Raw genomic sequence first — 72,089 nt, 5'->3', positions numbered from 1 at the left:
AGATAGTTAAATAACTTCTAAGGATTATCTATCTGGATTATTAGGATTTTTCATCATTCTTGGCGTGATTGTCACAAGAAAACAGGACATAGCTAGTGGCAAGTGCATCCTCACTCAAAGTTACTTTTTTTTTTTTTAATACAGAGTCTTGCTCTGTCACCCACGCTAGAGTGCAGTGGCGCAATCTCGGCTCACTGCAGGCTCCGCCTCCCGGGTTCACGCCATTCTCCTGCCTGAGCCTCCAAGTAGCTGGGACTACAGGCGCCCGCCACCACGCCCAGCTAATTTTTTGTATTTTTAGTGGAGATGGTGTTTCACCGTGTTAGCCAGGATGGTCTCGATCTCCTGACCTCATGATCCGCCCGCTTCGACCTCTCAAAATGCTGGGATTACAGACGTGAGCCATGGCGCCCGGCCGTTACTTTAACATGTATATTATTTTCAAATTTATCAAAATAAAATGATGATAATTCTTGATGTTTTAAAATGTGAGCATCATCTATCCTGGGCAGTCAGCAAAGGTGTAAAAGAAATAGAAGACATTATCTAGTCTTGAAAAATATGTGAAACCTGGAAAATACATAAAGTCATGAATTCAACATACATATAAGTAAAGCTAGTCATAGTTCATGTAAGAGAATTTTTACAAAAATTAGACGGTTCAAGGGGTACAAAAATGGCAAGGATTAAAAACTAAGAGAAACTGGAATGTATAGCTCAGTGGACACAGATTTCCAAAAAGAAATAAAGGAGTTATAGCATTGACCAAAAATTGAGAGAGAACTTCTTACAGAAGTCAAGAGATGGATCATTTTAAGATTGAGAGATAATAAAAAATGTGAAATTCTTCCAGGAGGTGAAGTGCTCATTTGATTTGTCAACAAAGATGATATGGTGATCTTGGAGAAGACAGGTTAAGAATACCTCCAGCTGGCCAGGCGCGGTGGATCACGCTTGCAATCCTAGCGCTTTGGGAGGCTGAGACATGTGGATCATTTGAGGTCAGGAGTTGGAGACTAGCTTGGACTACATGGTGAGACCCTGTCTCCAATAAAAATACAAAAATTAGCCAAGCATAGTGGTGCGTGCCTGTAATCCCAGCTACTTGGGAGGCTGAGGTAGGAGAATCATGTGAACCTGGGAGCAGAGTGAGACTCCATCTCAAAAAAAAAAAAAAAATTAAAAAAAAAAAGGAAAGAATACCTCTAGGCTTTTCTTGTAGTAAGTTGCTGCCAATTGCATACAATAGTCCCCTTAGCTGCTAGGCAAAAATAAATTTATCTGAGGTGCAATTAGGTTTAGTATAGGTCAACACAAACATCAAATGGGGACTGTCATAACCTTTTCCTATTCGTATTTTTTTGTTCCTATTTGACATTCGTTCTTTGTGTACCCACCATTTACCAATGTGGCTTTCACTGGTAAGTTCAATGAAAGTTGAATGAGTTGTATCTTTAAAGGGACTATCCATTCTGAACTTTTAGTGTCTTCTGTTTTGTGAACTCATGAAGTTTGATTTAATTTCTTGAGAAATTTAAGGTATCATATGATGTGAATGAAATGATCCAGGAAAAAAAGCAATTAGAGGCTACATATCCTACTTTTAAAGTTTATTTTTTTTTTACAGGTGGTATATTTATGAACAAATTAACACCTGCTAAAGTGATGTAATCCTCACCCACACTGCATCTGCTTATTCACAAAATCAAAATGAATATTTTCTCAGCCTTTTCTAAATTTGCTTTGTGCTCGGAGTTCATTTGCTCTACATTTTCATTTCAGTATAGAATTGTTGAGTTGGGACTTGGACCCCCTTGGTGTACTTAGTTGTATATGAAGCTGTGAACTGTACAGTCATTTCCAGCAGGTTCTCTCTAATGTAAGCCTCTGAATGAGACAAAAAAAGTTTAAATATTCTTCATCAATAGAGCCAAAAAGGAGCGCTCCTGGGATTCAGTCCCAACATTATATAGATTTTCTACTTTTCTTTAGTCACATCTATGAGAAAGCTTTTGGGAAAGTGTTGCCTCCACTGGTTCAATTAGTATGATCAGTCTATGAACTTGCTAAACAATATCTTAGAGAAGTCCATCAATGTTAGCTCTATTGTTAAATAAACCAAGTCAGGGCAGCCTCTATTCAAATCCTTCTCTTTTATGTTTGCACACTTTTTCTGGGTACTCAGACTTTTTTGTAACCATTGTGGCATTCTACTCCTCACCACTTCATATTTTACAGAGTTCAGTTCCTCAGTTATTTGCTAGTTAATTGATAAACTGATGTTAATTAAATGTTGGCCATGCCCATTTACTTCAATTGGGTCTTAAATAATGAAACTATGATTTCACTAAGAACTAAGGGCTCTACAATAGAGGGTGGGTGCATTTAAGGGAAAAGAAAGATTGTGAACCACACAAATGACTCTCTTCCACTCTACCCTCCTTTGTGGCAGGAAGTTGTTCATCCAACCAAAAATTCTGGACATGTGAATTCCCTTTTTAAATATGTTTCTATTGATCTGTATGACTATGAGATAACATCAAAGCAATTAAACGTATTACGCATGACTTTCCAAAATTTGATCACTCTGTAACTGATTCCACTTAATATAGTGCAATACTATGAAAAGTTGAGAGAACATCTATGTAGGATATTTTAATAACAATAAAAAAGTAAATTTGTCATAGTGATATTTGATATGCTTATTCTTACAGAAAAATAATAAGTTTATAGTTTATTTGATAGCTTTTATATGTTACCTAAATAGGAGGAAGTCTGGAATTCCCAACATAAAGAGAGTTTTAGTATGTTCTGCCTGTATTTATATGGTGGCATTGTAGTTTATATGTACTGGTCATATGAATTTTTTTTAAAAAATCAAATTTTAACCCTTGTGGAGATAAAAGAACCACAAGAAGAATACAATGTAAACAAGAACAATAAGCAAAAAGAAAACCTAAGGACGAGATTAACTATTTTAGAAGTTTGAGTCAATAATATTGACTGAAAATTACCAAAACATTGGAATCATCAAGAGACAAAATTAAATAGAGATTTTTATCTATTATTGTTAAAAATATGTTCTTAAGAATACAAAGTACTGACGTTATGATTAAAGCGTAATTGCAAAGATATTTACAAACAAATTATAGAACACAGACAAAAACTTTTCTCTTAGGGACAAATTTGCAGTATTTTATTTATTTTACTTTTACTTATGCTTTAATAATTTTTCAGTGTATCACTAGAAACATAATAGATGTATATTATTTGTGTGTGTATATATGTGTATGTGTGTGTATATATATATATATATATATATATATATATATATATATATATATATGTATATATAACTGCTAGTATTAATGCATTCAGGGATTCAGCCTTAAGTAAAATGTGAATGTACTCCTTGAAATTGTGCAATGGAAAGACCCTGGATACATGATCCAAAGAATTGAGAGACCAGTCAGGCAATGGACTTGGTACATTTACCCCTACACTTTCATTAAGAGAATTCTGAAATTTTTATGCCTTATGCTGATTGGTATCTTTTTTATAGACCAATATTTCTTTGAAGTTTCAATACAAAGTCAATTTCTCAGAAAAAAAAAAATACAGGTTCCCCAAAAGAGAGGTAGTCATTCTCTCCTACCTGCTCTAATAGACTATGTAGAACATACTGTTGTCCTAGAAATTTATAAAATTACAACTGTTACATTTTCCATGTTGCTCTCCCTTTGCAAACTCATTATTTTTAGAGAACATGAATCACATGCTATCTATAACATAAACCTCAAAGCCTAACAGTATTTTAAATCTTCTAAGATATTAAAAATGATTTCAATTTGTTTAATTTAGATATGACTATTTAAGTGCTGCTATTGTAACTTTTCATATGCTGAACTTTTTTTTTTCATTTTCAACTTATTTTAAGTTCAGGGGTACATGTGTGAGATGTGCAGGTTGTTACATAGGTAAACGGGTGCCATGATGGCTCGCTGCACAGATCATCCCATCACCTAGATATTAAGCCTGGCATTCATTAGCTATTCTTCCTGATGCCCTCCCTCCTCCCAACCCCTACCCACCAACAGTTCCCAGTGTGTGTTGTCCCCACCATGTGTCCATGTGTTCTCATCATTCAGCTCCACTTATAAGTAAAAACATGCAGCATTTGGTTTTCTGTTCCTGGGTTAGGTTGCTGAGGATAATGGCTTCCAACTCCACCCACGTCCCTGCAAAGGATATGATCTCATTCCTTTTTATGGCTGCATAGTATTGCATGGTGTATATGTACCACACTTCTTTTTTATCCAATCTATCATTGATGGCCATTTAGGTTGATTTCATGTCTTTGCTATTGTGAATAGTGCTGCAAGGAACATATGCATGCATGTATCTTTATAATAGAATGATTTATATTTTTTTTGGTTATATACTCAGTAATGGGATTGCTGGGTCAAATGTTATTTCCGCTTCTAAGTCTTTGAGGAATCACCACACTGTTTTCCACAATAGTCCAGCTAATTTACACTCTCACCAACAATGTAAAAGCATTCCTTTTTCTCCACAACCTCTCAAGCATCTGTTGTTTTTTGACTCTTTAGTAATAGCCATTCTGACTGGTGTGAGATAGTATCTCATTGTGGTTTTGATTTGCAATTCTCCAGTGATCAGTGATGTTAAACTTTTGTTCATATGTTTACTGGCTGCATGGATATCTTCTTTTGAGAAGTCTCTGCTTATGTCCTTTGCTCACTTTTTGACAGGGTTGTTTGCTTTTATCTTGGAAATTTGTTTAAGTCCCTTGTAGATGCTGGATATTAGACCTTCGCCAGATGGACAGAATGCAAAAATTTTCTCCCATTCTGTAGGTTTTCTGTTCACTCTGATGATAGTTTATTTTGCTGTGCAGAAGCTCTTTCATTTAATTAGCTTTCATTTGTAAATTTTTGTTTTAGTTGCAACTGCTTTCGGCATCTTTGTCATGAAATCTTTGCCCATGCCTATGTCATAAATGGTATTGCCTAGGTTTTCTTCTAGGGTTTTTATAGTTTGGAGTATTAAATTTAAGTCTTCAATTTACCTTGAGTTGATTTTTGTATATAGTGTAAGGAAGGGGTCTAGTTTCAAGGTTCTGTATATGACTAGCCAGTTATTGGTCTATGTGTCTGTTCTTATATGAGTACCATGCTGTTTTGGTTACTGGAGCCTTGTAATATAATTTGAAGTTGGGTAGTGTGATGCTTCTAGCTTTGTTCTTTTGGCTTAAGATTGTCTTGGTTATTTGGGGTTTTTTTTGTTCCATATGAATTTTAAAATAGTTTTTTTCTAATTATTTGAATGATGTCAATGGTACTTTAATGGAAATAACAGTGAATCTATAAATTGCTTTTGAGAGTATGACCATTTTCACAATGCTGACTCTTCTTATCCATGAGCATGGAATGTTTTTTCATTTGTTTGTGTCCTCTCTGATTTCTTTGAGCAGTGATTGCAGTTCTCCTTGAAGAGGTCCTTCACTTCCCCTATTAGCTATACTCCTAGGTATTTGTGTGTATGTGGGCGGGGGGGGCAATTGTGAATGAGAGTTTATTCATGATTTGGCTCTCTGCTTGCCACTTGTTGTTGTATAGAAATGCAAGTGACTTTTTAAAATAATTTTGCACATTGTTTTTTATCCTGAGACTTTTCTAACGTTGCTTATCAGCTTCAGAAGTTTTTGGCTGAGGCAATGGGGTTTTCTAAACATAGGATCATGTAATCTGCAAAGATATTTTCACTTCCTCTCTTATTATTTTAATAACTTTTATTTCTTTCTCTTGCCTGATTTCCCTGGCCAGAACTTCCAATATTATGTCAAACAGGAGTGGTGAGATAGGGCATACTTGTCCTGTGCCAGTTTTCAAGGAGAATGCTTCTAGCTTTTGCCAATTTTGTATGATATTTGCTGTGGGTTTGCCATAAATGGCTCTTACTATGTTAAGGTGTGTTCCTTCAATATCTAGATTTTTGAGATTTTTTAACATAAAATGATGTTGAGTTTCATCTGGATCCAATGGACCTGATACCTACTGGACTCTCCACCCAAAAACAACAGAATATACATTCTTCTCATTGCCACAAGGCACTTACTCTAAAATTGATCACATAATTGGAAGTGGAACACTCCTTAGCAGATGCAAAAGAACTAAAATCATAACAAAGTGTCTTTCAGATCGTGGCACAATGAAATTAGAAATCAAGATTAAGAAATTAACTCAAAACCACACAACTATTATATATAGTAATTCAACAACCTTCTCCTGAATGGCTCTTGAGTAAAAAATGAAATTAAGGCACAAATCAAGAAGTTCTTTGAAGCTAATGAGATCAAAGAGACACCATACCAGAATCTCTGGGATGCACTTAAGGCAGTGTTAAGAGGAAATTTTATAACATTAAATGCCCACATCAAAAATCTAGAAAGACCTCAAGTTAGCAACCTAATATCACAAAAAAAGAACTAGAGAACCTACAGCAAACGAACCCCAAAGCTAGCAGAATACAAGAAATAGCCAAGATCAGAGGTGAACTGAAGGAAAAAGAGACAAAACTATATTCAAAAGATCAATGAATCCAGGAGTTGTTTTTTTTTTAAATTACTAAAATAGACCAGTAACTAGCTAACAAAATAGAAAAGAAAAAAGATCCAAATAAACAGTCAGAAATGATAAGGGTCATATCACCACCGACCCCACAGAAATATAAACAACCATCAGACACTACAATAAACATCTTTATGGATGTAAACTAGAAAATCTAGAAGAAATGGATAAATTCCTGGACACATACATCCTCCCAAGACTGAACCAGTAAGGAATTGAATCCCTGAATAGACCAATAATGAGTTCTGATATTGAGGCAGTAATAAATAGCCTACCAACCAATACAAGCCCAGAAACAGAAGGATTCACAGCTGAATTCTACCAGAGGTACAAAGAAGAGCTGGTACCATTCCTACCGAGAATATCTAAAAAAAAAATTGAGAAGAAGGGATTCCTCCCTAACTCATTCTAAGAGGCCAGCATCATTCTGATACCAAAGCCTGGTGGGGATACAAGAAAAAAAAGAAAACCTCAGGTAAATATCCTTGATAACATCGATGCAAAAATACTCCACAAAATACTGGCAAACCAAATCCAGTAGATTAAATTGTGGGTAAAAACTTATCCACAATGATGAAGTAGGCTTTATGAGATGGAAGGTTGGTTCAACATATGCAAAACAATAAATGTGATTTATCACATCAACAGAACGAAAGACAAACACCACATGGTTATCTCAGTAGATGCAGAAAAGGCCTTCCATATGTTGAACTTTCCTACAGGCATGCCATGTCTTTTTGACCCAATCTGAAAAACATTTTATTATTTTCTTTGAAAACCCAAATGTATTGTCTGTGCTTCTGTGAAGGCTGCTTTCCCACATTAGCTTCACCAAAATTTCATTCAGCTTTGTAGATATCTCTGTTATAGACCATAGTGCACTACATCTGTCCACATGTCTTATTTCCCTAGGTAATGAATTCTTCAAAGGCAAAATGATGTATATTTTTGTTACATGCATTTGTCCACTCAGTGCTTTAGGAAATATTTGTATATTTTCTTAAAATATATGTATATATTTCCTTAAGAAATATGTGTATAAACACACACACGCTATATCCACACAGATGCATACATATAAAGAACCAAGTGCCCCTGCTGATCACCATAGAATTATACAAGTCAGATTTTCTGCTAGTTCATAGTGACTATAACATAGCATACCCTCATAAACCTTATTTAATATTTGAAGATCAGGGTTCTGGTAAATTAGAGGCAAAAATAGTTTTATTATTCTGTTTTCTTTCTTTCTTTGTTTTGGTTTTCAATTTTGTGTTTTTAAATGACAGCTTGAGTGACTCCTCACAGGAATAAAAGTTCTTAGAGTGACCTTTGCGTGTGATCAGTGGGAGAGGTATCTGAACACATTATTAAACACTGATTTTACTGTAACTAAAAGTTGTGGTAAAGGCAATTAATTTTTCTTCTTTAGTCTCTATTGTGCAATATCAAAAAGAATAGGAGTGAATTGCAGATAAAATGTTTCAATAGCCTTCTTCAAACCTGTCTAGAAAAATATCTGTATTTTATATTTTTAAAGTTTTTTAATGCAAAATATATTTCACTGAATAATTTAAATTGGTTGAAATGTCATGCATGCTTATTAGAGAAAGATTAAAAATTATAGAAAAGGAAATGATTAAAAACTTGAAATCTAGGCCCACCATTTATAGAAAATTACTAACATTTTGACATACTTATTTTGTATTTCTATTTTGTGTATACATCGTGGAGTTTAATAGGAAGTCTTTAATGTTAAAATTTGAGGCCGGGCATGGCGGCTCACGCCTGTAAATCCCAGCACTTTGGGAGGCTGAGGCGGGTGGATCACGAGGTCAGGAGTTCAAGATCAGCCTGGCCAAGATGGTGAAACCTTGCCTCTACTAAAAATATGAAAATTAGCTGGGCGTGGTGAAGGACACCTGTAATCCCAGCTACTTGGGAGGCTGAAGCAAAGAATTGCTTGAACCGGGGAGGTGGAGGTTGCAGTGAGCCGAGATTGCACCACTGCACTCCAGCCTGGGCAACAGAGGGAGACTCCTTCTCAAAAAACAAACAAAGAAACAACAACAAAAAAATTGAAACAATTTTTTATAATTATTGAACATTTTATTTTGAAATAATTACCAATATATAGAAAGTTGCAAAGGTAGTGCAGAGAGGTCCTGTGTACTCTTCACCCATTTTTTCCCAAAGATTATGAGTTAGATATATATGGTACTATCTATCTATCTATCTATCTATCTGTCTGTCTGTCTGCTTGTCTGTCTGTCTATCTATCTATCTATCTATCTATAAACTTGACATGGATACTTCTTGTGTATATACTTCTATGTCATTTTATCTCATGTCATTTTATGTATGTCATTTTATCCCACTGTACACAAAGAACACAACTATTTCATACTAAGAGGCTCCCTCTTTCTACTCCTTTGTAGTCACACCCGTACTCTCTACCTCACACACACTCTTGCTATTCCAAAGCCCCGACAACCATTAATCTGTTTTCCATCCGTATAATCTTGTCATTTTAATAATGTGGTATAAATGGAATTATACAATGGGATGTCACATAAATGGAATTACATAACCTTTTGAGATTAGCTTTTTAACAATAATTATTTTATTTTTTAAGTTTTGGTGTACCTGTGCAGGATGTACAGGTTTATTACATAGGTAAACATGTACTAGGATGGTTTGCTGCACCTATCAACCCATCACCTAGGTGTTAAGCCCAGTATGCATTAGCTGTTTCCCTAATGCTCTTCCCACTCTGCCCTCCCCCAACAAGCCTCCATAAGGGTTGTTCCCCTCCCTGTGTCTGTGTCCATGTGTTCTCATTGTAAAACTGAAACAATTTAATAATATTTTAGGATATTGGTTTTATTAACGATATCTTTTCAATTTTGCTTTATGTCCCTTAGGTCCATGGAAATGGAGTAATAAAAATTATTGATTAATGGGTGGCTCCTTTTTCTTTATTTATAATCTACTTTAATAATTCAATAAGTAAGTTTGAATTTAATATTCAATTTAAATTAAGACCTTTACAATAAATTTTAACTATATCTGTAAATTTCCCATATTCCACCTCTGCTTATAATATAAAAATCTTCCTGAATCTTACTGCTACCTATTTGTTGTTTATCTTTTTACATACTTTTAATTCATTAATATGTATTCCTGAAAGTATAATTGTTTTATATGGTTATTATTAACATCAGAGAATATTATTTAACTTTTATCATATAAGTTAAATTCATAAAATGCCTTAATCTATTAATTTTAACCTCATATGACCAAATATGTTCTTTAAGATTAATTTAAATTGTTCTATTAATTAGGTTTATCATACAAAATTAAAATAATTTTCTTATCTCCAAATAATAGATACTAGTAGTAAGCCTATCAAAGAATAAAGAAATTCATGAAGTAGAAAGTAAAAATCGATTCAGTTTCACAATCAAACAGATAGCCTTAGTTAGAAGTTTAATATAAATCTACCCAGACATAAATATCATGCCCAATTTTGAAGGCTTTACTTCAAGTTGGTATATGAAGAGCATCTTTCATGTTTATAGCTGTAGTATAATATGTAAAACAATGTCTTATTAAGGCTCATGTAGAGAAAAACTGATTTATATACTTTTAACAAATGTCTTTGTATTATTATTGCATGCCTCTGTACATGCTTCTAAAAGAGACATAGAGTATTTAGAAGTGAATGAAAGAATATTGAAATTTTTGAGTTATAAAGATAATGCCCCCCATCAAGGGGTTTTCTTAACAGTCACACAGTGTTTGAGAGTACCTATTTAACCCCACTTGATAATATTGGCTTTTATTAATATTCTTGACACTGTGTTGTAGCATATTATAAGGTAAAATCAATAACCAAAGTACCATATATAGAAGACAATTCAGAACCATCTATATCTGCTTAACTTTAAATATAATGGCTTGTGATTACATGTTCAAAGATGCATGGAAAAAAAACTGAATCGATTTTGCTCTTCAGGAAAGAGCTTGATTTTAGCATGGGAATGTATCTGGAAAAGAGGGGTTAATGGTTGTTGGCTCAATTCCTGCAACTTGAATGAACAACTTTTTTTTTTTTTTTGAGAGCTTGAGGGTAAATTAAGACAACATTTAGCTCTGCTTCTTATTAGCTGTGCATAAATTCTCCCAAGAGCCTAATTAGCTCTGTCACAGTAAGTGTCTCATCTGTTTACACAAGAGAACATTTTCTTTCCCCTTACATTTTGTCATGTAATAAACGACCTCAATACTGAATTTAGACTTGTTTTTAAAGTAGTGATATGAAGTATGCTGAAGGTCACAACATTTCCTGAAATTAAATGGACATTTTGGGATTTTTTTGGTAACACCTGGGATATTGACCTAATATTAAATAACAGAACACTTGTGAAGCAAAGTATCCTCTTCTTGTTCATTTATTTTCAGTGTCTGTGGCCACTATACTCTGCGTTAGATGTAGATTTATTTTGACGATTGAAATTTATCTGTGAACCTTTAAATAGTTAATTGGGAAGGTGGAATAAAAATGAGTGAGGGAGTAAATAAAGCATTAAGAATGTGAGAGAGAAGAGAAGGAAAATAAAAAGAAAGTCATTTAATATTTAAAATCAAATCATGTATTAATTTTTTTTTTTTTTTTTTTTTTTTTTTTTTTTTTTTTTTTGAGACGGAGTCTCACACTGGAGTGCATGGCGCTATCTCGGCTCACTGCAACCTCCGCCTCCCAGGTACGCGCCATTCTCCTGCCCCAGCCTCCTGGGTAGCTGGGACTAAAGGTGCCCGCCACCACGCTCGGCTAATTTTGTTTTTGTATTTTTAGTAGAGGCAGGGTTTCACCATGTTAGCCAGAATCTTCTGGATCTCCTGACCTCGTGATCCGCCTGCCTCAGCCTCCCAAAGTGCTGGGATTACAGGCGTGAGGCACCGCGCCCGACCCCAAATCATGTATTCTTGTGAAAATACAGTCAGGATTTGTATCAAATACTTACAATTCACTGTCAAGCTCTGAGTCATTTATATTTTGGGCATCTTTAGGCCTAACGAGTGGCCAAGGGTCAGCAGTTGTATACAGTCGAGTGCTTGAACTTGAGGCTGGAGTGTTGCACACACAAGCCTTTACCCAAGAAAGCTTGTGTACACACAAGCAAGACCCTTCATATGGCAGAAAAGGCAGAGGTAGAGGGGAAAAAGAGTCTAGACTGGATCGTGCAGCCTCATTCATGTTCAGGCTTTGATTTGCTAGGAGACAGAAGTCTACTTTGAATCTGGCTTTTTGGGACAATGTGAATAAATTATTTTGTTAGTTGTGTTTTTAACTTGTAAACATTTACGTATGTAGTATGTATACTTCCAACTGTACCCTTGGCCTCAAGCCCTACAAATGTTAGGGGAGATTGTTTCGTTTTCTCAAAATAATTCTGAAACTTCAGCCGGAAAGAAATTAAATACAAAGAAAAACAGCACTAGATTTTAGGTATAAATTTCATTAATAGATTAGGCTGTATATTACAGTGAGACTCACAAAAAATTCTCATCACATTTCCTTTCAGTAATCAAAGTATGAAGGACTTTTACACTTTTTGCATCCGTATTTTTTTCTCATCCTTGCTACAGGAGAGTCCTGATCTCCAGCTTTCTTGATCTATTCTTAACGCTGCAACAAAATGGGTTTTTGGAGATTCTACATTCTAACGTGCTAACTGCTACTTAACTCTTTTTTCTGTCTGTACTTTAATTTTTGCCTCTATAGTTTCTGTCTACATATAATTTTCCTTTTAAAAGCAAACAGCAAAATATAGGGAAATATTTTTTATCTTCCTTTTTTATGTCATTCATTTTATTTCCATTTAAAACCAAATTTTTATACATTTATTTCTTAGTATACCTTTTGCTAAATGATTCTCTAATATTATGTTTCTTGCCCACCTAAGGGACATGTTATTTCCCTATGGTTATAATTGCTTAGTCATCTGTTTTCTCTGCATTGTAAGCTCTGAAAGGGGACATGTCCTGTCTTTTCATTGCAATAGGTGAATTTCAATTTGGCACATAGCAGGTTTCAATATAATCTGATGAATAAAGAAAAAATATGAACGCTTTTATTGTTTTACTTTGTTTTAAACAGACTGATAGATATAAAGACAGATAGAAGTAGATACTTTTTATTAAAGTAAACAATATTAAGGAAGTGTTTACGTTTAAGAACCATTAGCAGCCTCCAATTCCACTCCATCTTCACCCATAATACTACTTTTTGGGGGACATCAACTGTAACCATTTTTCCTTATTTCTCACATTGTAGCTAATGACACATCTCTAAAGATTATGCATACTTCATTTTCTTAAATTACCATTGTCAGCACTGTCTACTGACTCCTGATTTGAAACAAAGCAGACAGCTCTCTTTTCCAATTCTCTATCTTCTCCCTTTTTCAATCTTTCATTTTTAAATCACTAATTTGTACTTATTTTCTTATATTGGTGACTTTATAATAAACCCTTATCTTTGTATTTTGTTATACTAGCATTTATAGGATTTCCTGTCTCTCATGTTGTAAGTGAAGTGACTGTCACTAGTCCCTTTCATCCAGTTTTCCTCCCGTTTCTACTTGTATTTATTTATAAAATGTCATGTTTGTTAGCATATGCATTCTGTTTTATTACATAAATAAATCTTTGGCATGTTGTGTATAGATTGCTGGTTCTACAAATTAAAAAAGCAATCTTTTTGATTTTTAAGTCCTTGCAAATATTTCTTATTCACATCCATTATAAATTTTATGATATATATTTTTGGCTCCTTGATTTGTCTAATGATTTTCTTTTGCTTGGCCACAGTATAGGTTTAGCAGTGGCTCCTAGAGACAGATTTGTGAGCATCTAATACTATCATTGAAGTGTAATGTGTGACTTCCAATGGATTATTTAATCTCCCTGTTTCTACATTTCCTCACACATAAATGGATACATAGACTATCTGTTGGATATAGATGTTCAGAAGATTCAATGAGTCTGCATTCATGCATATGAATGTATGGCAGGACAAAAAATACCCCTGAGTATATATAGATTCTAATCCTTGAAACTTGTGAATGTCACCTGTGTCAAAAAGAACTTCTCAGATGTGACTAAATTAAAGATCTCAAGATAAAGAGATGACCTTGGATTATTCAGGTGAGCCTTTAAATGTAATAGCTACTATTCTTATTAGAGGGAGACAGAGAGTTGTTGAATACAGAAGAAAAGTGAGTATTACCAGCGAGGTAGAAATTGGAGTGATGCAGCCAAAAGCCAAGGAAGGCTGGCGGCCACCAGAAGCTAGAATAGGTTAGGAACAAAGTCTCTCCTGAAGTCCCTGGAAGGAACCAGGCCTTCAGATACCAATAAAACCATTCTTTTAAAAATGTATTGCTCAAAACGACATATAAAGTAAAAATGGCCTTTATAAACATTTTACATGTGAAAAAACTAAGTCCCAGTAAGGTTAAGTAACTTGACCAAAGTCACCAAGCTAGTTGTTTGGGGCTTTGGGTTTCTAATAAAGTTTTAAGTTTACTAATTTTGTTTTCAACTTACATGATTAAAATATGCTTATATATCTATCAATATTCTTCACCACATTCTAAATCCCCTAAAACTGAATCACATTTCTACCTCAGCCCTTTATACAGTATATAGCTTAGTTCATGACAGATATATTATAGCCATGCCTTCCCAAATAAGACAAGCTTCTCATTATCATGTATACAGCCATGCAGATCCTTTAAATGATGCCTTATTTTATCTGTGGTCCCAGAAATTGAAAATGTTATATTGATAATGGCATATTTTGGAGCAAAATTCTGCTTTCAATCATGTTTAGACTTTTTGTCAGTAACAAGCAGAACAAATTATTTTAAGTAAAAGAGCACTGTACTTCATGAAGCCAAGCAACCTGAATTTAAAATCTCTTTTTACCAGCATGTAATTGGTACACCGAGAACATCACCTGACTTCCCTAAACTTCAGTTTCCTTGTCCTTAAGAGAAAATAAAAATATCTTCCTCAATGATTAATTTCTTAAAAATCAATAAAATGTGAAATAATATCTGGGATGGATTGTGACAAATATTATGAATGAAATTAATGCAGTTTCCTTTAATTATTTATCAGAGTTCAGAGAAACACAAATGAAATCATGAATACTAATTAACTGTGTGCTTTGTTTAGAAAATGCATTACATCTCTTCTCAGTATTCAAGCATGCCTTCTTTTTTTATTTGAAATTATCAATAGCATTCTAATTCTGTCTTCATACTGGTGCTAGAAATTCATCACAGTTTTAAAATCTACTTATATAAAATGTATTATAATGTTTTTCACATCATTTTACAAAGACATGATTTCATGGTAGAAAACATTGGATGTGGAAGAGGCGCTAAATATCTGTGTCTCAAGATTATTGCCCTCTTAAGAGTTATAAGAATTGGCTGGAAATTGTGCTGATCATAGTCCGTCAGAGATCCGGGCTGATCATGGTTCAATTTTCACCTGTACTTCCAAGACTACTGAATTAGAATGATGAGGATGTAGTGAGTCTAGAAGTTTCAGCTCAAAAGGGATACACATAACTTCTGTCTACATTTTATTGTCCAAACAAACCACATAATCCTATCAAATCCAAGTGGGCAAAGAAGTGCAATTCTATCAATTTAATTCTCCAAAAGAGGTGAACTATATATTTGTGAATAGGGCTAGTGAATATACATACTGTGTTTATCTTTCTAAAGAGGTTTTATTATCTCATAATCTCAGCATGCATCCTGTTGTTACATAAGTTATTAATACCAATATTTACTTAAATTCAGTCATTTATCTTTTCACTTTACAAATGGCATTTTCTCCCTATGTGAAAGTATTTTATATTCGCTATGCAATAGTATCTGATTTTTGGCTCATTTATGGAAAAGTCTTTTCTAGTTCAAGGTAAAATTCCAATTATTAATCTGTTTTAGATTCATTTATTACACCAAATTTTTCCATGAATTTTATCTTGGTATATGTTGAAAAGAATAATTTTATTCTTTTGAAAATGTCTGCCATATTGTCCAAATAGTTAAATATATTTTCTAAGTTGAATTAAAATGACTCCTTTACCATATTAAATTGCCACACATACTTAGCTGTATATCTGTACTGTCTTTTAAACCAATTTTGAAAAATGAATTTAACATATTTAGACAATTACAGTTGAATTTAGGAAAACTTAAAAAGGAAAAAAGAATAAATTCATTGACTTATTACAGATATAGGATAAAGCTAAACATATATAAAAATTTTAGTCATAGAATAGAAATTTTAATGCCAGAAAGTAGACATTTTAAAGTTTAGACTAACAACAATTGAGGCTGAGAGACAGAGAAAATATGATAAAGTGTAAGAATACTAATGGCCTTCTCCTAAATAGCTGAGAGTCAATTCTATTTAAATGTAAATCGTACTTCTAGGAAACTAATTTTATCCTCAGTATACATTTATTTGAATTTCATTTTTTCATTTTATTTCTGTTTTTCTTCCTTATTTTTAAATGAAATTAGACATGGTATTATATTTAATTTTGAAAATAGCATTCTGATGGGAAATCTCCTCATAATAAGGTACTATTTTACACATGTATTTATATTAAAAGATATCTTCAGAGGTTTAATTAAATATAACAAAGATTACTATAGAACATTTAAATCACTTTATAATTATCATTTGTGCCCTTTGTACTTTTTTGAATGATTAATAATGATCAAAGATGTTTTAGCCTCATAGTTTTTCTAAAAATTTATATCCATGTTGTAGATTTTTACTAATTCCCTTCTTTTTAATTTTTTTAACTTATACTCTCTATTTTACGTATACTCCTCTTTTTAAAATTTCCAAAAAGTAACCTATATGAAAGTAACCTTAAAAAAATAATTTTCAAAGTGATTGCCAGTTTCTGCCAGGCCATGCTTAGTTATTCCTTTCCAGCACCATTCCTTTATTGCAATGTGTTCGGGATTATCCATTTATGAGCCCTTCCATAATAGCAAATTAGATAAATAAAGTTGTAGCTTTTTAGCATCAGTGAAAGAGTTAGCTACAGTAAATGTTATTTTTACTCCCAAAACTACTTTAAAATATATTGAATTAAGAGAATTATCTAATTAAATGTATTCACGGTAAATCAAGACATGAATGGACACCTTTATCAAATTCTTTTGAAAGTGTACTTTGCATTACTAACTAACCAGCTAAATAACTACCTAGTGAAATAAGTAATCAAGGGATTACACATTCACTCATATTCAACAAGGCACTTCAAGAGTATTCTTTAGAAAATTGGTAAACTATAGTAAAAGGAAGAGACTGAATTTGCTCTTTTTACTTGGCAAAAAAAAAAAAAAAACTTTATAAAAATGATAAATCAGGAGTGTGTCTCTGTATGATCCACCAGCTTCCCTTCCAGGTATATACCCCAAAGCACAGAAAGTAGAAACTTGAACAGGTATTTGTACACCCATGTTCATAGCAGCAACATTTACAATAGCCAGAAAGAAGACACAACCCAAATGTCCATTAACAGATGAATAGATGGACAAAATGTGGTATATACATGCAATGGAATATTATTCAGCCTTCAAAAGGAAGGACATTTTGACATATGCTACAACATGAATGAACCTTAAAGATATTAACCTAAATAAAATATAAGTCAGTAGAAAAAAGACAAGTATTATATGACTCCTTTCACATGAGGTTCTTACAGTAGTCAAATTCATAGAGACAGCAAATTGAACAGTGGCTGCTGGGGCTGGGTGGAATGGTGAATGGATGGGAAGTTTTCATGTAATAGACACAGAAACATATATCCTAATATTTTAATTCAATTTACTTTTTTAAAATCAGTCTCATGTAAATTTGCTTGTTATGAATACTTCACTGAGGTCTTCTAATTTCTAAGTGGACAGATTTTAAATAAGTAATTTTTAACTGCAAGACCCATGACCAAAGCTTCAAGTGACAGTAAGTTAGCCAAATTACTACCTTGCCAAAAAGTAATTCATAAATCTTTTGTCAGGTATTTTCTATAAAATGTCATGATTTCACATTCCTACCCTACACAGACAAAAATATGATGAATTAACCTTTTAAATAAAGCTATCAATACATTTGTGATTTCACATTCCTACCCTACACAGACAAAAATATGATGAATTAACCTTTTAAATAAAGCTATCAATACATTTGTGTGTTCACCCTTCTTATCTACCATATAACCTTTCAGTTTTAAATCAGTAAATCAGAGTTAGTTTTCCTTCTATACCTAGGTGTTAAAACTTCACTTTGAGAGTAAACCAAAGAGCCATCCAAGTTACTCTGTAGGTGTCTCTGTGTGTGCATGCATGTATGTTTTTAGATAGATGATAGATTAGATAGATAGATAGATAGATAGATAGATAGATAGATGATAGATACACAAGTAGGGATATAGAAAGCCTGAGATCCTACAGGTAATCATCTCTCAATTTATTAAAGTATCTAATTACCCTCATAATTTAATTGTACTTTTTTTAGTTTTTTAATAGAGATTGCTTCCTGTGATTAATTGTACTCTTTTATCCTCAAACTAAACCAAATGTTTTCAGTAGAAAAGTCTTTTTAATGAAGGCTGTTATATATAAATATCACATACACATTTGAAAAGATATCTTATAAACTTAATAGATTCAGGGTTTTTTAATTTTGTTGCTTGTGAGCTTTTCAAAATGTGTTAAATGCCTATGCACACACAAGAAAACACAAAACAAGGATCTAATCAAAATATAAGGATTATTTTTAAAATGGAAAACATTATACCATCAATATTTATTTAAATGTGTGTGTTTGTTTTTATGAGCTCTTTTAAGATAGGTATATTTCTGAAGAGGATTTTATCGTTACTGACATAGTAAATATGTTTCTCAGGTGAACACTGAGACTTTGGAAATTATATTGGGAAAAGAGATCACACCACACCCAAAAGGCACAGAATTCTGAAACAAGAAGAACAATAAATTAATTTAATTTTCTTTGCAATATTGTTATATTCAATCTTTAGACATTCCCCAAAACAGTAATTTGGTACTTAAACTACTCACTGGAGAAATTCACTAGGCATTCCCAAAACAGTAATTTGGTACTTAAACTACTCACTGGAGAAATTCAGATTTGGTTTTACTCTAAGAGATAAATGTGTTTCTCTCGTTTTTTCAATAGGATACATATTTTATATTAAATTTTGCAAGCCATCTTCAATTACTTTTACCGTCATTCATGGGAATCTGAAGTTTTTTTCTCTTCATATGTATTTGTTGAAATAGGGATCTATTCAATGAATCTCAATGTATATATCATAGAATTTTTCTTTCTGCTACCTATCCATCTATAGCAGTAGCTCTCACTTAGGTGGGAACAATTTTGTTTCCTGAGACAGTTTTGGTTGTCACAAATGGGAATATTCTACTAGCATCTAGTGGGTAAAGACCAATAAATATCTTACTAATCCTACTGTGCACAAATAGCCACTCCCATCCCCCAACAAAGAATTGTTTATCCCAACATATTAATAGCATCGAAGTCAAGAAAATCTGATTTGTAGTATAGTTATTGAACATTTCTTAACAAAAGCAATCAGAACTGAATCCAGCTAATTAAAAAGCACATAACTTACTGAACGACGTCAAAAAGTTCACAGGATTACCAAGAAAGACAGAGATTTAAGGTTTGTGGATAACACAGTCAGTAAACTCATCTTTGGATTGTGTTGCAGAATCTGGCACATGCAATACTGTCACAGCCACTAGCCCTGGACATTGAGGTTGTACAATAACCCCCCACCCCTACAGAAGTCAAGAGCAGGTGCCTGTACTCTAGATATAAGAGAAAAAGAATGCCTGAAATTTCCAGCTTCTTTTAGAAAGTTGGAATAATTTTCAGCTGCTAACAACAAAAATGCCTGGCAAATATCAAATACTTACTTTCCCCAATAATTCCAACTCAATTTCAAATTAGTTTTTAAACACTAAATTCTGTCAGCTTCCATTTAATTTAGTAAAGCAAGTCAAAACAGTATGCTTATATAGTAATGTTCATTTGTCTGTAGCTAAATAGAAATTTATAAATATCATGTTTTGCTTTTTCGTATTCTATATGAAGATGGTTTTAAAGTGTAATCACTAATAAAACACCAATTCTATGTGTTCTGATTAATATAAATGTTACATATATACATTTTAAAATAAGGACATTATCAAGAATAAACAAGTGTATCCTAAAATGCTTTTTTTCAGGACAGCAAAATTTTGCATACAAAAGCAATTTTTTTTTTTTTTTTTTAGAGACAGAATCTCACTCTGTCACCCAGGCTGGAGTGCATTTGTATGGTCCTGGCTCATTTCCACGTCTGCCTCCTGGGTTCAGGCTATTCTTCTGCCTTAACCTCCAGAGTAGCTGGGATTACAGGCATGCGCCACCACACAGGCTATTTATTTTTATTTATTTATTTATTTATTTATTTTGTATTTTTAGTAGAGACAGCATTTCATCACGTTGGCCAGGCTGGTCTTGAATTCCTGGTCTTTTAGTTTTGAGTATGTTCACATATCTTTTCTTCATATAGTTGAAAATTGCAGTCAAAGAGGTCTGGGAAACTTGTTAGTTCAGCTTTCATGCAACCTCTGGCCCTCTTCTTGTTCTATCCTAGATGTTCCACTTCCAGCATTTGAATGTTGGTTCTTGCGCACAATTGAACTTATTACTGGTTATGTATATGTCTTTTCCTACATACCATAAGAAAGCTTGACATTTATTCTGCTGCTTGAAAATTGTATTCTTTGTAAATCTGAGAAAATCAACTAAAATATATTATTTAAAGGAAACAAAAGTAGATAAATATATTTAAAAATTGCTTTATTATAGTGACAGAAGTCCACTACTTGAAAGACATTGTAGGAAAATGCATATTTATTATTAACAACAAATAGAAACAAATGTAACAGAAATAAGCAAAAATTAGCATATAAAAGTGTTTCAGTACTAATTATCCACCCCCAAATATGGAAAATAATGGAAAAAATTCTGGAGTAGAAAGATGGTCTCATCGATTTATCAATAGTATTGATGGTACATTATAAGTTTAATATACCCCAACTTTTTAAAATTAAACTAATTCTAAAAATCCGGGTGAATAAATAAAAGTACATTAGCCAATATTTTTCTATATTTATTAGCAATAAGGTGCTGCAAGCCTACCTTTTTGAAATATTAAAATATATTTAAAAGCTATGCTGTAGTATGAACACATAAAATAGACTGAAAGATCGAGTTAATATCATAGATCAAGTCTGAAATAGAATAGTTATTTTAAACAAATTAAGTTAGATTCACATCTCCAACCTTACACAAAATGAATTTAATGTGTTTAAGATTTAAGTGGATAAAATGAGACTCCAAATGTGCCAGTATAACACGAGGTATTGTTTATTGCTTTTAAAACATTACAAAATGCAAAAATAATAAAATTAAACATAAATAGCTTTTATCAGCCAAGCATTATAGCAATCTGCCTGGCCAAAAAAAGTGATTTTAATGAATGAAAAAAATGCTCCATCTCGCAGAACGATAAAAGAGTAATTTATTTAATACATAAAAGTTTCTGTAAAGCAGTAATTTAAAAACTCTAAGAATATAACATAAAGTAGGCTGTAAAATGTCTCTCAGAAAGTGGAAATATACTAATTCTCACCTGAATGGAAAATTATAACATATTGAGATACAAATTTTTATCTTTCAAATAGGAATATAATTTCAAATAATTTGTAAATACCTCCATAGGCAAACACTGAGAACATAGGCATTTTCATATATTACTGGTGTAATAGTAAGTGGGTAAAATTCTCAAGGGAGGGAAATTAACAATGTATCTCCACAATTATAAATGTATTCTCATTCATATATTGATCTACCAAATTGATTCCTGAGAATTTTACCAACAGATGTACTTTTATGTGTACAAGCTTGCTTATTTCCAAAGATATTTATTGCAGTACTGCTTTGTAGTAGCAAAACACTGAAACAACCTGAATACAACAATGAAAACTAGATTATTAAGTTACAATTCATTCATCCATTGGAGTAATTTGCAATTGAAAATCACAAGTTCTGTCTGTCTTGACGGGGATGATTTCTAAGAGATGATATAAAGTGTAAACATAAACAATAGCATGCAGAACTTGCTATCTATTTTATAAGAAAATAAAAATGTAATATATGCATACATCTTAGTACAACTATGGGATATTTCTGGAAACTGAAGACCTTCAATAGCCTCTACATAGGGAAACTGAGTAGGTGGTGACTAGGAAGGGAGACTTCCTGCTACACTCATAACTTCTGAATTTTTTAGCAGATGATCATACTTTTCACTCAAAGAAAAAACAAAAGTAAGTACAATAATTTCATTTCTAAAGTCAGACCATAGTCAGTTATTTTCACACTTATCTCATATTAATTAAAAAAAATTATTATAATACGTAAAGTAAAGCTGTGACTCAAATATTCTGAGGAATGTTTTATCATAAAAAAGTTTATGATAAATCTTAATATATAATATTTGTAGACTAAATCCTGAAAAATTTATAATAAAGCCAATTAGTAAACACCATACAATATTTTATAATACTTATATAGCAAATATAATTAATGTGTTCATCAGGTTATTGCTTCTGGGATTATAAATGAAATACCATACAATTTTATAGACCACTTGGCTCAGCAGTAACGGAAGTTAATCTTAATTCTGAAAGAGATGTATTCATGTGCATCCAATAAAATATGACTAAGTGGTCTTGACCTGTATTTCGATGGTTAAGTCCCATTTGATGGTTTTCTAAGAACAGCTTGCCTTAGGTTATAGCAGTTTAATGGAACAGTTAGCCATTTTCACCATCTACTTGAACTTACTAATGAGAAAATTTAGACATCTCACATGGGATTTTGCTCCAGTTTCTCTCAGAATAATTTTTTATAAATAGTCCCTATTACAATTCACTAAAATAAATATAGGCAAATAAACTAAAATAATTTACAGTCTACACTTGTAGGATGAGATGGTAGCTGAGAGAGACTATTCTCAATCTACAAAATGAAAACACTATATAGACAAATTAAAATACATCAATGTTAAAATATTCAATTTCTATACTTCTGTTTTGAAATAATCACAAACTTTATAAGTTGTTAGCCATGTTCTTTATCATTTAAAATTTTCAACAGTATGGAATTCTGTCTAGTACTTAAGATATCTGCCTTGATTAGTCCCTCTTGTGGGTATCTTCCAAATTTCACCCTCTCAGTGAGTCTTTCTATAAATCTTTATTCAATATTACATAACTTCTTTCAAGATTACATTCCCCCTATTCAAGATGACAAACCCTTATTAAAGATTACAAGGGTAAATGTAATCCTTTACCTATTCTTGCTTTACTTCTGTTCCAGCACTTAACGCTATGTGACACATCCTATCCTTTCCCTTTTTAATTTATTTTTTGTTTTTTTTCTTGTCTAACTAAACTGGAAGCTCAGTACAATTGCGGTGATTTATCAGTTTAATTCACTGATGACTTCTTAGTAGTAAAACATTGCATAAAATACAGTGGGTATTTGTTAAATAAATTGTAAATTAATAAATAAGTAACTGGTGATTAAAACATATGACCCTTTCACCTGAAACATTAGTTATCAATATTTCTTGGTAAATTTTCAGTTGTGGCAGTCACTCCTAAATATGAACTATATTACTGGTGCAAATTTTATTTGTAATTTTGAAGGTAGCATCCACAGCTTGCTAACTTGAACATGTATGAATGGCCAATTATGTGTTTTTTTGTTTTTTGTTTTTTTTTTGAGACAGAGTCTTGCTGTGTCACCCAGGCTGGAGTGCAGTGACATGATCTTGGCTATAGTATTGTATTCCTCTGTTTTTACGCTCCTAATAATGACATACCCAAGACTGGGCAATTTACAAAAGAAAGCAGTTTATTGAATTTACAGTTCCACATGGATGGGGAGGCCTCATAATCATGGCAGAAGGCAAGGAGAAGCAAGTCACATCTTACATGGATGGCAGCAGGCAAAAAAAGAGAGATTGTGCAGGGAATTCAAGATGAGATTTGGATGGGGACACAGCCAAACCACATCATGCCACCCCGGCCCCTCCCAAATCTCTTGTCCTCACATTTTAAAACCAATCATGTCTTCCCATTGATTCCCCAAACTCTCACCTCTTTCCAGTATTAACTCAAAAGTCCATAGTCCAATGTCTCATCTGAGACAAGGCAAGTCCCTTTCACCTATAAACCTGTAAATTCAAAAGCAATTTAGTTACTTCCTAGATACAAGGGGGTACAGGCATGGGTAAATACAGGCTTTCCAAATGGGAAAAAATGTCCAAAATAAAAGGGGTACAGGCCCCATGAAAGTCCAAAATCCAGCAGGGCAGTTAAATCTTAAAGTTCCAAAATGATCTCCTTTGGCTCCATATCTCACATCCAGGTCACACTGATGGAGGGGTGGATTTCCATGGTCTTGGGCAGCTCTACCCCCATGGCTTCACAGGGTACAGCCTCCCTCATGGCTATTTTCATGGGCTGGCATTGAGTTTCTCTGGCTTTTCCTGGTGCATTGTGCAAGCTGTCAACAGATCTACCATTTTGGGGTCTAGAGGATAGTGGCCCTCTTCTCACAGCTCTATCAGGTGGTGCCCCAGTAGGGACGCTGTGTGGGGGCTCTGACCCCATATTTCCCTTCCTCAATACCCTAGCAGAGGTTTTCCATGAGGACCCCGCCCCTACAGCAAATTTCCTCCTGGGCATCCAGGCACTTCCATCTGAAATCTATGCAGAGGTTCCCAAACCTCAATTCTTGATTTCTGTGCACTTGCAGATTCAACACCACATGGAAGCTGCCAAGCCTTGAGGCTTGCACCGTCTGAAGCAACAGCCCTAGTTCTATTTAAGCCTTTTCAGCCATGGCTGGAGTGGCTGGGACACAAGGCACCAAGTCCCTAGGCTGCACAAAGCACTGGGACTCTAGGCCCAGCCCATGAAACCAATTCTTCCTCCTAGGCCTCCAGGCCTGTGAAGGAATGAATTGCCATGAAGTCTTCTGACATGCTCTGGAGATATTTTTCCCATCAACTTGGGGATTGACATTCAGCTCCTTATAATTTATGCAAATTTCTGCAGCTGGCCTGCATTTCTCCTCAGAAAATTGAATTTTATTTTCTATCACATTGTCAAGCTGCAAGTTTTTCAAACTTTTATGCTCTGTTTCCCTTTTAAAAAAGAATGTTTTTGACAGCACCCAATTTACCTCTTGAATTCTTTGCGGCTTAGTAACTTCTTCTGCAAAATACCCTAAGTCATCACTCTCAAGTTCAAAGTTCCACAAATCTCTAGGACAGGGGCAAAATGCTGCCCGTCACTTTGCTAAAACATAACAAGAATCACCTTTCCTCCAGTTTCCAAAAAAGTTCCTCATTTCCATCTGAGAACACCTCAGCCTTGACTTTATTGTCTATATTGCTATAAACATTTTGAGTAAAGCCATTCCACAAGTCTTTAGGAAGTTCCAAACTTTCCCACATTTCCCTGTCTTCTTCTGAGCTCTCCAAACTGTTCCAACCTCTGCCTGTTACCCAGTTCCAAAGTCGCTTCCACATTTTTGTGTATCTTTTCAACAGCACCGCACTCTTGGTACCAATTTGCTGTATTAGTCCTTTTCCATGCTACTGATTAAGACTTACCTGAGACTGGGTGATATACAAAAGAAAGAGGTTTATTGGACTTACAGTTCCACGTGGCTAAGGAGGTCTTACAATAATGGCAGAGGCAAGGGGGAGCAAGTCACATCTTACATGGATAGCAGCAGGCAAAAAAAGAGAGCTTGTGCAGGGAAACTCTCCCTTATAATACCATCAGATCTCATGAGACTTATTCAGTATCATGAATACAGCACAGGAAAGACCTGCCCCCATGATTAAATTACCTCCCACTGGGTCCCTCCCACAACATGTGGGAATTGAAGATGAGATTTGGGTGGGTGGGAAAACACCCAATCATACAACGTATGATAAAAATACTGAATAAGTAAAAGATTCTAGTACTCATATTGTCTATCATTTTAACTTTGGCCATTCTAGTAGTTATATAACAGCATTGTATTGTGATGATTATTTGCCCTTCCTTATTTACCATTATTTTTATGTTTTTGTCACATGTATCTTTTTTTAAGTAGAATGCTTGTTCCAACATGTCCTTATTTATCATACTAATCTAATTTTCCATATTATTGTTAATATGTAATAATTTTTCATCTATATACATCTTTTAAAATTTCATGGATATAAATTATATATATGCATGTGTGTATTTCTATATATATATTTTTTGAACCTAGAAATCTTACTCATTCTCAATTAGACTTTGATGTATAAGGTTACATGCTGTAGTATAAGCCTAACAATATATTATAGTAATATTTTATTATACTAATTATATTAATTGTACTATAATACTAATAACATTATGTCTTTAATTCATTACAGTAGTTAGTATACTTTATATTAGTGGCTGGTACTATAGGACATCAAATTTTTAAATAATGAATATATATCCTTATAACCAGCTAAACTCTCTTATTATTTCTAGTAACTTACTTGGAGATTATTTTTATCTCAATGCAAAATACAGTAGAAGGAAAGAAACAAGAAATAAAATGTCAGGACAAATAGAAAACAAATATCAAGATTGTAGATACATGCACAACCATAACAATAGTAATATTAAATGTAAATAGCCTAAACAACTCAATTAAAAGGCAGTTTTTTTCAGATTTGGTAAAAAAGCAACTGGCAACTATATGCTACTTATACAAATTTTAATATAAAGAATAAATTGTTTACAAATAAAAAGTTGGGAGAATATAACTTGTTAACATCACTCAAAGAAAATAAAGTAGCTATGTAAATGTAAGAATAACTAATTTCAAAGTAAAGAATTTCATTAGAAATAGAGTGATTCCCTAATTATAATGTGGTATGCACTGAATAACAGAGAATATCTGTCTATCTAGCTAAATTATCTATCTATTTATCATCTCTTTATTTTCTCTCAATGACATATCTATCCATCTATTTATCCATCCATCCATCTATGAAGCAAAGCTGACAGAACTGCAGAACTGCAAAGAGAAATAGACATACCTACAATTATAATTAAAAAGCACACTTCAGTGCTACCAATTATAACTGGAATAAAGAAACAGAAAATCAGTAAGGACATTGGAGCACTATGTGTTTCATTTTTATATTATTCTTTTTTTCTCCTCATTGTAGTCACATTTTCTTCCAATTCCTTAAACATGTTTAGCCTATTGACAATAATTGCTTAAACTTCGTTTTACAGATTCCATCATCATTTAATTCGTATGTTTTTCTACTGACAGAATTTCTCTAAGATGTAAGCCATATTTCCAAATGTTTTTAATGACTAGTTAAACTCTGCGAATCTTGTATTTTGGTTCTGAGATTTTATTGAAAGTCCTTTAAATAGTGCTGAATTCTGTTTGTGCATTCTGTTGTGTTACTATGAGTCCACAGGATTCTTTCCAGGCTTGCTTATAAACTTTGTTTAGTGTAAATATATACATATATTTGGAAATATATATATATTTGGAAAAATATATATATATATATGGAAAATTTAGCTGTCTTACTAAAAAGATCTCCCCTTAATTGTTTTATCTTATGCCCTGTGCATTACAATATCTTTTCTATGTAGCTTGTAGCAACATAAACTCAGTTTTCAAAGATCTCTGTAGTACAATGTCATAGTAGTTGTTTCCTGTGTCTTAGTACTTTATCCTTATGTCCAGATCATTACAAATTCCTATTTAATTATGCTTTGTCTTTTTGCTTGCCAAAGCCTTTAAAATAAATCTAGTCTTTATTTAAAGGAGATTATGAAGATAAATTTTTCATAAGTTTTGTGTCTAGATAATTCCTGCTGGAAGTATTTTAAAATAATAATATGACAAGTCTATATCCACAAGTTTGATGAACTAGGTAAAATCAAATATCTATTTCTTGAAAGACACAATCTACTAAAACTCACAACTCACACAAGGGGAAATAGTCTGAATAGAACCATTTATATTAAACAAATTAAACCAATCATTTATACCTCTCAAACCAGAAAGAACCAGGCCCAAGTACATTCATTCATGAATTCTGACTAAAATTTAAGGATAAAATCATTCCGTTTTGATAAAATTTCACTCATAAAATAGAAACAGACTCATTCTAGGAGAGTAATATCACTTTCATACTAAAACCAGAAAAGAAATTGCCAGAAAGAAAAATTACAGGTCCATATCTCTCATTAGCATACATGTAAAACTCCACCAAAAATAGAAAATAAAATCCAATAATGTATTAAAAATTATATACCATGACCCAGTTGGATTTACGCCTGGTATACAAGGCTGGTTTATTGTCCATAAATTAATTAAAACAACCATCACATTAACAGACTAAATCTGAAAAATCAGACAATGATATCAATAAATGCAGAAAAATTTTCAACAAATGTCACACACTTTCATAATTTTAAATAGAGAAAATAAAGCTTTTAGCAATTTAAGACTATGTAGGATCATCCACATGTTTATTTTTAAAAATCTACAAAGAGCTGCAGCTGTCACTTTATTTAATGATAGAGAAGTAGAGGTTTGCCTGCTAAGACTAGGAATAAAACAAATATGTCTCTTCTCAATCAATCTTATTCAGTATCACACTAGAAGTCCTAGACAATACAATCTGATAAGAAAATAAAATAAAAGTATATGAATTAGGAAAGAAGATATAAAATTTTCTTTCCTCACAGATGACATTTTTGGCTATGCAGAAGATCTCAAAGACTCATCATCAACAACAAAACATCTGAGAACGAATAAAAGTTACAGCAATGTTAATAATTGGGTTTAATTAAAATTAAAATCTGCTCTGCAAAAGACACTGTTAAGAGGATGAAAACATAATCTACAGAATAGGAGAAAATCGGATGTTCATCTAAAATATATAAAAACAATTAGAACTCAAAAATTAAAATCAAACAGGCCAACTAAAAAAATAAGCAAAAGGTTTAGAGACACCTCACTAAGAATGATATTCAAATTGCATATAAGCATAAGAAAAGATGCTCAACTTATACATCTTTAGAGAATTGTAAGCTAAAATAACGATAGTATACTATTATACACATCTTTGAATGGCTAAGACCACAGCACTGACAGTACTAACTGCCAGTGAAGAGGGAGCAACAGGAATTCTCATTCATTGCTGGTGAGAATGCAAAATAGTACAGCCACTTTAGAAGATAGTATGGTACTTTCTTACAAACTAAACATACTCTTACCATATGATCCAGTAAATAGACTCTGTTATAGCCTATACTACATATATACTTACTATATTTAATACAAACTTAAACATTAAATATAGTACATTAATTCTAAACATTAATATTTTAAAACTTTGTACATAGTCTTGCATAATTGGCTATTCCTTTTAATGAGTTGAATTGTCAATTCCTTGGTCCATTTTGTAATGTGCAATTTATCTTCATCTTATTGCTTGGTTTATACCCTTTATATGCAATATTAAAGAAATCAAAATAGATGTTACTAATATTTTTACTAACTTGGATACTGTTATTTATTGAAATTCAAATGTTAATTACTTATGTAGTCAAATTTTACCTTTATGCCTTCTAAATTTCATTTCTGGCTTAGAAATAATTTTTCACTCAAAACATTTACTCATTCTTCATAAAACTGTATGACTTTTGTTCAAATATGTTACGTGTCTGTAATTTATTTTGGTATAAAAATAAAGTAGAACCCTATCTTTCAAAATCAATAGAAACTATATATTCCTACTGTAAACCATATAAGCGAAATATTTCTACTGTTTATAACCTGCCCAGTTTATGGTAATTTGTTATATTAGCCCAAATGGTCTAAGGTCTAAGGTAGGCTCCTTGGTATTTACCTAAATTTGTTAAAAATTTGTGTCCACACAAAAACTTGCACAGGAACGTTTATAGTAGTTTTATTCATATTTTTCCAAATATATTTTCATTATTTTGTAAGTTTCACAAGCATATTTGTTATCATTTTAGCTGGGGCAACTTATTACATATTATCATGTGTTTGGTGCCTTATTGATTTTTCTTATTGTAATAGTCATATTCCCATTAGTTGCCCAATTTTAGAACTAGAGGACGGAAAATGACAGGCTACAGGCAGGGCCGGATCTGCCTGTCTCAGTGCCTATCTAGTTCAATGAGAAATGCCTGTAGTTTTTATTACAACTCCATATTTTATAATTTTAATAAATATTGGACTATTGTAATTATTGGGAGTGGAAAGTGAAATTCAAAATTGTTACCCCTAGTGCACTTTCAGTAATAGTACTTGGTAATATCTTATTTCAAAAATATTTTCAAACTTTTCTCTTTTTTTTTATTATACTTTAAGTTTTAGGGTACATGTGCACATTGTGCAGGTTACTTACATATGTATACATGTGCCATGCTGGTGCACTGCACCCAGTAAATCGTCATCTAGCATTAGTATATCTCCCAATGCTATCCCTCCCCCCTACCCCCACTCCACCACAGTCCCCAGCGTGTGATATTCCCTTCCTGTGTCCATGTGATCTCATTGTTCAATTCCCACCTATGAGTGAGAATATGCGGTGTTTGGTTTTTTGTTCTTGCGATAGTTTACTGAGAATGATGATTTCCAATTTCATCCATGTACCTACAAAGGACATGAACTCATCATTTTTATGGCTGCATAGTATTCCATGGTGTATATGTGCCACATTTTCTTAATCCAGTCTATCATTGTTGGACATTTGGGTTGGTTCCAAGTCTTTGCTATTGTGAATAATGCCGCAATAAACATACGTGTGCATGTGTCTTTATAGCAGCATGATTTATAGTCCTTTGGGTATATACCCAGTAATGGATGCCTGGGTCAAATGGTATTTCCAGTTCTAGATCCCTGAGGAATCGCCACACTGACTTCCACAATGGTTGAACTAGTTTACAGTCCCACCAACAGTGTAAAAGTGTTCCTATTTCTCCACATCCTCTCCAGCACCTGTTGTTTCCTGACTTTTTAATGATTGCCACTCTAACTGGTGTGTGATGGTATCTCATTGTGGTTTTGATTTGCATTTCTCTGATGGCCAGTGATGATGAGCATTTTTTCATGTGTTTTTTGGCTGCAGAAATGTCTTCTTTTGAGAAGTGTCTGTTCATGTCCTTCGCCCACTTTTTGATGGGGTTGTTTGTTTTTTCTTGTAAATTTGTTTGAGTTCATTGTAGATTCTGGATATTAGCCGTTTGTCAGATGAGTAGGTTGCGAAAATTTTCTCCCATTTTGTAGGTTGCCTGTTCACTCTGATGGTAGTTTCTTTTGCTGTGCAGAAGCTCTTTAGTTTAATTAGATCCCATTTGTCAATTTTGGCTTTTGTTGCCATTGCTTTTGGTGTTTTGGACATGAAGTCCTTTCCCATGCCTATGTCCTGAATGGTAATGCCTAGGTTTTCTTCTAGGGTTTTTATGGTTTTAGGTCTAACGTTTAAGTCTTTAATCCATCTTGAATTGATTTTTGTGTAAGGTGTAAGGAAGGGATCCAGTTTCAGCTTTCTACATATGGCTAGCCAGTTTTCCCAGCACCATTTATTAAATAGGGAATCCTATCCCCATTGCTTGTTTTTCTCAGGTTTGTCAAAGATCAGATAGTTGTAGATATGAGGCATTATTTCTGAGGGCTCTGTTCTGTTCCATTGGACTATATATCTGTTTTGGTACCAGTACCATGCTTTTTTGGTTACTGTAGCCTTGTAGTATACTTTGAAGTCAGGTAGCGTGATGCCTCTAGCTTTGTTCTTTTGGCTTAGGATTGACTTGGCAATGCGGGCTCTCTTTTGGTTCCATATGAACTTTAAAGTAGTTTTTTCCAATTCTGTGAAGAAAGTCATTGGTAGCTTGATGGGGATGGCATTGAATCTGTAAATTACCTTGGGCAGTATGGCCATTTTCACGATATTGATTCTTCCTACCCATGAGCGTGGGATGTTCTTCCTTTTGTTTGTATCCTCTTTTATTTCCTTGAGCAGTGGTTTGTAGTTCTCCTTGAAGAGATCCTTCACATCCCTTGTAAGTTGGATTCCTAGGTATTTTATTCTCTTTGAAGCAATTGTGAATGGGAGTTCACTCATGATTTGGCTCTCTGTTTGTCTGTTGTTGGTGTATAAGAAAGCTTGTGAGTTTTGTACATTGATTTTGCATCCTGAGACTTTGCTGAAGTTGCTTATCAGCTTAAGGAGATTTTGGGCTGAGACAATGGGGTTTTCTAGATATACAATCATGTCATCTGCAAACAGGGACAATTTGACTTCCTCTTTTCCTAATTGAATACCCTATATTTCCTTCTCCTGCCTAATTGCCCTGGCCAGAACTTCCAACACTATGTTGAATAGGAGTGGTGAGAGAGGGCATCCCTGTCTTGTGCCAGTTTTCAAAGGGAATGCTTCCAGTTTTTGCCCATTCAGTATGATATTGGCTGTTGGTTTGTCATAGATAGCTCTTATTATTTTGAAATACGTCCCATCAATACCTAATTTATTGAGAGTTTTTAGCATGAAGGGTTGTTGAATTTTGTCAAAGGCTTTTTCTGCATCTATTGAGATAATCATGTGGTTTTTGTCTTTGGCTCTGTTTATATGCTGGATTACATTGATTGATTTGCATATATTGAACCAGCCTTGCATCCCAGGGATGAAGCCCACTTGATCATGGTGGATAAGCTTTTTGATGTGCTGCTGGATTCGTTTTGCCAGTATTTTATTGAGGATTTTTGCATCAATGTTCATCAAGGATATTGGTCTAAAATTCTCTTTTTTGGTTGTGTCTCTGCCTGGCTTTGGTATCAGAATGATGCTGGCCTCATAAAATGAGTTAGGGAGGATTCCCTCTTTTTCTATTGATTGGAATAGTTTCAGAAGGAATGGTACCAGTTCCTCCTTGTACCTCTGGTAGAATTCGGCTGTGAATCCATCTGGTCCTGGACTCTTTTTGGTTGGTAAACTATTGATTATTGCCACAATTTCAGCTCCTCTTATTGGTCTATTCAGAGATTCAACTTCTTCCTGGTGTAGTCTTGGGAGAGTGTATGTTTCCAGGAATTTATCCATTTCGTTCTAGATTTTCTAGTTTATTTGCGTAGAGGCATTTGTAGTATTCTCTGATGGTAGTTTGTATTTCTGTGGGATCGGTGGTGATATCCCCTTTATCGTTTTTTATTGTGTCTATTTGATTCTTCTCTCTTTTTTTCTTTATTAGTCTTGCTAGCAGTCTATCAATTTTGTTGATCCTTTCAAAAAACCAGCTCGTGGATTCATTAATTTTTTGAAGGGTTTTTTTGTATCTCTATTTCCTTCAGTTCTGTTCTGATTTTAGTTATTTCTTGCCTTCTGCTAGCTTTTGAATGTGTTTGCTCTTGCTTTTCTAGTTCTTTTAATTGTGATGTTAGGGTGTCAATTTTGAATCTTTCCTGCTTTCTCTTGTGGGCATTTAGTGCTATAAATTTCCCTCTGCACACTGCTTTGAATACGTCCCAGAGATTCTGGTATGTTGTGTCTTTGTTCTCGCTGGTTTCAAAGAACATCTTTATTTCTGCCTTCATTTCGTTATGTATCCAGTAGTCATTCAGGAGCAGGTTGTTCAGTTTCCATGTAGTTGAGCGGTTTTGAGTGAGATTCTTAATCCTGAGTTCTAGTTTGATTGCACTGTGGTCTGAGAGATAGTTTGTTATAATATCTGTTCTTTTACATTTGCTGAGGAGAGCTTTACTTCCAAGTATGTGGTCAATTTTGGAATAGGTGTGGTGTGGTGCTGAAAAAAATGTATATTCTGTTGATTTGGGGTGGAGAGTTCTGTAGATGTCTATTAGGTCCGCTTGGTGCAGAGCTGAGTTCAATTCCTGGGTATCCTTTTTGACTTTCTGTCTCATTGATCTGTCTAATGTTGACAGTGGGGTGTTAAAGTCTCCCATTATTAATGTGTGGGAGTCTAAGTCTCTTTGTAGGTCACTCAGGACTTGCTTTATGAATCTGGGTGCTCCTGTATTGGGTGCATATATATTTAGGATAGTTAGCTCTTCTTGTTGAATTGATCCCTTTACCATTATGTAATGGCTTTCTTTGTCTCTTTTGATCTTTGTTGGTTTAATGTCTGTTTTATCAGAAACTAGGATTGCAACCCCTGCCTTTTTTTGTTTTCCATTTGCTTGGTAGATCTTCCTCCATCCTTTTATTTTGAGCCTAAGTGTGTCTCTGCACGTGAGATGGGTTTCCTGAATACAGCACACTGATGGGTCTTGACTCTTTATCCAATTTGCCAGTCTGTGTCTTTTAATTGGAGCATTTAGTCCATTTACATTTAAAGTTAATATTGTTATGTGTGAATTTGATCCTGTCATGATGATGTTAGCTGGTGATTTTGCTCGTTAGTTGATGCATTTTCTTCCTAGTCTCGATGGTCTTTACATTTTGGCATGATTTTGCAGCGGCTGGTACCGGTTGTTCCTTTCCATGTTTAGCGCTTCCTTCAGGAGCTCTTTTAGGGCAGGCCTGGTGGTGACACAATCTCTCAGCATTTGCTTCTCTGTAAAATATTTTATTTCTCCTTCACTTATGAAGCTTAGTTTGGCTGGATATGAAATTCTGGGTTGAAAATTCTTTTCTTTAAGAATGTTGAATATTGGCCCCCACTCTCTTCTGGCTTGTAGGGTTTCTGCCGAGAGATCCGCTGTTAGTCTGATGGGCTTCCCTTTGAGGGTAACCCGACCTTTCTCTCTGGCTGCCCTTAACATTTTTTCCTTCATTTCTACTTTGGTGAATCTGATAATTATGTGTCTTGGAGTTGCTCTTCTCGAGGAGTATCTTTGTGGTGTTCTCTGTATTTCCTGAATCTGAACGTTGGCCTGCCTTGCTAGATTGGGGAAGTTCTCCTGGATAATATCCTGCAGAGTGTTTTCCAACTTGGTTCCATTCTCCCCATCACTTTCAGGTACACCAATCAGACGTAAATTTGGTCTTTTCACATAGTCCCATATTTCTTGGAGGCTTTGCTCATTTCTTTTTATTCTTTTTTCTCTAAACTTCCCTTCTCGCTTCATGTCATTCATTTCATCTTCCATTGCTGATACCCTTTCTTCCAGTTGATTGTATCGGCTCCTGAGGCTTCTGCATTCTTCACGTAGTTCTGGAGCCTTGGTTTTCAGCTCCATCAGCTCCTTTAAGCACTTCTTTGTATTGGTTATTCTAGTTATACATTCTTCTAAATTTTTTTCAAAGTTTTCAACTTCTTTGCCTTTGGTTTGGATGTCCTCCCGTGGCTCAGAGTAATTTGATCGTCTGAAGCCTTCTTCTCTCAGCTCGTCAAAGTTATTCTCCATTCAGCTTTGTTCTGTTGCTGGTGAGGAACTGTGTTCTTTTGGAGGAGGAGAGGCTCTCTGCGTTTTAGAGTTTCCAGTTTTTCTGTTCTGTTTTTTCCCCATCTTTGTGGTTTTATCTACTTTTGGTCTTTGATGATGGTGATGTACAGAAGGGTTTTTGGTGTGGATGTCCTTTCTGTTTGTTAGTTTTCCTTCTAACAGACAGGACCCTCAGCTGCAGGTCTGTTGGAATAGCCTGCCGTGTGAGGTGTCAGTGTGCCCCTGCTGGGGGGTGCCTCCCAGTTAGGCTGCTCAGTGGTCAGGGTTCAGGGACCCACTTGAGGAGGCAGTCTGCCCGTTCTCAGATCTCCAGCTGTGTGCTGGGAGAACCACTGCTCTCTTCAAAGCTGTCAGACAGGAACATTTAAGTCTGCAGAGGTTACTGCTGTCTTTTTGTTTGTCTGTGTCCTGCCCCCAGAGGTGGAGCCTACAGAGGCAGGCAGGCCTCCTTGAGCTGTGGTGGGCTCCACCCAGTTCCAGCTTCCTGGCTGCTTTGTTTACCTAAGCAAGCCTGGGCAATGGCGGGTGCCCCTCCCCCAGCCTCGCTGCCGCCTTGCAGTTTGATCTCAGACTGCTGTGGTAGCAATCAGCGACACTCTGTGGGCGTAGGACCCTCCGAGCCAGGTGCGGGATATAATCTCGTGGTGCAACGTTTTTTAAGCTGGTCAGAAAAGCGCAATATTTGGGTGGGAGTGACCCGATTATCCAGGTGCGTCTGTCACCCCTTTCTTTGACTCAGAAAGGGAACTCCCTGACCCCTTGCGCTTCCCAAGTGTGGCAATGCCTCGCCCTGCTTTGGCTCGTGCATGGTGCACGCACCGACTGACCTGCGCCCAATGTCTGGCACTCCCTAGTGAGATGAACCCGGTACCTCAGTTGGAAATGCAGAAATCACCGGTCTTCTGCGTCGCTCACGCTGGGAGCTGTAGACCGGAGCTGTTCCTATTTGGCCATCTTGGCTCCTCCCTCCAAACTTTTCTTTTGAGAAATCTGAACATGATGCAGGGTAGACTCACCAATATCAATACCTAAAAAATAAGTAGATTAAAATTACTTAGAATGGCTATGTTGTGCTTATCTCAGAGTTGTCTGTAAATTCTTAAAGACATTCTAGTTTACCAATGTTGTCCTAAAACTAATCAAGTAAATATGGACCACTTAATTAGGGTCTCTCTATATTTATATTTAGATGCTAGTTCTGTACAATTCTTCCTTTTGAATTATTATTACTCTTAAAAAAGCTTCCAAAACTCTGACCAAAAATAACACAATTTTAAAGGAAGTAAAAATGAGTAGCTACATTTTCAAGTGTGAATATGTCTACACTGAAGACAAATGTTATGCTTTTCTTAATTATCTTCTGGGATGAATACTTCAAAATCATCCATACTATTTATTTTGTTTGGCAATTTAAGCACTTAGACTTTGGGAATTGGTAAAGTAAAAAGAAAAACAAAAACACAACGCTGAACGTATACCATGAATAAGCTTTAAAATGGCATTGCTGATTCCTAGGCAAAGCTACATTTTACACCCAGGTTAATTAGTTGTCAGAAAAGTGGAAGAGATGATCTGATCATAAGCCAGGAGCAGGTGGTAATGATCTGAGAAATTTACTGGTTCTCTGAAGCAATAGAAAAATTACTTAAACCTGCTAGTATAAAGCTAAAACCTCCTAGATTTCTACTTTGATTTACAGGGACACAAGAGTTATAACATTTTAAATAAAAGAAGGAGGTGAATATGGGTTAGGTAAATTATGTTAGGCATCTTGTGAACAAATAGGGAAAATAAAAGAAGGAGGTGAATTTGGATTAGGTAAATTATGTTAGGCATCTTGTGAACAAATAGGGAAAATAAAAGAAAGGAATAATTGTTGAAATAAATTCCCTGTTACAAATTAATTTTACAGTCTTCTGATTAACGTAGAAAGCGAGCAAAATTGTAATGTGTTTATGTTAATTTGCAACCTGTTCAACAAAAGTCAAATGTCATTGACAGTAAATACCAATTTGTTTATTATGTGACATTTACATTAGAAATAAATAAGAATGCCAAAGAAGTTAAATGAAGAAATATACAGTTTGTGTGCATATGCATGTATTTATGTAAATCAAAACACCATATTTTTTATTACCTATATGCATAAGTTTGAAGTAGAAAAAATAATTCAATGGGGTGGTAAGTTCGGAATATACTAAAGAATGGAAGAAGCACATTAAAAAAATTAAACCAGAGATTATGAGAAGAAAGTATGAAAAACCAGGTGATACTACAATGAGATTATAGTATCCATAGTGAGACATTATTTTTTTCTCTTTTTTGTTCTTGTTCATGTATGTTCACACATACACAAAATGTATTCACATACAGATATTGCCACAGAACATTAACCCTATTTCATACATATTATCATCACTGAACAAACCAGAAGCATAAAGCAATTTTATTTTATTTTATTTTATTTATTTTTATTTATTTATTTATTTGTTGAGACGGAGTCTCTCTCTGTCTGCCCAGACTGGAGTGCAGTGGCTTGATCTCAGCTCACAAGCTCCGCCTCCTAGGTTCACGGCATTCTCCTGCCTCAGCCTCGGGAGTAGCTGGGAATACGGGTGCCCGCCACCAAGCCCGGCTATTTTTTTTTTTTTAAGTAGAGGCAGGGTTTCACCATGTTAGCCAGGATGGTCTCGATCACCTGACCTCGTTATCCCGCCTGGGATAACGCCTGCCTCGGCCTCCGAAAGTACTAGGATTACAGGCGTGAGCCACTGCACCCAGCCAAGCAATTATATTTTAATTGGAGGAGAAATATACTAGATACATTTTGTGTCCTTCCAAAACTTCCCTCTCTCTCCTATTCTCTGCCAGGTTGCCCACCCAGTATGAATCACATCAATTAGTTTGCATGATTTCTAACTTCCTGTTGAGTTCAGCCAATGGGAAATCATGGCAGAGGATCTGAGAAGAGAGTCATCAAGGTCATTCTTCACACCTTGTAAGCCTGCCTTTTGATTGCTCTGTCTCTTCACAGAAGGTCTCTGCTTCTCCCAAAGTAACCTGTTCTACAAAATTTTTCTTCTTTACGTGGTAAATCTAAGCTTCTCCCTTCCCTCAACCTTTTGAAACTAGGTAATGATATTTGTACCAGTGCTTAACATCAAGGACAAGCACTTTTCATTATGATTGTCCTATGTACCAACCAAACTTTTGGATTTTTTTAAAACTTTCTTTGAATTTTTCAAATTTGTGTGTGCCATCTCTTTCCAACTGGACTCTGACTAAATGAGAAAATAAAATTGGCCATTTTTATGCCTTGAACAATATCAACAGTAAAAATGGCAAAACTTTTTATACAGAAAATACATCTGGGTTAAGATGGCCCAATTAGACGCAGCTAGGAAGTACCACTGCCACCAAGAGAAACCAAGGTTTTGAGTAAACCAACCTAATTTGGACAGATCTTCAGAGAGAAAACACATACTGGATAAAGATGTGATACAGATGCTAAGGCCAAGGAGAGAGGAAGCTGGGAATCCTGACAGGTTACCCAAATGCTGGGGCTTGTTTTCAGCCCCAAATGGCACCTGGGAAACAAGTGACAGAAGGGACTGTGAGACTTCCCAACCTTGCTTCAGACTTCTGTGATCCTGGCTGCAGGGAGCCCCATGTCCACCATCAGTGTTTGAGCTGACAGGGGGATTTGCATTGAGAGTAGGCAGACAGCTATTTAGCTGGTATGGAAGTGGGAGGTGTTGTGCACAGGGCAGTTCTGATGGAGCATGGACATAGCACCCATCCTTAAAGCTTCCTGTGTCCCTCTGAGAAGCTCTAGCCCTAGCTGACCACTGAGCCAGGAGAAAGTGGCGTTGACTCCCCTATGGGATTAGGGCATGTCTGGTCTGCAGGCCCTGCTGCCCTCCAACCCCTCTGAGATGTTCACCAATACCCTTGATTAACATAGAAACAAAAATATATTTTATGTGCATAGACACAAAAATTCTCAACAAAATACTAGCAAACCAAATCTGGTGGCATATTAATAAGTTAACACACCATGATTAAGTAGGCTTTATTTCTGGGATGCAAGGCTGATTCAACATATGCAAATCAATACATGCAATTCACCATGTAAGTAGAATTAAAAGCAAAAACCACATGATTATTTCAAGTGACAAAGGAAAAGCTTTTGTTAAAATCCAACATCCCTTCATGATAAAATCCCTCAAGAGATGAGTCATCACAGGAACATACCTAAAAATAATAAGAGCCAACTGTGAGAAACCCACAGCCAATATCGCACTGAACAGGCAAAAGCTGGAGCCATTCCCTTTGAGACCTGAACAGGACAAGGATGCCTACTCTCACCAGCCCTATTCAACATAATACTGGAAGTCCTAGCCAGAGTAATCAGGCAAGGAAAATAAATACAGGCATCTAAACAGGAAAAGAAGAAGTAAAACAATCTTTGTTCGTTGACAATATGATTTTATACCTAGAAAACCATAAACACTCTGACAAAGTTCTCCTAGAACTGATAAATGACATTAATAAAATCTGAGGATACAAAACCAATGTACAAAATTCAATAGCATTTCTATAGATGAATAATATCCAGGCTGATAATAAAATCAAGAACATAATCTCACTTAAAATTGCCACAAAGAAAATGAAATACCTAGCAATGCAGCTAACTAAAGGAGTGAAATATTTCAACAAGGAGAACTACAAAATGATACTGAAAGAGCTCAGTGATGACAAAAATAAATGAAAAAACATTCCATGTTCATGGATTGGAAGAATAAATTTTGCTAAAAATGGCTATATTGTCCAAAGCAATTTATATATTCAATGTTGTTTCTACCCAACTTTCAACAGTATTCATCATTCTTCACAGAATTAGAAAAAACTATTCCAAAATTTATATGGACCAAAAAAGAGCCCAAATAGCCCAAGTAATAATAAGCAAAAAACAAACAAAAAAAAAAAAAGGAAAAAAGAAAAAAAAAACAGGCTGGAGACATCACACTACTTGAAATATTGCTTGAATATTTAACTTCAACTGATATTGCAAGGCTACAACAACCAAAATAGCTTGGTACTGGTACCGAAACCAAAACAAACACATAGACTGATGGAACAGAATAGAAAACTCAGAAATAAAACTGCACACCTACAGCCATTTAATCTTTGACAACACCAACAAGAAACAAGCAAAGGGTAAAATACTTCATTAAAATCATTCTGGTTTTACTGGTTAACCATATGTAGAAGAATGAAATTGGACCCTTAACCTTTTACCATATACAAAAATTTATTCCAGATGGATAAAAGATGTAAGACCTCAAACTAAAAATCCAAGAATAAAACCTAGGAAATAAACCCTTCTCAACATTAGCCTTCTTAAAGAATTATTGGTTAAGTCCCCAAAAGCAATTGCAACAAAAACAAAAAATGAAAAGTGAGACCTAATTAAACTAAAGTGCTTCTTCACAGCAGAAGAAACTATCAACACAGTAAACAGACAACTTCCAGAATGGGAGAAGTCATTCTGAAGCAATAAATCAGGCAAAGGTCTAATATGCAGAATCTACAAGACACTTAAATCAACAAGCAAAAACAAATATTCCCATTAAAAATGGGCAAAGGCATGAACACACTGATATGGTTTGGCTGTGTCCCCACCAAAATCTCATCATGAATTGTAGTCCCTACAATCCTGTGTCATGGGAGAGACCTGGTGGGAAGTAATTGAATCATGGGACCAGTTTCCCATATGCTATTCTCATGATAGTAAGTTATCACGAGATCTAATGGTTTTAGAAGGGGCTACCCCCTCTGAATGGTTTTCATTCTTCTCCTTCCTGCTGTGATGTTAAGAAGGGCATATTTGCTTCCCCTTCTGCCATGATTATAAGTTTACTGAGGCTTCCCCAGCCATGCAGAACTGTGAGGCAATTAAACCTCTTTACTTTATAAATTACCCAGTCTCAGGTATTTCTTTGTTAGCAGCGTGAGGACAGACTAATACACACACACTTTTCAAAAGAAGACCTAAATTGGCCAATATACATAAGAAAAATGCTATTTATTTCTAATCATCAGAGAAACACAAATCAAAATCACAACGAGATACCATCTCACACCATTCAGAAAAGCAGTTATTAAAAAGTAGAAAATCAACAGATGCTGTTGAGGCTGCAGAGCAAAGGGAATGCTTATATAGTGTTGGTGGGAATGTTAATTAGTTCAGCCATTTTGAAAAGCAGCCTGGAGATTTCTCAAAGAACTTAAAAAAGAGCTACCATTTGTTCCAGCAATCCCATTACTGGGTATATACCCCGCAAAAAATAAATCATGCTACCAAAAAGACACGTGCAGTAGTATGTTCATCACTACACTATTCACAGTAGCAAAGATATGAAATCAATCCAGGTGCCCATCAATGGTGGATTGGATAAAGAAAATGTGGTACATACATAGCATGGAATACTGTGCAGCCATAAGAAAATAACTAAATCATGTCCTTTGCAGCAACATGGATACAGCCGGAGGCCATAACACTAAGCAAATTAATGAAGAACAGAAAACCAAAAACTTATGCATGTTCTCACTTATAAGTGGGAGCTAAACATTTAGCCCACGTGGACGTAAACATGGGAGCAACAGACACTCTGGACTATTGACTATTAGGGTAGAGAGGAAGGGATGGGTGTGGGTGGAAAAACTGCCTTTTGGCTCGTGTGTTCATTACCTGAGTAACGACATCCATAGTCCAAACCTCAGCATCATGGAATATATTCTTGGATCAAACCTGCATGTGTACTCCATATATCAAAAATAAAATTTGAAATTTTAAAAATAAAAAGAAAACACATGGAATATGTACATAAGCATATGAAAAATGTGTTTTCTTTAATAAATAGTAACTTTATTAATAGGAAGAATGAGGAGAAGGAGAAGGACAAGGAGAAGAAAGAATGGAAGGAGAAGAAGAGAGGAATGAAAAACATGATGTCATCTATTATTACAATGATCTTATAATTTTAATATCCTCTAGGTATCTCTGATTCTCAAACTTTATTTTTGGTGTCATTCAGAACCCGTTGGGAAATTCTTCAAAGATTTCCAGGCCTTTTCCATAGACATTCTGGTTTAGCAGATGGGGAGTGGTTCATGAAACTGCATCTTAAACATCACCACAGGTGATTTTGCTCCAAGTGTTCTATGAACCAAAATTTGAAACACATGCATGGACATAAATGGACATATGATTTTATATATGTCTGATTTTGTTTGTGTGATTATGTGATGAAAGCACTATTATCGAGACACAATACATTTAAAGATGTGTCCTACATTGTTTTTTCGGTGAGTATCCCAACTAAAGACTTGGGATAAAAAAGAGTAATTTAAAGATTGACCTTCAAATCAATATTTGTTGATAATAATAAGATACATTAAAACATCAACAAAAGTTAATCTCACAAATTGTGAACTTTTGAGTTAGTAACTAGAAATGCACTCAAAACATCATGTTATTGTATTTATAACTGAATGTGGCTTTCTTTTGAGACTCTGAATTAAAACAAGAAATATGAGTTTTGCTATATTATTTCCAAAATATTTAACAAATGGGATATCTGAGCAATATGCCTCAAAACCTAGTCTTCTTCATACATGTTGACAATGTTTGTCTATATTCCACTTGTGCTAATATCTACATGATATTTTTTCTATTAGCAGATTTTAAATCAGTTCAATTCTCTTTCTTTTAGACTTACTCTAAGGAATAATATCTGCCAAGCCATTGATTTGACGTTCTTGACAAATTTGTTCTAATTAGCATTAAATGGAAAATGATTTGTCAAATAAATGATTCATCAATGTGACACAACATAATTTTGTATATTATCATTGTTACTTATATTAGTGTTTGACAAGCATTAAAATTTTTAATATTTTCAGGCCATATTGATATATTTTTTTAAAAACTATTTTTTGCGTAACATTTGTGAGAGATAAATGGCAAAATAAAACTCTTAACTACATGTCATAGAGAAATGCATATTGTAATTCTTCCTTCAAATGGTACTGTATTCAAAATTTAACTATTAAAAAAGGGATGGGGTTTACTTGTTAAAGCTGTGATTAGTGGAAAGAATATCACAGAAAGAAAGATATATCAGTAAAAGCCCAGCCTCATGTTGAGTTGGCCTCATCACATACTTTAAATATCTGGGAAAATATGGACATGTTTCAATATCCTGCCTATTGCCCACTCAAAAGTATCTCAATATACGATTTGATATAATTCTGCTTCATCTCTTTTTATTTTTTGTTCAACTTTTAAACTTAAGGTGACTACTGAAAACATTGTTGAACCCTCATATTAATTCCTGATTAAACACCCATGTGTATTTTTCAAATTAATATTTCACTTGAAGCTGCATGTTCTTATTTATGTAAAATTATAAAATTAAAGAATAAGGTTTTTTTGAGAAAAACAACTATTTTTAGCTACTTTTTATAATATTTATTTGGGGAAAAATTACAAGAAAATATAACTTTATTGGTAAAATATTTCTAGATCTTACATTGAAAATATGCCTACTGTTTTTCACATGAAATTCTCTTTCAAGTTGAAGAATTAAAAGGGGCTTTCCCCCAGCTAGAATTTATTCATTTTTTCTTATATTGTTTAATTTCAACAAGCTTTGATTATTTTATCACTAATAATAGTGAAATTTACTGAATGGTCATTGTATGCTATGCATGCCCTCATATATTGGGATGCTTGAACTTTGTGGCTAACTATGATGCAGATATAATGAACACAAGTTCAAAGACATGATAATTTTAATGTTTAAAAATATTTCAGTGATAAAGCCAGCATTTGAACTCAAATCTAACTATATCTCTATATCTTTTAGTGGAATACAGTTACAAGTATATAAAGTGAATATGTTGCTAGAGTCAAAAAAAATTAAAAAGCATATTATATTAAAACATTCTCTTTTCCTAAAATACAAGGAATTCAAAAACATCCAAATAAGATGTTTAAAAAATCCTGCATATGTAGAACAATAGATTAACTGGAATGTACCCATAACCCACCATAACCATTGACCTAAAAAGCCTTGGATTGTCCACGAGTTTTAAAAGTGAATCCCATTTCGGTTTCTTACCTGCTTACAGCAATCCTCTTTCTCACATAAGTAATTACTACTCTCATCTCCATCAGGAGAGGGATCCCTAGCATACATGTTTTTATAGCTAACAACGGAAGTTCTCCCTTTATCCAAACCGAATCAAATTTTTCTTCCATGAATTTACTTTCTATCAACCAATATGCTTAGAATTTGTACTAATAATTCCACACTGAGAGTGTAATTTTTTATTATAAGCTACAGGAAATTTATCAATGCCTTGAAAAATTATCATTACATATATGTAAGAGGTATTTTAGGTAAATTGCTTAAAGGTAATGTGATGGTCAATGTTGTCACCTTGATTGGATTAAAGAATGCAAATTATTGTTCCTGGTTGTGTCTGTGAGGGTATTACCAAAGGAGATTAACATTTGAGTCAGTGGGCCAGGAGAAGCCGACCTACCCTCAATCTGTGTGGGCACCATCTAACCAGCTGCCAACATGGCTAGAATAAAGCAGGCAGGAGCGATGGAAGAGCAGACTTTCTAAGTCTTCTGGCATTCAATCTTTCTTTCTCTAGTATACTTCCTGCCCTCTAACATCAGACTCCAAGTTCTTCAGCTTTTGGACTCTGAGTTACACCAGTGGTTTGCCAGTGGCTCTTGGACCTTTGGCCACAGACTGAAGGCATCACTGTCGGGTTCACTACTTTTGAGGTTTTGGGACTCGGACTGATCCACCACTGGCTTCCTTGCTCCTCAACCTGCAGATGGCCTATTATGGGACTTTAATTTGAGATCGTGTGAGTCAATTCCCCTTCATAAACTCCCCCTCTATATATACATATCCTATTAGTTCTGTCTTTCTAGACAACCCTGACTAATACAGGTAAACAGAAACATACGGACAAAAGACATCTAATGATTTGGAATATTGCAAATTAATCTGAAAAGAGGAAGAATCAAATCCTAAAAGTATCAGTTGCCAGATATTGAGCATTTCTTGCCAGCACTTGAAAAGTCTAATTTGGTGATATTTACAGGCTGTGCTGTATTTCTTGCCAGCAGGAGGTATTTAGTTAGAATAGGCCATATTGTGAATAGCACATCCTCATTAGGACCAAGGACTAATGGAAATTTCTTTCCTATTTTATACCTAATTACTGAAAATTTTTGGACAAATTTATTTTTGAATATTTGGACAAACACACTAGATCTGGAACCAACATATATTTTTGTGGCCAAAATATAGTTGAAATTCAGTATCAGTTTAATCTCCACTTACATCTTCACAATAAATATCAAATTAAAATGCAATGAATTCTCAAATTAGGATATTCAGAATCATAAAATCATTTTGGAATAGATGCGGTATTATCATTTAAAATAACAATAAGTCAGACATAGTGCTAAGCTTCTTATCTTTATTTCCCATTATATAATGTATGCAATAATCAAAGAAAGTGAGATACTGCTAAGAAGTTCAGAATCAAATATGTGTCTTAATTTCAATAATATATGCTCTTCATGTCTGAAATAACTAGTCTAATCTTGTTTTGTGATATAAATATTCTCATATTTTTAGTTTTTAGTACCCATATTCTTGAATTACACAAATATTGGAAGATCAATATTGTATACATAAGGAAATAGATACTTAAGGCTATTAAGAAGTCACCAAAGGCTACCGAAAAGACAGGATCTTTTACTCCAAATTTGGGTATAGTACTGGTAGCTAAAGAGATATTTTTATTATACTATTGCAATTATTTGGATAACTCTTATCTTAGTTTTAACTATTTTTATGCCCAAACTAACAAAAATGATTTCTCATTTTCAAGAACATTCTAGAAACAAAACATTTTAAATTTATAATTACCATATACAGCATACAGGGTTGATGCCTATTAGTTTTTAAAATAATGAATTCTAAATCTACCTTAGATATCGATTCTCCACAATCTAAAGAGAGAACATCATCCTTAAAAAAAAAACATAATGTGGCTGGACACAGTGGCTCATGCTTGTCATCTCAGCACTTTGGGAGACTAAGTTGGTCAGATCACCTGATGTCAGAAGTTCGAGACCAGCCTGGCCAACATGGTGAAATCCTGTCTCTGCTAAAAATACAAAATTAGCCAGGTGTGGTGGCGCATGCCTGAAATCCCAGCTTCTCTGGAAGCTGAGGCAGGAGAATTGCTTGAACCCAGGAGGCAGAGGTTGCAGTGAGCCGAGATGGTGCCATTGTATTCCATCCTGGGTGACAAGAACAAAACTCTGTCATAAACAAACCAACCAACTATAATGTTATACTGAAGTATTCTAAAAACACAGAAAAACTTTTGTATTCCCTTCTTAGAAGGTGAGGGCAAACTTATTAGGCATGCTGGCTATATGAGTTGGCACCAGAGAAGGCCCATTAAGATGGAGGTAGATTCAATTGACAGTGTGTTAAGTGACAGAAGGAATATTGTCACAGGAGTGAATGTGTACTGGAATTGAAGAGAAATCTTCAAGTCAATATTATTGGTATAGCTTCAGGGATGAGGATCAAAGGTGACAATAAATTTAAATGATAAAACATTTCAGGGAACAAAACTTACTGGAATGAAATGAATGATATCAGGATATGGTTACCTTTTTACTAAATATTGAAAGAATGTTTCACTTGTGGGTTATTTTTAATTCCCTGTAGAATAGACTACACACTCCTTCTTCAGCCCAGCAAGGCTCTGTGTAACCTGGTCTCTGCCACATCTCTAAATATTTACTCCCATTGCCTTCCTAGCTCACCATATTTCATGCCTACTGGATTTATTCCTATAATGTAGTAGATCCTATTCCTGTTTTCCATAACCCTGCCTAGGAACCTGTACCCAATAGGTTCATATTAGTTTCTGCTTGTTATCAAGATTTTTGCTAAAACTCCATGTCCCTTTAAAGTAGCTTCTTGAGCATCATATTGCAGTCCTCGAGCTGCCCAGTTCCAAAGATACACTGGCATATATTATAAATATCACCTACCAAATAGCTCGACAATAATCTTTTTATTTTATTTGTTTACGTGTTTATTGTATTTTTCCCCCACAAAATGTAAGCTCCTTGAGGCTAGTCAGGGGAGTTCCTTGCCATATTAACAACTCTATTTCAACATTTTAAAAGTCCCTGGAATATTGTAGGCAAAAAGTATATTTTGTAAATTTATTTATATTAGTTTTAATTAAATACTTCTGGAAACTCGAGCAATCCCCAGATCTTGGTAAATTACATACTTCTTACTTGTGTTTTATATTTACTGTGTGTCAACTGCCAGTGTACTACACATGTGTTTATTCTAGGCCTTTGGATGAAAAAGCCACTCAAACTGGGCCATGCCAATATTGAGGCAGTGGTAAAAAAGTGACAAAAAATATGCAGTGACACAAAGTATGTCATTTCTTTTCACATCATATTTTCTTAAGAAAGTCACTTGACCAAAAGGTTGACTTCAATGGGATATAGCAAGTCGCGTTCCATGGTCAGAAATGTATTATCCTAGTAGCATGTTACAGATGCAGGTTGATTAGTGTAGACTACACTAGAATAGACTGTATACACCTTTCTGTGCCTGAAGGGAAGAAAAGGAGATAACCATGAACAATAATGCAACCTATCATAGTATTCAAATTGATATAATCTAGGTGTAAGCAAAAAGCCATAGAATGCATTATTTTCTTTCTTTCTCTCTTTCTTTCTTTTTGAGACAAATTCTCTCTCTGTCATCCCAGCTGGAGTGCAGTGGCACAATCTCAGCTCACTGCCAGCTCTGCCTCCAGGGTTCATGCCATTCTCCTGCCTCAGCCTCTGAAGTAGCTGGGACTACAGGCGCCCGCCACCACACCAGGCTAACTTTTTGTATTTTTAGTAAAGATGGGGTTTCACCGTGTTAGCCAGGATAGTCTTGATCTCCTGACCTCGTAATCTGCCTGCCTCGGCCTCCCAAATTGCTGGGATTACAGGCATGAGCCACAGCTCCCAGCCAGAATACATTATTTTTCTGAGTGAAGCTAAGTGAACATTAGGGCAAGCTAAACCTGTGACCCAGCTCTCATAAACATGGTCAACACTTGATCTAACTAACATTGAAAACTCCTTCTGAATATATATATTTTAAAAAACTAAGTTATCATTCATTATGAGAACACTGTTATTTTGTGTAAACTTAAGAATAAAAAAAGCCAATTAAATATCCACAATGTTAAGAAGCATTTAGCAGAGATAATAAAATAAGACTAGCATAGGATAATTAAAATTTAAAAGATGCTAGTTAATTTTTAGATGGTAATTATTTAACTTAAGATACTTTTCCACAAGCTCTAAATATGTGTTTATATTTGACCTAACAAAGAGAAGATTAGCTAAGCGAATTAACAGATCACATAAATATATGGGAGCATATTTAATCGGCTTAAGTCAACATCTTTTAAATATAACCACCTATTAATTTTGATTAATAAATGATTGATACTATTTCTAAAAAATATATATACTTGTCAACTGGACAGCTGTTGATACCTATGTATGCGAAGAATACTGGGAGGCTAATTAGCAATGCTGGTTTTTATCATGATTGTCACTAGTAAGCAATAATTCTTTGGAAATGAAGATTGACCCCTCTGTTTCAGTTTAATATTCTGTACAATATTAGGATTGAGTTAGAGCATTGTTTTGCAAGCTGTGCTCCATGGATATTTAGAATTTGCTTGGTGGTTTTCAAAGAATATCAAGAGATGAGAATATGATGAAAGGGAGAGTAGAAATTTTTTTTATCTTTTCTCCAAATGAAGAAATTATTTTTAGTCCATTCTATATAATGAAGAACAATAAAAATAGAGAACAGAAAATAACTTGCTAACAAACTTTAGAGATCATGTGCTTTCTTTTAAAAAATATTTACATACATATTAAAATGAGAAGACAGGTGTATGAATTTCTTGATTACTCAGTTTGTGAATTTTAGGGACTGGAGCAGACTGGTAGGTTAGAGTTTGTCACAAAAAGTTTTACACACTCAAAGTTGTTTCACAGAATCATCTTTAAAAAGGTTTAACAATACTTTCTGATTATTATGACTATTTTGCGCTAGAAAAATTAATTCTAAGTGATCTGAAGTTGTCCTGAGCCATTTCATTGAAATAAGGGATACGCTGTGTGATACTGTGCACTAATCAAGTCATAAACCTACCAATTAATAGTATTGCCTTGTAAACATTGTTCTGACACAAGTTTAAGCTTGTCAGCATACTTTATTGGTAGCATGGGGTGATGATTTGCATCTTATCTTCATGAGACCCACGAGAGGACTCTGCCATTGGAGTGGATTACTTTAGTCTTGTGAGTCATTTTCTGTAGCAATTGCACCCTTACTAACTGCCACCATTAATGTGCCTGTTCACATGGACACAGATACACAGAAACACAAACCTACAGTTCCTATTACGTAACATACTTACCACACCTTTCGCTACTAAATGACAATGGCAAAGTTAATGTACCGATGAGGGAATATAGCTAGGATCCTGAGACCCAGAAGAAAATATTGATAATATCAAAATAGAGATTGCTTATGTTCTTGAGAGACAAAGAAGAGTGTCCGGATGCTTCAGGACCCAAGTAAGAGTTTTGGGGCCAGACAAACCAGTGTTTAACATTCACTCTGCATTTATTCTCTTAGTAATCCTAACCATGGTGCTTAACCCCTTAAGGCTTACATATAAAAGGAAGAAAACAATGCCTGCCCTGTTCCTACCTGGCTGTGTATAACAAATAAATTATATTTCTCTATCCTATCTATCTATATGTCTAAATACATATCTAAACAACAACATTTTCTGGTTAGTGATCCAAAATATCCCTTCCACACACCAAATACCATTTTCAGTGTTAAAGAATTCAAACTACTTTGACATTTTTGGAAGTGCCATATTGCTAAATGTAAAATTCTTAATAAATTAATGGTCTAATTTGAGAGAATGTTCTTTTAGAATGTATAGATAGTGACTTGGAGAATTGCTACACTTAATTTAAAATAAGACAAGAAGTAAAGGAGAGACAAATAAATAGACAAGCAAGAAAGTTGGAATGGAAGAAATTAATACTTATTATACCATATTTGAACATTATTTAAATACTTAATCACAACTTTTTCAGATAAAATTTAAATTTTAAAAACATACATGGTCACATGAGTAGAGACACAAAATTAAGTGTTACTGCATTATAGATTTGATCCAGAAAGCATAAAACAGATTTGATTTGTCCAATAAAGCTCTGCTAAATATGCATTTAATCCCTTTTCATTAATTTGTTAATAGTAAACTAGTGACAATGGAAGTAAATGTATTAGGAATAGTGGGGGTATGCAAATGTAAATAATTAAAGACACAGACTCCAGTTGGATGCATAACACAGTAGGGGAGTATTCTTGAGCACCAATAATTAAAAGCCTAATAAATAGTGCCATGTACCAGATAACAAAGGAGATAAACAAAATGGAGATAAAAAGGTTTCAAGTGTCTAAAAGTAAAAGACATTACTTTAGTCCAGGATATCCTAGAAAACATTACTAGGGAAATGGCATTTGAGAATAAAAATGTAGGACAACGTGAACATGTACAGATGTGGGCAGATGGTATTGCATTTGTAATAAACATTGCAAGGAAAGTATAGACATGGGGGAAAATGAAGAGTAGGGTTTTTCTTATATCTTTCACATTCTTTTGGCTGTTTAAAGACCTTTTCTTCTCTACTCTTCTTTACAGGTTATGTCCTCTTGTCCTAACATTTCCCTTGCCTCTTTCAAGTGATCCACAGCTAATTCATAATCTACTTATAGAGTTTATATTCTCAGTAGGAGACACTAAACAAAATAAGCAATTACATTTGATATTTTAACATGCAATTTGGAGAAATTAAAATCAGGTATTGTATTCAAGAGTGCATCGTGAAGGTGGTGTACATAACCGGAGTAATAAAAAGGCATTTCTCAGGATGTAAAATTTGATCCGAGAGCAGGTATGGAAAGAAAATAAAACAGAAAGAATGGCAATACAGCACTGGTGAAATAGAAGTAAAACCATGTGAACAGGCAGAATCATTTGAGTTAAGAAAAGGGAGTTTGAATTTATTCTAAGTAATGTGGGGATATTTTGAAGGAGTAGAGGCAAGAATTATAGTCTAAATTATATTATTAAAGGCCCCTCTTACTGCTGTGGATTGTAGATGAGCAAGAATGGAAGCAGGGAAGCCTGTTATAGGCTGTTGCCTGAACTCATGCTAGAAACAATAGAGTCTTAACTAAGAAAGTTTTGGAAGAATGGCCAGAATTGGTCACCTTTGAAATACATTTTTAGAATAAAATAATCATTATGATATAGACGAAGAGGTGAAAAAATAAAAGTAATCAAGGAAGACTAGGAAGTTTTGGGTTTATGGATGTGTCTTATCTCATAATCGAGATTGAAAATTCTAGGGAAGGAAAAGGCTTACTGAAAGTTTCAAGAGATATGGTTTTTTATGTATTAATTTTGAAAAGCTTATTAGACTTCTTTGTAGAACTTTAGGGAGAAAAATATATGTACTTGGATTGCCAGATAAAGGGAGGCTAAGAAATTTAAGCCTTTCAGAGCTTATTATGGCCTTCTGGTGATGGGAAAAAAAAAGAGGGACTTCTAAAGTATTCAATCGATTAATAAGAAGCGCTAGATTTGGCACACTAATGATCTTTGGTAATTTAACAGTAGTGATTTTTACAGAGAGGAGACATTTGCTCTGTCAGTATAAGTTAACTAGAAAATAAATCATGAGAATGTACAGACACTGAGTGCACATAGTTTTGGGGGCCGGTTTTCCTGTGAAGTATGGGGGGAGCAACTGAGATAGTATGAGGGGAAGAGAGGTGGTCAATGCATACTTCCCTTAAAGATAAGCATAATAGAACTATATTGATAGGCATGATAAATAAAAGGGAGAAAATCTCAGAAGTAAAGTCTTGAGAATACTAAAAAAGTACACCAAGTAATCAGGGTCACCACTTTTAGTTTATCAAGAAGGAAGACCTTGATGATGAAAGCATGAGGCTAGCATGATTTGGTAGATAGGAAATGTGTCAGTTCTTGTCTAATAGCTTTCATTTTTGGGATGAAATTTGAAAAGCTTGTCATCTTATTAGAGTAATGCAGTCAAGAAAGTACTTACTGAAGGTCCGAGGTGAATGAAAAAAGATATTCGTTATTTGGGACAGTTTAAAGTGCTAAAAGGTTTCCAGGTAGTGATTGTACCCATTTGAACTCTTTCGTCATGAATTCAATGTGACACCAGTCGGCTCTTTTTTAATTTTGATTTTTCCCTGGCAAGTTAAACTGCTAGGACAATATCTAGATGGGTCTGGGAGATGACCAGTCTGACATGAACTCTTCCACTTTCAAAGAACTGACTTGACTCAAGAGGACAAATCTAGGACCTGGCATTTAGGTGAGATATCATATATTTAAGTGAATAATTAAATAAATATGATGCACATAGTTTATTGAATGACATTCTCATAATTGCAACAAATACGGAGAGAAAAATGATGGGATGAATGTGAAATAAAAATTAACTTTCATGAATATAAGTAAAACAAGAATATCTATGCAATGAAAGAATCGATTTTAAGCTTTCAGCCTGATTCCAACTTACCTTTAAATAGAAACAGGGAACAAATTATACTGGAAAAAAATATTGGCTACAATTTGGTTTTAGTGTGTGCTTTCACATTTGAAATTAACAACATAAAAATAAATGAAGCAGAAATATTTCGACACCAAAGATAACATTTTCATCAAATTTATCAATGTAAATGGCCAAAATTAGGTTCTCCTGAGAGTATATTTTATTCAGTTTTGTTTTTGTGATTCGCTTTTCTGATAGTTTTCATTGATGCAATGAAAATCATGACCCGTAATTTTGAAATTGTTTTCCTATTAAGTTATGGTCATCTGTGGACCTTTTTATTTAAAGTGTTAGAATTTTTAAAATCATATTAAATAATTAGTTTACTATGAACAACTTAGGAAGATATTTTGTTTTAAAGAAGTAACATATAATAAAGTATAGATAGAACTTTAAAGTAACAATTTAATTTTTTATGTGAGCAATGAAGGCAGGTTGCATATCTCAGGTAGCAGTAGGAGAAATAGTAATTGAATATAAAAAGAATATAAAAGATGATTAAAGCCAGAAAATTTTGGGTGAGTGAAGATGGATCATGCAGTATCCCAATAAGTATAGTTTGAATTTCAACCTACCAATCCATAAAGAAACCCTATGTGTTCCTCAATTCTCATAAACGACATTGACACTATAGGAATTAAAGTAATAAATTCTTGTAGACACAATAAAGCCATAGCATTTAAACTAATGTGACTCTAGATATTTAACAATAATTTAATAAAATAGAAAGGAAAACCCAGAAAATACAGAAGTTCAAAATTTAGTTAATAACAAGCAACCACAAATAATCCTTCTTTCACTAAAAGAAAGAAGGGTTATTCAGTAAAGAGTCAATAAAGTCTCAGTTAGGTAACTAGTTGGAATTTATTAAAAATGCAATGACCTCAATTCCTATTCACATCTTACAGCCAGCAAACTACAAATGTGTTTGAGGTTTAAATGCAAAACATATAATTAAAAATAATTTACAGAAAAATTAAAGTTAGGATAATATCTACTTGGAAAATGACTTTGTTAGATTGTCCTGAATGGGGGAAAGGGGCAAAACTTATATCTTTAACAAAATATACATTTCTTAACTAGGAAAAATATTGAAAATAGATATTAAAGTCAGTTGTCTATATTATTGTTTTACAGAGAAACCTTAAAATCACAAAGTAAAAACAAATGAGCATATGCATGAATAGAGGTGACCAGAATTTTATTTGGTAGCTAATTAAGGAAAACATGAATGTAGCCAATTAATATATTATTAATTCATTCATTTGTATTATTTTTCAATTGTATTATTTAGAATTCATTAAAATGAAAATTAAGAACTTTTTGTTGTTGTTGTTGTTTTGTCTATTCAGCAGAAAGTGATAGGGCCCAATATTGATAAGGATGTGGAACAATGAACACTATCAGACAGTGGTAGAGAAAGATTAAAATGTACAGATTATCTAGCAGGCAATATGATTCTATTTCATCAAACCTATATTAAAATATATATCCTATGACCTAAATATTTAGCTTCTAGGAATTTATGTGGAATAATTAATAATCAAGTAAAAACTTATAGTGAGTATTTTTATGTTATTGAAAAAATAGAAAAAAATCCAGTTTTATAGCAAAGTATTTAAACTACTTAATGCATAAGGTAGAATAAAGCATAACTATTAAAATGATTTTGTTACTGGTTCTTAACATATTTTCAAAAAAAGAAATTCAGGTTTGAATTTATTATGAACAAAATAAACCTACTTGATAAATTTTATTATAAAAACATAAAAACTCTATAATCAAATATGAAGAGTGTTTTTTTCTGAGCTTTGGCATTTAGAATAATTTTTATTTTAGCATTTACTCTTTCTATACCTATACCAATAATTTCATCAATAAGAAACAGAATATTAACCTATATATCTTGATATCCATGACAGAATTATGACACTTTTAAAATGCTATTTCAAATTTTGTTTTTAATTGTAAAATGTTATTTCATAAAAAAGAATACTAAAGAATTTAGGGAAGTGAACATTTGTTAAAATGTACACGGCTAAAATATATATTTTTAAGTGGATGAAACTAAAATAAATTAAAATCAGATGTTACGACTGCAGCAGTCACAGTGGTAGTATAGAGAATCAGCAGGGATTCATTTTAGAAATCAATAAATCTGTTGCCCTCAGACTGATGCATAAAGAAAATGTTATCATGTTTTGTAAAAATTGTGAAAAAGTATTTCTGTACAGAAAACAAATCAAAAACTCCTCTGCAATGAAGAAAATACTCTAATTAGCCACACCCCACAAATCATGAACAAACAAAACCAAAATGATAATAAGCCTATTAATTTCCAAATATTCTGTAAATTGTGTTTTGCAGTATTTTAAATGCTTCTAAGTCTTTAGCACTGAAACATGAACAGAACACATGCTTCAAAATTGGAAACAGTAGTTCTTTTTAATCACTCAGAATTACAAATTTTATAGATTACACCATCCAACTAGAATTTTAGTACAGTTTGGGATTGAAAAATCACAATGTCTGCTAAGACAGTGCTTAGGAGGCAAGGATAAATGCAGCAATTCTTGAAAACTTATAATGAACAAAATGTGTCAGTCCAAACTAGAAAATTCATAACATATTTTATTGCCATTTTACATGGGGCTTACTTCTCTTCTCATTCCACACTCTAAAGAAAGTCTGCCACTTTACAGACAATGATTATCAAATTTCAGCAGCAAGTACTGTTGGGTTTGTGGTATTTTATAGGTCAAATATCACTTCCATGCAGGAGATATTTATAGCGTTCTACTTTCCTGGAGAAATGCTGACATTGCAATACTATGTTTAACTTGTGAGCTCAGGTAACAGATTGGGTTGATAACATTAGTTCCAACTTTTACATTTTACCTTTCCTCCTTTTTAGTCTGTTTTTGCAAATCATTTTATCTACCTGTTTGCACAAATGTCATGTCTATTAATCCAGGGATAGTTCCGTTCCTTCTTTTCTCATCTTGCAGCATGTACTTTAGCTTGACAGACACAAAATGAACATAAATTGCATCAGATTATTCCTCTAACTAAGCGGGCTGATAAAAATGTATAATGTTATTGTTTGTGAAGGTTTTCTTCTTTCTAAAATCCCAGAAAAAGCAATACATTCATGCAATGCTCACACAAGTTCAAAAGCACTGAACACTGACTGATATGCACAACTGCTAGCACAAATCTTTCAGTTATGCGTGGAGTCCACTCAACCCTACAGGAAATCTGTTACTGACTCAATGTTAAATCCTTCATAATGATCACATGAGATTCTGTAAACAGCTTAAATGAAGTATAAATTACATGAAATTCAATTCACTATTCTTATCCAAGTTTATATTTAAAGAGGTTTTCGAATGTATACATTAATTTAACACTACTACAGTTACATAGATAACCCAAAAAGCTATGTATCCATACCACAATTATACTGGTTTAGCGGCCAAAAATAACACACACACACACTCACACACCACACACACACTTTTGTAGCAACATGTAACTACTATGCATTGAGTGTTTCAGGAAAATTTTATTAAATAGTACCTGAACAAATATTGTGGCAATATTTAATACCCAATAATAAAGTATCAAAAAAACTCATAAAATAGACTATTACTAATGCAAACTAGTGTTTTGTCAAGGGGATGTTAGTTGTTATTTTATTTTTAAAGGAAAATGTATTTTAGAATACATAATTAAAGATAAAATTTGATTTTATATTTATAACAACCAAAAATTGGCTGGGTGTGGTGGCTCATGCCTGTAATCCAAGCACTTTGGGAGGTTGAGGCAGGCAGAGCACCTGAGGTCGGGAGTTCGAGACCAGCCTGGCCAACATGGTGAAACACCATCTCTACTAAAAATACAAAATTAGCCTCATAAGGTGGCACACACTTGTAGTCCCAGCTACTTGGGAGGCTGACACAGGAGAAATACTTGAACCCAGGAGTGCGGAGGCTGCAGTGAGCTGAGATCCCACCACTGCACTTCTGCCTGAGCAAGACAGAGCAAGACTCTGTCTCAAAAATAAATAAATAAATAAAATAACAGCCAAAAACTGCATGTGACTTTTGATAACAGGGATTTTAAAAAGTGTGGCCTTAAAAAATGAGAGCTTCTAATTTCATCACATAAGAAGAAACATACAGATGAGTTGGCCAGAGTTAGTATTAAACCATGTTAGTGTCATCAAGAATACAGACTGTCTTCTCAGTCCTCCTTATTCTCTGCTTATGTCTGCACAGTCCCAAGATGGCTCCAGTTATAACAATAATATTTTAGGGAATGAGAAAATCAGAGAGAAAAAGGCAATGAAGAGAATGTATGCACAGGCTGTCAGCTGACATTGACTCCCAACTTACCTGCTTTAAGAATCTTTTATGAATGTTCTACCCAACAATTTTAATTCACATCCATTAGACAGAAGTTAGTCTTACGGAAGGCACTACAAAGGACAATGAAGAATGCCTTTTCAAGTGGTCACTTTGTTGTATCCAGTACAATTATGACCTGTTATGGGTGGGCCACTGGTAATTTGGACCCACAACATACATTGAAAGAATATAAATTCATGTTATACTATCTATATTCCAATGAGTATGTTTTGTTAGTTTTTACTGAAGAATCACAAATTCCCTGTTATGACCCTGCTTACCTACATTTGGAATTATCTTTACTTCTAGCTCCCATATATCTACATCCCATTTAATGGCAATTCCCTTCTTTATATGTCATCTCCTCCCATATATGCTTGATCTCTTGAACCTAAAATTGGCCATGTGTGAAGTGTTTATTTTTATAAACACATAAGCCTTAAGATATTTTGAACAGAAATAATGTTCTCTCATTTATTAAAGCAATTAATTATTTAATTAAATTACTATGTAACATTTAATTATCACTATGTATTAGGATGACTCAATGTCAAATTCTCATTGCCAAAATTAGCCTAAGAATGCAGGACCATTTAATATGTTCCACTTAATAATACAGTCAATTGAACTTATTTTAGCTATGACTATATAATGACTTACTGATCACAAATTTCTAAGTTAAAAGAAACGACAGCATGTTTGAAGCTAGTAAAAGCATTATTTATGGAAGAGAGAAAGTAAAACATGGATTATTTTATACAGATGAAATTCTATTTTATGGCCTTATTTTGCCTTTTTGAAAGCTTCATGAAATGCAAATTAGAAGCTCAATAAAATATCTCTACACACACAGAAGAATAGCTGAAACTTAAAAGAACAACAATGCCAATTATTGCTGAGTATGTGAAACATTTAGAACATTTGTTCATTGCTGGTTCAAATCTAAAATTGTACTACAGCTTTGCTTTGGAAAACAGTTTGACTGTTTCTTATAAGTTTTAATATGCACTTACCATAAGTAAAATGAAAATATGTTTACATAGCAATTTACGTACACGTGTTGATAGCAACATTCATCAAAATGTAACAAATCTTGAAATATCTATGAACTGGTAAGTAGATAAACAAATAATGGTGAATGAATAACAAAGGAATACTAGGGATATATACAAAAACATAAATGAATCTCAACAACATCCTTCCAATTGTCTGAGCTGGTCATATTAGATTACATATATTATGCAAAAATACAGTGACAGAAAGCAGGCCAATTTCATCATTAGACTGCGGCTAGGGAGGGAGCATCAACTGCAGAAGGCACAAGAGAATATTTTGGGGTAGTGTAAACAGTCTACATCTATATTGGGTGCTGGTTACACAACTGGACTTATTTGTGTAAACTCATGGAAATTTGTATTTAAAATTAGTAAATTTTATTATATGTAAATTAAACTGCATTAGCAATTTAAAAATGTTTTAAATTTCTCTTTTCTCTTTCTTCTTTTCCTTCCTGAAAAAATCAGTCCAAAGCCACTAGGAGAGGATGAATAAGGTAGAGTCTTATGCTACTGTAGTGGAGAAAGTGGGGCCACATTGACTCAGAAGAAGGTGGTTAGTGCTTCCATGCCAGAGGGTGATGGCCTGGCCTAGCCAAAACAGGATGTTACATCAAAGATAGTTTGGAACTTCTATATACAAGCTCAGGCATGGTAACTAGAATTAACATGGGGGCAATCACGTGATAAAGAACATAGCATCACTTCTCTGATATTCCTGCCAAAGACGCCTGAAAATAAGCTAAACAAAAAATATCAAAGAAACACAGATTGGAGGACATTATGCAAAATAATTGGCCAAAACTGTCAAGATCTTCACAATCAAGACAGAAGATCAAAATGATAGAAACTTATAAGATCAACAAATTCAGTGCATGATATGCATAATACTAGATCATAATACAGATCATTTATCCAAAAGGTACATTTTTTAGAAAATTAGTGAAACTTGAATACTTATAGAAGTAGAGTCTGAGGAGTGGATAGACAGTAGTAACAAAATTTTAAAAGGCTGGGTGCAATGACTTACGTCTGTAATCTCAGGACTTGAAAGGCTGAGGAAGGAGGATTCCTTGAGCCCAGGAGTTCAAGACCAGGTCCTGGCAACGTAGTGAGACCCCTGTCTCTACAAATCTTTTTTTTTTTTTTTTAAATTAGTGTGGTGTCATGCCTGTAGTCCTAGCTGCTTGAGTGGCTGAGGTTGGAGGATCACTTGAGCCAGGAGATGGAGGCTGCAAAGAGCACACATCGTGCCACTGCACTTCAGCCTGGGCAATAGAGTGAGATCCTGTCTCAAAACATAAAAATAAATAAAATTTAAAAATACAGTTTTAACATTGTGTATATTTTTGTTGTAGCTATATAACATTTTTGTTGTGGAAACTATATACAAAAATTTTGAGGTAAAATATGGGAAATCATATACAAAAATATATAAGGAAATATTAGGAATTTCCTTTTGAATGGTTCAGAAATTTTTTGAAAGTTCTCAAACTGTACTTTTTGTAAGTTTGAGATAATTTCTATCTAAAATTGAATAATATGCTACGGAATTCCAATAATTAACAGCATAATCATGTCACATTATTCTGAGCTAGATTAGTTGAATATGATTGATAGCTAGAAACAGTTCCTAATTTTAATATTTTAATTTATTGAAAAGAAACAGTTGGAATTTAAGGAAAAATCATACAAAGTATACTTAATATATAAATATTAAAAATAATCACATAATATACTATAAGTCCATAGTTTGAGCTTTGAGGCATGTCATCTATAGTATTTTTTAAAAAGGGGAAAATAATAATATAAATTTATTTATTATTACGGTACATTTAAAATGGTAAAGATGGTAAATTTTATACATATATTTTACCTGAATTTTTTTTCCTCCTCTATAGTATTTTAAAGATGGAAGACTCAAAAGTGGTTTTTAATTATTTCTCAATCAAGTAAATGTTCATACCCTTACTTTTTCTACATTTTCTACACTTTTTATTTAGACATTATGATTCACCCTTTTAGTGTAAAATTGTATGATTTTACATATTTTTTTCATGTTCCCACCACCAAAATTGAAGTTAAGAGAATAGTTCAATCACATCAACAAAATTAATGTATCTTTTCACTAGTAAATTCCAAACATTTTAAACATTAAAATGTAAATATTCATGAGTTCAAATATGTGCTCATCATGCTGCATTCAATATACTTAGGCAATAACCTTAACCCGAAATTTTGGTATTCTTTGTAACCATTCCTTTCCTTCTTGGTATTTTATAAGAACTTTTGTTTTGGCAAAACGATGTTAGGAACACTGAGCACAATCAATATAGCTATTTCAACATTTCTTAAATAGTTCATTTAACTTAATGAACATTAAATGAACTTTTTAATAGCATTTTTTCTCACTGCTTCTTTTGTTTTTTATTTTAGAAACAAGTTATCAATCAATCCTGAAGATTACTATTTTTTATTATTCTAACTTTCCTGTTCCTCATAATAACATATATATAACCAATATTCTATTAAATATATATTATAATAAAATATACATTTATGGTCAAATGTTGTAAAATGTGGCATATAGTCTTAGTGGCATCTTTCACATATTCATTCCCTCCCCACAAAAAGGAAAGCAAATATAACTTATAATTTCAAGGCTAAAAAATAGTTACATATTTACATAATAAAAAAAACTACCTTCTAATTCATGGAAATATTTAATTTCACAATAATATTCTTGTCATCTGATGAAGTTCCTTAATCTACTGCTATTTATTTTTCACTTAATGACAAGTATAGAACTAAAGGGCGGTGCATACACATAAATCCCTTGGCTTTACCTATTTGTATTAACACAATAGAGTAATTAATTGAAGAAAGAACCTTAGGAAACAGTCAGTCTTGAAACAACTCATTTCAGATATTTGAAAAAAAAATGTTAAAGTTCCAGATTAATAAAATCTTACCTGGCAATTAATAAAGTGTTTCAAAACTCCACAGATTCCAAGATTTTTATTCTGAATTGGGTAGTATTTAATATCCAGAAGCATTGACAGTGTTATAATCTTTTATGTAGCCTAGGGATCATAATTAAATTGCCCTATTCCAATTTCCCTGCAATTATTCTTTGTGTCACTGAAATAAAAAAGTGTGTGCTCATGGAACACCATCCTCTGACAGGTGTCCTTTATCATTGAGTATTTAATCAAAAGCTTGTAGCGATTCAAGACTACTTTAAATCTTTCCTAGTGGGTATTAAGTATCTTAAAAACAGATACCTAAATTATTGGTTAGAAGATACTCAAATTTTTCACCATCATCTTAAAAGTTAGACTTCTGTTTGTTTATAAGATTCTCTCACTCTCTCTTTTTCTCTTCCTTCCTCTTTTGACCTTACTCATTTGCATGTAAGTTATTTATTGAGCACTCAAAAATACTATAACTTATGTCTTTTTTTTCCTTCAGGCAGTTCTTGTAGTGTGGGGAAACAAAGATAAAACACCACATTTCCTTTGTCCTATCATTTATAGAGTATTTGCCACAAGCTTTTATACAGAGCTGTCTGCCTATTGATCAATTAAGTTTATATACACTATATATCAAAGCCTATTGTCTTTTGGAGTTTTTTTTCCCATGAAAAATAACCATGGAATTTTCATTTCCTTTTAGAAGGTAAATTTTGCTGAGAAAAATTGTAAATATTTTTAAGAATATTAAAAATATATATGATCATGTTGGAAGTGATATACTTTAAAATATATGATGAATCAAAATGCAGTATTGAATTTTATTCTACAAATATTTTCCGTTGTGTTCTGGCAAAAATATGAGAACCCATGTTAGACAAAAGATTGTAAATTTTATATTCAAGAACTTAATCATGTTTTATACAAACAAATCTCCTTGGTTACCTGAATTCCAAACCTCCTCACTTATAACTAATTATACATTAAAAGTTCTAGGAGTTACCTGGGGCTATTTAATATTCAGTTTTACTGCAGATACTTTCATCTTTAAAAATAATACTGTTTAAATATTTATAGAGCTCATGTGTAAGCAGAAATCAAATATGACATGCTGCATTTGATTGATGCCCACTAAGTAAGTTACTTACAACTTCAACTCAATAAGCATTGCCAGTTGAAATCGCTGTTGTTCACAAAAGAAAAGTATAGATCTTCACCCTTGTTTCATTCTTGACACATTAGAAGAGTTGTGATTAAATATAGGATGTATAAAATAGCTAGATCTTTAGCAAAAGTTTTCTAAAATGTTAAAAAAATGAATGCATAGTTAATAATTCCCTCAATCTAATTTTTGAAGACTTCATATTATTAAGGGGAATGAACGGTGTAATACATTTTTATTTTGCTGTCATCATGACAAATTTAGATGAAAATAATAAATGCAGTAACTACAATTGTATGTATACTTTGGTAATTATTAAATACTTTAGGATAACTTATACAATAAAGCTTAACCCTCTGCCTATATCTAAAGAATATCTGAAAAAATGCTTTTCTTGATATTTGGGAAAATCTTTGCTAAAAATGACCTAAATTGACTCAAAATTCTCCTATATTTTTATTTTTTCCTATAAAAACTAATGCCTATTCTGTATGTAATTATCTAGATAGGAAGTGACTGTCATATTATAGGCTCAGCAAATTACAATTACTTTGATATTTAATCCTTACTATGAAAACACTTTTTAGGTGGTCAGTTTTGCCTCATCAATTTAGATGTTACCTTTTCCTGGAAAACTTTTATTATCTACAGAGACAGCATTATGTTTACATCCATTAGAGGATTCCGAAGTTTTAGATCATACAAAATGACTGACTGAAATGTGTTGACCTGGAAGAGATGCTAATAAAATTGTACACAAGTCTGGAGAACCAGACTTAAGGCTGAATCTAGAGAAAAAATAGTTCAGAATTTAAAAATATAGGAAAAGAAATATTATACTTCTCTAAGCAAGAGTCTAAACTTATTTATATATACAGTACTGGTCCTAAGATATCTCGTGATGTTAAGTAGAAAGGAAGGATGAGAAATAAATGCTGGCACGTGGAGTTGCAAGTTATGGTCAACATATTTGGTGAAGCAGGAAATGAACATATAGGGGAGAAGCAATCACAATAATCAGTCAGTCTTTCCTGTAGCTATTACCATAAATTTATGTGTGTAGCTATCTCTGCTGCTAACAATGAGTCATATTTGCAAATAAAAATAATAATATTGTAAAGTGTATATTTTGCATAAATCTTTTGAGTAGCTAACAAGAAAAAATGTTGGGAAGCAAGATAGATTTTAACATTGATAGGTCTGACACATGATTCTGTGGAATGCTGTTAATCTGCTATACAATTAAAATACTAACTTTTAAAATTTCTGCCTACCAATATTCACTGCATTTTCCAATATTTGAATGATCACTATAGGCTAGGGATTTTGTAAGTAATAAAACAGCGGAAATGTAAAGATGTGAATGTTCTTGCATAAATATTTCAACACACAATTCAACTAAAATCTTAAATGGCAAAAGACATTATCAGTCTTACCAGCACAACTAAAATATTCATCATTAAACTAATAAAATAAGCCTTTCTGAAACAACATATATTCTAACATTCAGATTCAATATGCTTTCTAATACACTCTAACATTCCATGAAGGTCAAAGCAAACTAAAAGACATTTATCTATCCCTGCAATATTTTTCATGACAACAAGATGAGGATTCTCCAATAGAGCAATTAATGCTTTAAGATTCTAGGTGTTTTAACTTTATTTTCTTCTTTTTTTCTTCAGTAATAATAATTTTTCAGTATTAAACACTTGTGACAATATCTTTCAATTTGTAAATGATCTTGTTTTGGCATTTATTAGTGTTATAATTCCTTTCATTCCTATTTTCCATTAATGTCTGTATCAAGTACAGATTATTTTACTATTATTGCAATGAATAATCATCTTGTAACATTTTAGTTGACAGTGATACTAAGCCAGGCATGTCGTCTATGGAATATGCATGTGTAAATATAGTATTTATGCTCATATTTATTTTACATATGCACTATATTTATTGTTAAATATTAAATATATTATTTAATACAAATTTAGTATGTATATATATTTATATATTTGGAGAGAGTTTCTGAAAACCTTTTCTTTGGTGGGGGTGCAGAGTCTCACTCTGTCGCCCAGACTGAAGTGCAGTGGCACAATCTTGGCTCACTGTAACGTCCTTCCTCTGGGTTCAAGTGATTCTCCTGCCTCAGCCTCCTGAGTAGCTGAGATTACAGGCATGTGCCACCACACCTGGCTATTTTTTTTTTTTTTTTGTATTTTTAGTAGAGACGAGGTTTCACCACATTGTCCAAGCTGGTCTCAAAATCCCGACCTCAGGTGATCTGCCCACCTCGGCCTCCTAAAATGCTGGGATTACAAGCATGAGCCACCGTGCCCGGTCAATTTCTGAAACTTTTAGCATAACTATTACAAAAATATAATTCGCTATTTATTATTTTGGCCATTTGTGATTATTAAAATGTAAAAATATGTTGGGGAACATGAATAATATAATTTCAGAAAGTTGAATTACTTGTTTCTAAATCCTAAAAATTAATGCCTTCCAGGAATAGTGATGGATTACGTTGATGATTACCCAGGAAAGTCATATCTAGCAAATCTAGATTTCTCTCTCCCTCTACTTTGCTCTTATAGAAAGTGACCTAGTTTATGATAAATGATTTTTAAGATCTGATTTAATTACGTTCTTTTTCAGTAAACATTATGTCATGAGGCCAGGAACAAGTATTTTTTGTTCATGACAATACCTTCAAGCCCAAGAATATTACTTTGAACAACATAAACATTCAATAGGCAAAAGCTGAATAAATGTTCAATGAATCAGATGACTACATGAATAAAGAGATTAAGGAATATGAAGTTCTTTTCTCTTAGTCACATGAAATATCCATAATTTCTCCATAAATTTCATAATTTATTTTAATCTTAGATCTGATATCATATTGTACAAAAATCTTCATTTCTCTGTTTTACAAATACCTTACTAATGGAAGAGAAAAAAATTAGGAATATAGAAGAGAAATATAATTGTCATTTGTGAATACTGACCATATGATAGCCATAATATATCACTTTTATTAGACTTAACCATAGTCAGGTGTTCAGATGAGTGCTTTATATTCTTTATCTCATGAAACATCATCAGTTTTTACCGATTAGCAAACTGAAGACCACAAAATTGCTGATTTTGCCTTAGATCCTCATAGTTATAAATGGCAGAGTTGAGATTTTAGCTCATGTCCATTTTGCTCTTAAAGGCATCTTTCTACTACACTATACAAAACAATAATAAAAATAAAAATAAAATTTTATTTCAGGGAATCATAAAAAATTAATATGTCCCTTGATTTAATTTGCTTTGAAATACCTTAATTTATAATTTTTACTTCTTTAGAAGAGACGTGAAAAGCATACATATTCAACATCATTTTATGTATTTTTATGTACCTTCGAAAAATTTTTCTTACTTATACTGACGTAACAATTTTTAATTTTGTCACATTTGCCAACTTTCAGAAACATGCAAACAATTTTCTATGGAAAGAGTAATTTGCATTATTTTAATACCAATATTTTATTTGCTTAAAGACTATAAAACTATTTTTAAGTATAATAATACAAACAATTGTTATAGTTTTGTGATTAAAAACACCTGACTCTTAGCAAATTATTAAAATATCAAAGGAGATCCATATTACAATTGAATTGTTTAATAAATTTTTTCACCATCAGGCAGTATATCTTTTGGGAACATAGAAAGCATCTATCAATCCAAAACGGAATTCTGTTTTAAAAGCAAAAAATAAATATTTTTATAGCAATATGTATTTATATAGCAAAAATTAAGGTTTTTTTCTTGACACATGGTGAAAACATTTCATAAGATTTTAATAATGACATTTTGATGTGACTGCAAGCTCATTCATTTATTTCTAGCACCTTATCAGTGTACAGTGTTATGTGATGCTGAGTAAAATTAGAGGCTGAGTGAATATTTGTTTAAGGAGGAGTTGGGTGCTTGGATGTTTAATGTATAACTTCCAGTCTAGGAATGATTCATTTACTCTATTCAATAATATTTCTTGAGCATCTACCTTAGCAAGGCTGAGTCATAGATACTGAGAATACAGCTATGATCAAAGTAGACAAAATCTCAGCTCTTATAAGATTTTCATTTCAGTGCATATGATAGACAATAAATAATGTAAATTGGTAAAATATAAAAAAGTAAAATATATTAAATAGCAATGAAGTAATTATAAACTGTAGAGTGGCCAGTGAAAAAAATTTAAAGCAAATATCAATCATTGATTAATTTTGTCCCTCATGAACACTTTGATTAAGCAACTTAGAATATGATGTCTCAGAAATCGTTATGTTAAAAGGTAATGGTGGTTAGAATAGTGACAATTATGACTTTAACTTCTCTCCAAATGGAAAATATAGTTTATGAAAGTTTGTAGTTACACTAAGTTTTTATTTTTTATGACATCTCAAATGTAACAGTTTCTCATATAACTTTTTTACAGTCAGTATCAAATATGAAGTTTAGTTAACAGCAGCATGTTAAGGAGACTTTCTGAAGATCTAATACTCAATTCTTTATTATGTAAAGTATTCCCAAGAAGTGTATTTTATATGGTAGTTCTTGAAACCTTGTATAAATGACTGATAACATTTTTGTTTATCTTTGGTATTATCCGTTTTTAATTGCTAATTTCAAGAAAACTTTTTTTAAGGGTGTGCTTTACTGGATAATTACATTTTCCCCATTCCTACGCTCCTTGTATGTAAAACTGAAACTTTCACTAGAGTTACTTTTAATAGTTTTATTTTCCTAGTATATGTTTTAACCATTTAAAAGGACAAAAAAATCATGTCTAAAGAAACAGCATTGTGTAAATCAGAACCAGAACGGCGCTGTTGAGACAAATGTGGAAAGACTAAATATTTTGGTTGGAAGGACCCTTAAAGGTTAGGTAATCCAACTGTCTTAATCAGAATAAAATCTCCTTTACAACATACTACTTTCAAAGTTCATCCAGACTTACTATCTAAATTCTTTACTAAGAACATTATAGAAGTTTTAAAATGTATACCTCTTAATGGATTTGTCGCTGCATTGTTTCTTCAAATTGATCATAATGCTTTATTGATTGCATGTGTATTAGGGTTCTCTAGAGTGACAGAACTAATAGGATATATATATATATAAAGGGAGGTTTATTAAATATTAACTTACACGATCACAAGGTCGAACAATAGGCTTTCTGCAAGCTGAGGCGCAGGAGAGTCAATTCGAGTCCCAAAACTGAAGAACTTGGAGGCCAGTGTTCAAGGCCAGGAAGCATCCAGCATGGGAGACAGATGTAAGCTGGGAGGCTAGGCCAGTCTCTCCTTTTCATGTTTTTCTGCCTGCTTTATATTCATTGGCAGCTGATGAAATTGTGCCCACCAGATTAAGGGTGGGTGTGCCTTTTCCTGTCCACTGACTCAAATGTTAATATCCTTTGACAACACCCTCACAGACACAACCAGGATCAATACTTTGTATCCTTCAATCCAGTCAAGTTGACATTCAGTATTAACCATCACAACATGTGAATTGAATAATTTTCAGATTAAGATTTTTTAAGTCTTCTGCAACTTATCCTCTTCAGCCTCCCTTAACTCCCTTCTCCCCCAACCCCTTTATTTTTCCTAATATATTGGAATGCCAGTTTTAAGGCTGTAGAATTTTTTAGTGTGTTCATACTAATGTATCTCCTCTGATGCTATATTTCAGCTTTTTAAATAGGCAAGAATCTCAAATTAAATGATCAAGCTTGAAATGATCTTACTCATGAATCTATAGACATACATATAAATTTGAATATAAACATGAATGTTTCTAAAATAAAGCAGTGAAACCCAGTTTTCAGCTTGCAGATTGGCTTTGGAAGAAGTAATAGTTTTAACATGTATATATTAAAATAGAAACAGTACATCTTCTTTTACCTTTGTTTGCAGCTGTTTAGAACAAGCATTTTGGTCTCAGGACTCCTTTACAATCTAGCTACAGGGAGTCACTTTGTTAAAAATTGTGAAATATAAAACAGGGTAATGTATAGTAAAATATAAAACATAGTAATTCATTTAGAAATAAAGTTAAAGCATCCATTATACATTAACACATTTAGCATGCTTTATCAGAAAAATAGCATTATTCTCCAAAACAAAATAAACAAACATAAACAGAAATGACAAAAAAATCCGTGATAAGAGTTACATTGTTTGGGATTTTTAAAAGTCTTTGATGCTTCCTATATCTGCTCCTAAATTTAATCTATTGGAAGACTAAATGTCTGGTACGTAGCATCTGGATAATTCCACTGTACATTTTGACAAATGCTATTTAGAGATTTTTGTATAATAATCTTGGACATTTCTTAGGAATATTATAATTTTTCTATCTGATAGTGAATGGGATGTTATTACTTCTACCACATTTTCTGGGAAGTTATGATTGGCTGCTGGAAAGTTTGTTGAGTGATCCGTTTTGTTATTATTTCTTCTGATATTTACTTTTGCTGTAAATTAGATGTTTCTTTTACTGATTAAACAATATAAAGTCTTTTGTCTTTACATTTGTGTATTATATTTAATGTAATTCCTGATACATTTACTCATATTCGTTTGTGCTTTACACTTACATTTATTTTTATCTCTATTATTGACTTCTTCCTGATTAATAATCTTGATTTCAGCATCTGCCTTTGTTAGCATTAATTAAGTATTCCTTCAAGTATTATGGTATCTCTAGAGATTATATTATTCTTGATATTATAAGCACAATTATAATGTCATGCTTTACTACTATCTCAATAAACAAATTTCCTCTTATTGTGATTCTAAATTAAGCTCTGCTTAGTTTATGGGCATTTTAGCCATCTTCTCATTTATCAATCCGTTTAAAATTGATATTTAAAAGTGAATATTTATTTATCTTACCCTCTCTTGCCTTTTGTGGTATTATTATCAGATATTTTTTACTCTCTATTTAAGCTCGACAGGTGATTATTTTTACTTTTATATGGTCAATGTTTATTTTTACTACACATATGCTTCCGCCTTCCCCTTTTTAGTTTTCTTTTTCTTATTGTCCTGAGCTGTCATTAAAGATCACTTTTCTCCTGCATGAGTAACATCATTTTTATGTCAGTTAGTGTAGTGAAAAATTCTAACAGAACTCTATCATGTGAAAATATCTTATAAATCTATTTGACAGTCTTGGAACAGTTACTATTTGTTACTAAGGTTTTCACAACAGATGCAAGAAAAAAATTATCCTTTCACTTTATGTCTGTGTGATTGTGGCAGCAAAGATTACCTGGGAAAATACAAAAGAAAACATGGAAATACAGTAGAAAATATTTGAGTAATGGATAGAAGAATGAATGAATGCTAAGAAAATCCAAAATTATTAAATAGAGGTAAAGATACTGTGCTTCCAGGGTAGTAATTAATCAAACTCCCAAAGACACAGAGTAATTAGAATAACATAATGACATGGAGGAAAAAATTAATCTGAATATGTTTAGTTTCTTTAATTTCATTTTTCTAAAAAAAGATTGAAAAAGGCAAGTAAAACAGATTAAAAAACCAAGAAACTTCTAAAAAATGAACAGGTACACATTTGAAGATATTTTAATATAGTTTTTATTTGATGTCTTCATGCTACCTCTGACTAAACAATGGGTTTTAACCCTGTTTTTGTAATTTTCTACATCTATTCATGACATATCTACTTTTTTCATTATTAAAGAAAAATAATCATATAAATAAGATATTCTTAAGAATATTTCCTCTTTATTATATATGGTAAAGTCTGCTGTATTAGAAGGCAACAGTTAGATCCATCCATTCCAATAATTTTAAAACAATGCTTTCTTTTCCTATAAAATTGTATTACTTGTACAGTACACATGCTTGATATATCTATTGTGATAGCACACCTGGGCAAAATGAGCTATGTCTTCAAATAATAAAAAGTCTCTTAATGTTTTTGCAATTTCTATTTTCTCAATACACTTACAAAAGCTTTTCACAAGAAGACAAAAATCTATGTGCTTTTTAGTACCCAATAAAAAAAAACACTTTATCCTCAGAAAACTGGAGTGTTTAGTGGGCATTTGGGGATTCAAAAATATTCTTAGACTTCCTGGAATAAATGAAAACATTTTATTTAATAGATTATTAATTCTTAGGCTATCATGAAAACTGGAGTCACTATCATAAAAAACTATTATGGCAAAAGATTTTTTTAGGCTATTCAAGAAATAAATGCTCAGGTACTGACATTTCAGAAATGCTTTTCTGAAAGTGAGTTAATTAAATTTTTTCCATCCATTGTTCTGAGAAATGACATCAATGCTCTTTGGTTATTTAGGATAATGGTAGTTACATGTTTGCATCAAGCTCCTTTTTGGACAAATAAAAAATCTAACTCCATAGGCCTTCAAACACAGCTGTTTCAGTAAATTTTCTAGATAGAACAACCTGGTCGCCTAAACATAGATTCGTGTCTGTGCTTGCACGTGTGTGTGTGTGTGTGTGAGAATAACATCAGCTTAAACAGAAACATGCTTAGAATCTTTCTTAAAGATTTTAATAAAAGTTAAAAACATACAAATGTGGCTTTATGTAACTTCAAACAATGTAAGGAATATTTAAAACAGGAAAAATATTGCCTGAGTCTGTTTCTGCAGCTATAACAAAATACCTTAGGCTGATTATTTTATAAATAACATAAATTTATTTATACAGTTTTGAAGACTGTGATGTCCAATATCAAGGCATAGGCAGATTCAGTATCTGGTGATCTAAATCTCTGTTCCATAAATGACACTGTTGCTGTGTCTTCACCTGTTGGAAAGGCAAAAAGGGAGAAACAGCAGCCTAGCAACTTTTTTTTATAAGGTCATTAACTCCATTCATGAGAGCAAAGCTTTCATGACTTATTCACTTTTTAAAGTCTTCATCTCTTAATATAATTATATTTGCAATTAAATTTCAACATATAAATTTTGAGAAAACACATTCAGACTGTAGCAAACATTAAGTGCTCTTTGATTTTAGCTTATATTGACTCTCCATATTTAAAAATCCCATAAAGCAAATAGACAAAATATAGTTATTAAAATTAATTTTACTAAAATATCATCCAGTACTTTATAAATGATGTAAATTTTTTATGACGATTGTATAGGACATTT

The 72,089-nt window shown here is 33.3% G+C and overlaps 1 long non-coding RNA gene across 1 annotated transcript in view, besides 1 other annotated feature; it reads right to left on the bottom strand.

The window, feature by feature from the left end:
- Window positions 35,635-36,143: an enhancer, noted in NCBI's record as "H3K27ac-H3K4me1 hESC enhancer chr14:43531733-43532241 (GRCh37/hg19 assembly coordinates)". NCBI's record gives its function as "activates a minimal SCP1, AML or CMV promoter by ChIP-STARR-seq in primed H9 embryonic stem cells {active_cell/tissue: H9 hESC(primed)}" and the evidence as "EXISTENCE:reporter gene assay evidence [ECO:0000049][PMID:30033119]".
- LOC124903306 (uncharacterized) overlaps window positions 71,607-72,089 on the bottom strand; it is a 673-nt gene continuing 190 nt past the window's right edge. The window contains exon 2 of the long non-coding RNA XR_007064135.1: window positions 71,607-71,739. This is a non-coding gene — a long non-coding RNA (uncharacterized LOC124903306). The remainder of the gene's footprint in view (window positions 71,740-72,089) is intronic.

This window comes from Homo sapiens, chromosome 14 (assembly GCF_000001405.40).
Source record: "Homo sapiens chromosome 14, GRCh38.p14 Primary Assembly".
Taxonomy (NCBI): domain Eukaryota; kingdom Metazoa; phylum Chordata; class Mammalia; order Primates; family Hominidae; genus Homo; species Homo sapiens.
Note: the sequence above shows the minus strand (reverse complement) of the source record. Positions and strands in the feature narration are given on the sequence as shown.